The sequence below is a fragment of the Ruditapes philippinarum genome, unplaced genomic scaffold, assembly GCF_026571515.1.
Source record: "Ruditapes philippinarum isolate M1 unplaced genomic scaffold, ASM2657151v2 ctg4048_1_1_1_1, whole genome shotgun sequence".
NCBI classification, from domain to species: Eukaryota; Metazoa; Mollusca; class Bivalvia; order Venerida; family Veneridae; genus Ruditapes; species Ruditapes philippinarum.
Window position 1 is genome coordinate 11,005 of NW_026858644.1, and position 72,089 is coordinate 83,093.

The window sequence follows — 72,089 nt, forward strand, 5'->3', positions numbered from 1 at the left end:
ATAAAAATGATTGCACCATTAACGTCGTAAGATTTCTATTCGGTTTGAGTAGGGTAAGGGTTAAATGTCAATGTGTTTTATTACTAATATACGAATAGTAATTAAATATACTTTTGTCTCGAGAAACCTCACTATTTCTAGACCATATCAACTTTGCCGGATATTATATATATATTTCTCGCATATACACTCCTTACGCTCAATTTTATTCATCAGAGAGCTCATACAAACAGTTTAAAAAGGGTTCTAAGCTGTTGGCCTTAGAACATGGACAAAGAACCATATCCGTTAAGAAATACACTTGTGAATCATATCAGAAAAAAATGTTTCGATGACGGTAAGAAGGGATCTCATAATTCTGTATGTATATTATTTGTATAACACATGTCGTGGTCATGAAGTGTTTTTAAGTAGAAAAAAGCCGTAATAGTATATGTGTAGATTACACATTTATTTCAATATATTTTATTTGCAAAATAAGTTCATGTAGGTCAACCAGATGTTTAATTGTTTATTTAGAAAGAAAATAACATTTATTTTGGTAAATCTATAGCAAGTTAGACACATTGGAGTTTGTATTGAATTTGTATTTTCTGTCTACTAACATTTTCTAAACATGTGTTGTTTTTGCATAACATTATTCAATTTATGGAGTTGTTTTATACGTAGGGAATATCGAATTTACGAATTTGCTTGTTGTATAAATACACTTTTACATAAAATGCCCATGATTTTGTTTCTCATTTTGCAGAATTTTATATTAACATATCATTCTTACGCCATCAAATATCCGAGAACATTTCACATATTGATCTATTGTTGATATTTGCTTGATTGGCAAGAAATAATGTTAACGATCACTTCTTTGAGTAATTGCAATCAGAGTTATAATCGCATCAAAAACTAACTAAAGAAAAAACGTAGACTATTCAAACACAAGTAAACAAATTGTACCTTAAATCATATTAAATATATTGAAAAATGAACGATCGACAGTAGCTCTTTGCTTTATACCTCCGTTACGGATTTAAACTGGGAGATCAATACATGCAGATAAAGCATTAAAAATAGAATATGCACACAGTTTGGTAATGAAATTGAAAATGAAACACTCGTTTTACAATTTTGTACGTTATACAGAGAACTATGTTGTCAAATATTTAGTTATTTATTTTCAGACAGTTGCTTTTTTCTATTAAATCAAACAGAGATAAAAAATATAATGTATCGCAAATTTACAACAAGTAGAACGGTTTTTGAATAGTAGATTTGTTTCCCTGCACCACAGACATAAAGTACCTCAGTAAATCAAATTGATATTGACCTTTAAACTGTTAAAATGTTTAAAAGTGGAATTGGTCCTAATCTGAATAAAAGCATGGAATGATTGAAAATGGACCAATACTTATACCAAAAATCTCTCCCACATAAGGATGAGTTGTTTACCTCTTCTAAAATCTAATTATTAGTTACGATTTTTCAAAAGGACTTATATTTGTACATGTATTTTCTAATCAATTTTGAATTCTTGATAATAATAAAGGCATGCCAATAATTATATGTGTTCACACAGAATTTTGTTTGAAGATAACTATTGATAAATAAAGTGAATAATAAGTAAAATATTATTAAATCAATACTTGTCCACTAAGAAATTGGTTACTGGGCGCTTGGAAAATTGACTTTGGTTAGACAATTCCTGTTAGGTTAGGCACCCAGATTCGCAACCTTTTCAACCATATGCATGATACTGTACTTATTAATAAAAAAATTCATATAATCTTATCGAAATCATGTTTATTTCTATGTTGTCACCAGGCAGAATATGTCTAACAACTTCGCCTGGTCATCATTAACAATTATAATACTGCACATTTGTAACATCATTTTTCATTGGATTATCATGATTTTTCAATTCATAAACAAATCATCCAATGTGTATTTATTAAGAATTTTTGTCTCTTGTTGTGCTGTTTTTGAAGAACATTATTCAATTTATTGGGTTGTTTTATACGCTGGGTATATCGATTTAACGAATTTGCTTATTTTATAAATGCACTTTTACATTATGTACCCATAATTTTTCTTTTTGCAGATTTTTTTTTATTCATTAATGTTATATTCCATTCCCACGCTTTCAAATATCCGAGAAAATATTACATGTAGATGCTCTATTGTTGATATTTTCATGATTGGCAAGAAATAATGTTAACGATCACTTCTTTGAGTAATTGCAATCAGAGTTACAATTTTATCAAAAAATAAGAAAACATAGACTTTTCAAGCAAGAGAAAAAATTTGCGCCTTATATCATCTTGAATATGTTGACAAAATGTACGATTCGCAGCAGCTGTTTGCTTTATACATCCTTAAGCTTTACGAATTTAAACTGGGAGGTTATACGTGCAAATGAACCATTCGAAATAGAATATGAACATAGTGTAGTAATGAAATTGATATGAAACACACTTTACAATTTTGTACATTATTTAGAGAACTACTATTGTCAAATATTTACCTATTTATTTTCAGACAGTTGTTTTTTTCTATTAAATCAAACAGAGATAAAAAAAATATAATGTATCGCGAATTTACAACAAATAGAACGGTTTTTGAATCGTAGATTTGTTTCCTTGCACCACATACATAAAGTACCTCAGTAAATCAAATTTATCATGACCTTTAAACTGTTAAAATGTTTAAAAGTGGAATTGGTCCTATCTGAATAATAGCATAGAATGATTGAAAATGGACCAATACTTCAACCAAAAATCTTACTCTCCGACATAAGGATGAGTTGTTTACTTCTTCTAAAATCTAATGATTAGTTACGATTTTTCAAAAGGACTTATATTTGAACATGTATTTTCTAATCAATTTTGAATTCTTGATAATAATAAAGGCATGTCAATAATTATATGTGTTCACGCAGAATTTTGTTTTAAGATAAGTATTGATAAATAAAGTGAATAATAAGTAAAGTATTAATAAAACAATGCTTGTCCAGTAAGAAATTGGTTACTGGGCGCCTGAAAAATTGATCTTGGTTAGACAATTCCTGTTGGGTTGTACAATGTCACAGTCTTTTCAACCATATACTTTACTTATTAATACAAAATTCATGAATCTTATCGAAATCATGTTCAGTTGTTTGTTGTCACTTGACGGGAGTTTGTTTGTTTCGGAAAATAAATTTAACATGTCACTGCATGGGACTCAAAAGAGGTTAATTAAAATGGTTCTTGTGTTCTCAGGAACATTTAGCAGATTGTATAAAATGAACCCTATTAATAATAGCGGGGTTTATCGATATGCAATTGTTGCAATGAATGTTGCACATAAAGTAAGCGTCAATGCTGTCAAACGTCCGATATTCTGAGTCTTCAACCAGTACAAAATTGTAGTCACTTTAATGGCCGAGCTATAAACGCAGAATTTGTTTGTCCAATTCAATTGTACAAATATTGTTCAGATATGTTTACTGGCTACGAAATGGACATAGTTGTTCTCCAGATAAAAGTTGGATTGCTATTTATAGCACTGGAAAACATAATGGAAAAACCACTATGCCGTAAAGTAGTCCAGATAGAAGCGCCCTCTATTTTGAAAGGGAACCGGCATTCCTGGTTCCTTGTTTGTTGTAATTCCTATGTAGCTGGATTGCAATATTATTGGTACACTTCTAAATTCTAGATTTTATGTGTCTGAGGCAAGTTTTTTACTATAACTTCTAAGTGATATGATATAATTATATAATTTCTAGATAATGTTATATAGAAAATGCAAATAATGAGACTAAATATAACATTTATAAAGTGTATTATGAAAACCACAGTTAGTGAGACATATGGAGTGAAATACGGCGTAAAAATAAAACGTCAGCATTGACAATTTAAACTTAATACATTTTGCGGTCAGGGTTTGTGCGACAAAATTATATATTTACACTATTAATTATCTTTTTATCATTTAGAAACTGGGACAAAGAATATTAGAATATTAATTTACCATTGTATCCATGTAATTTAAATGCAAGAATAAGTCATTTACATGAAATAATTTTACTTTTTAATGTAAGAATAAGTATTTTACATAAATAAAATATTTACTTGAATACCCTTCCATAGATCTGAGTGCTAAAATGAATAATTTGCAAATACATAATTACCATTTAGCAGAGTTCATTTCTCATGGATATGAAAATAAATGAAGAAATCGTTCCATAAGAAATAATTTTTGATTGTGTATTAATTGTAGATCCCTAATCTTACACGTTTATTATGTAAACTTGTTTCCAAATCATTTAAAAGAATATAACTATGAACATATTCTAATTCATTTGAGTTTATTTTAAATACAACAAATAAATTCTTTGCATACTATATGTTCAAAAGTGTATTATGTTTGACTTATCCTATTTTGGGAGCACCATATGATCTAACATCAACTGCAAATCATCAGCATTTTTTGCTAAAACAGCACCATCGTCCGAATACAAGAGGATACTTATTTTGAGATCATCAACTTTGATACTTTTATCTACTGTATTCATCAAAGACGCTAAATCATTTATATACAAGGTGAAAAACACTGGAAACAGCAAATTGTCTTAGCTATTTTTGAAACAAACGAGATATGAAAAGTCCTATGGCAGACCAGCAGTAATATTAAAATCAGTACGTTCTTAATCTCTTACAGTACTATTCAAATACACGTATATTAAATGCTATATGTAACAACACTGTCTCTACAGGTAACGTCTTACAGAAGTTACCTGTATTTCTCACACAGCATTAACAGACTTATAAGTTAATTACAGAAAACTTAAGTTTAAAACGAAACAAAAATTCAACAAAAACACCCCACCCCTTCCATATATAAAAATCACCCTTTCTTTATTTCATACATACACATTGTGTTTATAGAAGGAATTATTTTTTTAATGAAATATTTTCTTTTCGTTTAAAACTTCATTTTTCCTGTGTTTTAATCGTTTTCGTTTTCAGAAATCAAAACATGATCTTCAGTATACAACAAAATGCAAACATTTTACTGATGGTGACTCTAACATTTAAACTTAAGTACCCGTCAGTTTTACAGCAAGGTCATTTATGTAAAAAAGTAAACAAAACACTTAATGAAAAACAACTTTTTTGTACGTCTGCATTCACAGAAAACCAGTCTGTAAGGTGACCAACCATGAAGAAACATTTGTTTAACCATTTTATTAAGGAACTAAATATGCTATTTCATTAAGGTTGGTATGTTTATTGTTATAAAAGCATGTAAAGGATGCCATTTCAAAATACGACATTAATTCAAAAGAACATAATCATGGAAGTTATGCTCCGTTCTCCTCCCCAACGAATGAATACTTTGGTTTTTTTTGGAATAAGGTCAAGTACAGTATTTGTGCATGGAAGCCAAAGTACAGCTTTGTTAACAGTTTGCTACTTTAATGACAAATAATCAAACATTCAGCGCCACTTTCGGCAGTCGGGTAATAAGCATCGAACATGCTCTATTAAAGCCGTTATTTAAAATACATGTCTACCCTTCTAAATAAGGAAATAAATATTGTTTCCTAGGCACTATGTGCCTTTAAGAAAATACTGGGTTGTGTATGCACCGCTATAATTTTACAAACACGATGCTTAAGTCTTTTTTATAAAACGCGCACAATAACGGTATGTTTATTTAAATTTTTTGATAATGGTTTTCATTTCAACACGCAAACAAAATAACGGATTAAACTTGAAGAATCCAACTGGATTCACAGACACTTAAGTGTGGAGCTCAAAACGCCTTTAACCCATCACTTCATGAGCATTTTGTGAAAAATGGCTGTTTTCATTGAAAAATCTCCCCTTACAAGTTCAAATTGCTATAAAACTATAAAAACTGCTTCAATACTAATCAAACTTGGCACAAGTGTTGACTAGACCATTGCCTTTGCAACAACATGCTCAGGCTTAAATTTCCTAGTAACCATGGCAACAAGGGGACATCTTAAAATTGCCAAAAATTACTATTTTGCGTTGATTTTTTCCATCAAAATTGATTTCAAAGTTCTGCAACTTCTCAATGGATTGAGATAAAGTCAAATGCTTTTCTTATGATCGATCTGAGGTCATATTTAGCCTCTAACAAGTCCAAAATTTTCTTGGCGATGAGGGGGACTCCGCCCCCTTCACCCCCCAAACAGAAGGGGGCACATCCCCCTTTTGGCAACCAACCCCCTGATGTATCTTTTGGTTGAGGGCCGCGCCGAAAAAGTGGTCACTTTTTTAAGCAACATTTCTCAAAACAAAAACAAGTGTTGGGGGCCTAAATAAGGCATTTTTTCACCATTTGAGACACCAAAAAAAGGGGGGGGGGGCTGAAAAAGGCGTTAAAAGGCGTTTATATCGCTTAATGGGTTAAAATCCAAATAAAATGAATATTTGTAAATCCCAGCCCATGTGCTGGATATGTATATCAAAAAACTTTTAGGTGTGCGGATTTTTCTTCGGCGAACATTTTTATGTGTATTATTCAAAATGTTAAAATATGATTTTTTTATTAAGTTTTTTTTTACACATATATAAGATCAGTACATATACATTTTATTTGGATTTTAAAGGCGTTTTGAGCTCCACACCCCAATTGTCTGTGATTGGATTTGGACAACTGATGCACATTTGTTATAATTACGCAAGTTACCAATTTGGTTATTTTATCTTTTTAAGGAATGTATTTAATATGTCACTCGTATAGTCTCTTTTGATTTTTTCGATGTTATAACGGAATAAATTATTGTCATATCACTTCATATAATACTTGGTCACGTTAACTAGTGTATACATGCAGTATTTTGTGTTGCGGTGGATAAGTTATTGAAATTACGAAGTTTTGTCGGGTAAAGCCGAGTTGTTTAATATCTTACCACGTATCTCTTGCCCGTAGTACGGCGGAAAGGGTCGAAACGGTAACTCGTTTTGAATGTATGAAGAGAAAGTGTATTCGGAAAGATAGCTATTGTCAGACAATCAACTTTCTTTTGACAATTTCCCGCTTTACATGAACTATACATATCATGTGATAATGTAGTGGTCCGACGCATGATGTATTGAATGCGCTATCATTCTATATAGTAAGGACGCGGACAATGGCGGTGTTCGTTGGTAAAGTAATTTATTCTTGTGCTGATATATTTAGAACCGTGTTATTTGAATTCATGTTTTTATTTGTCGTCTGCCGATCAGTGTACGCATGTGAGAATTTTAGCCTTAAAATGAAATGCATTCAGGGTCATCTTTGAATGCTTGTTGTTCGATTTTATTTTATCTAGCTGCGCGACTCTCATGCGAATTTTGTGCAACACACTGCACTTGTACATGCATATCAAAATCATTTTACGTCTCCAACATTGGAACTTGTGTTTCCGGTTTCTCTTGTGTGATTTCTGCTAAAATAGTTGTATTTGATGCTTGTGTTGTCTTTCTTGTTTATTTTGTGTATTCTGCTAAAATTTAAACATGTGATTAGGTATTTTGTTGATATTATTCGAAGTGGAGGGATGATTTGATCATTTAGTTTATTAAATGTTACATGTGAGTTTTGTCAGGTCTACGCCTCGTAACTATAATCGCGCTATTTGTACCCTCCGTGGATGTTTGCTTATATTTGATTATGAATTGTCTCCAACCTGTGTAAACTGAAAAATGCGTTTCTTGTTTATTTTGTGTATTCTGCTAAAATGTAAAATACGATTTTGGTCAGGGCAAAGCGTCGTTTTACGAATTGTCTCACACCGATGTAAACTAAAAATGTGTTTCTTGTTTATTTTGTGTTAGATTGGTTAATTATGGTTTAAATATAAAATTCGATTTTGGTCAGGTCAATGCATTGTCTCCCACCTATGTAAACTAAAAATGTGTTTCTTGTTTATTTTATGTATTCTGCTAAAATGTAAACATGTGATAAGGTATTTAATTTGATATTATTCGCTGGGGTTGGGATGGTTTGATCAATTATTTTTAAATGTTAAATGCGATTTTGGTCAGGTCAACGCTTCGTTTTTCGAATGGTCTCCCACCTATGTAAACTGAAAATGTGTTTCTTGTTTATTTTGTGTATTCTGCTAAAATGTAAACATGTGATTAGGTATTTTAGTCGATATAAGTAGACGGGTGGGATGGTTTGATAATTTATGGTTTAAATGTTAAATGTAATTTTGGTCAGGTCAATGCGTCGTTTTTCTAATATTTGATTATGAATTGTCTCCATCCTATGTAACTTAAAAAATGGCTTTCTTGTTTATTTTGTGTGATTCTTCAATATAAATGTTAAATGCGATTTTGGTCAGGTAAACGCGTCGTCTTTACAATTATGGTTAAAAGATCGTCTTTACACCTAACACGTTTTGTTTGTTAAACTTTTACTAAATGTCTATATAAATAGCAGCACCCAAGCTGCCTTATAATATTTGATATGTATTGTTTAACTATTGATGGCAACTGTTGATATCTTCCACCTTGGTAAACTAACAACATTGTGTTTCTTGTTTGGTTGTTTTTTGTGTTGTTTGCTGAATAAACATACTTTAAAATATCTCAGCCACAGTTTCCTATAATATTTGATATCTACTGTTTAATTGTTAAATTTTCCGTTTCTTGTTCTTGTGTGTGACTTCTGTTAAATGTTAATATATCGATGTATTTTTGAAATGATGTATTATACTATACTTTTGCAAAATGTTTTTATACTCTGGTATTTGGAAGTTTTCAGATTCACCGGTTTATCTTGGCACATAATCCAGCATTTGGTCAGGAAATTCTGCGAATGATCTAAACAGGTACCCCTGCAAATTTTTGATGAGGATATAGATGGAAGTGTTATATTGGTGGAGTGTTTGTTTTGGAGTCGCATGATCAACGGAGCATTGAGTGCAATGTATATTTTGTTGATGACATTGTCAGTCTGAGGACAGACTTCAACATTCAGGTACGTTCTTATATTGAATATTTCAATCAGTTAGGGATATTATTTTAAAGGTTTTTTTAATAGATAAGTGATAATTTTAGTAAGACACATAGTTGATATGAGTTATCCAGCTAGCTATCATATGGAAAACTAGCGGTTGTACTCTGATTCCGGTCCTTGCATGTAACATGCTCTCAAGAGTCTTCATCTACCATCAAAGCTGGAATGTCGCCATGTGGCTTAAAACACAACAATTTAATAGTTATATGTTGAATAGATAAATAGTTTATTATGAAGTAGTATTTTTTTTGTAATTGTATAATATATTTTGAGGTTTTGTCACCCATCCTTGTCTGAAAGATTGCACTAACACGTCTAACAATACAGATGGAGGGTCGCCATTTGACTAAACGAATTACTTGTCAGACACTGTGGAAGTTGATCAAGACTGGTATCGATTCTTCGAGAGTCCCGGTGTTGATATACTCGCAAGAAGTATTCGTGTTTTGGGCAGCTTTTTACACCTCTTTGCCGGCAGATTTGTAAGATTGGAAGTTGTTCCATTGTGGAGAGAGGTGGACAATCATGGTGTATTGTTTGGAAAAACTTGTCTTTTGACGGCAGAAGTAAATCTCAATAAAGGTAATGAGTCACAATACTGTTTATAATGTCTCTGCAAAATCAAATAAGTCGTTTTAATTGCTGCTATTTCTGTTTTAAGTAATGGCCTAGATGTTTTGCGCGGATGGAAAAATTCCTAAAGCTTTTCAATTGAAGGTTTGCTTGCTAGCTAGTTTAAGATTTACTCAAATACCTGCCTCTGTTGGAAACAATACATGAAACAGCAAATTTCACAAACTAAAATTTTTTGAAAGTCCCTTTATGACTTAAAAAGAATCAAAACAAATAATTGTAACTATATACATGCATTTAAATTGGAAAATGTATTTAGAAAATGTTCACATTTTAAGAGTTGAATGTTGATCTGTTAACTTCAGTGACCTTTCAGAAAACTCTTAGACCATGGGAGTTTTATTGCTAGATTGGTGGCTCAAGTTGTCATGGTGGATAACATCAGAATGTGGATGCTTCTGTAACAATGGTGAACGGCTTGTGTACGTACGTTGCATGGTTCAGTTTGTCAAATATGTTAACATATATGTTGTCATATATGTTATATTGTCATTCTGGAGACAGACAAGCATCCAGGGAGGAATATAGTATTGAATTTCATTGAGTAATTTCATTAGTAAAATAGGTTTTAAAGATGTATTTAATGCATAAGTAACAACTTCAGTAAAATAAGTTTTCTATGTGTATTTAATAAATAATTTAGTGAGGCATATTATACAGATGATAGGAATTGTCAAATATAGGTTGTTTAATTAGTTTATCAGTTTAATTGTTCTACTCCGATTAAACCCCTTGCCCGACACATTGCACTAAGACGAACATCTTTATGTACCAGTGTCGCTATATGACTTAAAACAAACAAACTAATTGTAATATTTTGAGCGTAAAAAGTTTGTTTAGACAGAGTAAATATTTACAGTTTGAGACAAATGTCAGGGTTTTTGTCTTCAACATACATTGTATTTAGTGTCACATCTGCAAATAAAGCTGGCGAGTTGTCATTTGGCATAAGAGATGTGACTACTGGAGCAATGAAGGATATGGCAGACACTGTGAAAGTTGATCAAGACTGGGATCGATACTTCGAGAGTCCCGGTGCTGATATAGTCGCAAGAAGCAGTCGTGTTTGAGGCAGCTTTCTACACCTCTGTGCCGGCAGATTTGTAAGATTGGAAGTTGTTTCAGTGTGGACAAAGATGGACGCGGTGTATTGTTAGGTAAAACTTGTCCTTTGATGTCACTTGTAGTTCTCATTAAAGGTAATGAGTCATGGTTATGTTTATAAAAGAGGGTTAGAATTCCCTGTCAAAATTTAATAGGTATGTCGTTATAATTACTGCTATTTCCATATTGTATAATGGGCTAGATTTTTTACTTGGACAAGGAAATTCCCATAGCTTTCTTTATTGTAGTTTGCCTTGCAAGCTATTTTAAGACAGTTCGGTTGTTTTACTTAAATTCATTCTTTTGTAAGAAACAATGCATTTAACGTCTTTTTTTCATTTACCAACATAGCTTCAATGTCGTCATATGACTTAAAAAAAGAGAAGACATTTTGTAAGTAATTAAATTTTTAAAAGATTTGTTTATAGTATATGTTCACATTTAGCGATTTGACTGTTGTTCTGTTAACACCAATGACCTTTCAGTAAACCCTTGAAGAATGTATGCTAGATTTGTGTCCAACGATGTGATGGTGGATAATGTCGGAATGTGGATGATTCAGTAACAATGGTGAATAGTTTGTGTTGGGAAGTTACATGATGGAGCATTGGTAAATTGTGTATTATGTTAATGGCAGTGTTATTCCACAGAGAGGCCAGCATCCAGAGAGAAATAAAGTGTTTCATTGTATCGAATATTTCAACAAGTAAAAATATATTTGAAAGGTTTAGCAAATAAATAAGTAATAATTTCAATAAGGTATATTTTACAGATGATAGACATTGTCAAATATAGATTGTCTAGATAGCTAGCCGATGGAAGTTTAATTGTTTTATTCCGGTACAGCCCCTTGCCTGAAACATTGCACTTAGACGCACAACTTTATGCACCAAAAGAGCTAGAGTGTCGCTATATGACTTAAAAACCAACAAATTAATTGTAATAAGTTGAGCTTTAAAAGTTTGTTTTGATAAAGAAAATATTTACATTTTGAGATAATTGTCACCGGCCCTTGTCTATAACATACATTGCATATAGTGTCACATCTGCTAATTAAGCTGGAGAGTTGTCATGTGGCGTAAGGGCTGTGACTACTGGAGCAATGAAGGACTTGGCAGACACTGTGAAAGTTGATCAAGGCTGGTATCGATTCCCGGTGCTGATATACGCACAAGAAGCAGTCGTGTTTTGGACAGCTTTCTACACCTCTGTGCCTTGCAAGTTGTTTTAAGACAGTTCGGTGGTTTAACTTAAATACCTACTCTTGCTAGAAACAATGCATATAACGGCATTTTTTTCATGTACCAATTTTTAACGTCATAATTGCGATATTTAACGGCAAAATAATTTAAGACCTTTAGCGGCGTTTGCGACATTTAGCAACAATAGTGTGCCATTTAGCGGCTATAGTGCGACATTTAGCATCGTTGCGACATATAACGGCGCCAATAAGAGTGCATACGGCAACTCACAAATATTTCTAAGAACAGACCTGTATCCAAGCTAAGTCTGCAATATTTCAACGACTACTTAGTTTTCACTATTCTTGAGTTATCCACGCATCACCGGTTAAATAATTTAGACTGTCCAACATTTCTCTGATATCGGCATTTTTCTGACATCGATACTATCATAAACAAAGCTTCATTTTTTTTTACATACACAAAACCCTTTTTGTTTTATATTTCAAAATCCAACCTCATATCAAGCTGTTTTCGAAAAATAATACAAACTAAGATGAAAGAATGATAATCACTGATTATGTGTAAGTTTATATAAAGTATATAGTGACATATGTATATATAACTTAATAAATAAACTATAATCTTAGATCTTTAATACAATTGTAAGCTGTGTAAGCTTAATAAGGTCGCAGTTTGTTTAAAAATAAACGATGTGGCTTGTATAAATTAAAAGAAAGTATTAATATTCCTTGAAAACAGTTAAAATGAATAACAAAAATACGTTTTGAGTATGTCGCAAGCCTCGTCGGTCATTAGTTGCGGTGATAATGGCAATGTTATAATTGATTTACCATATTACAGTACTATCATTAATATATTGAAAAATCGAATCTTTGACTCTCCAACAATTTTCAACTATCATCAAGGGTTAAAACACAGGTCTCTTTTTCTGTTATTTTTCCCTTCTTTTTTCAATCTCATTCTTCTTTATATCTGAACTCATCAAACTATTATCATTATTAGTCTTATTTTGCTTTTCTTTAAAACAAAAGATTTATATTTATTTATTCATTATTCGATGCAATTTGTAACACATTAGTCTTTTTAGTCAACAAACGACAATTTCTTTCGCCTTATTTTGCTCATATATTTATTGTACATAGGGAAAAAGACTTCAATAAGCATTAGGTTGCTTCCAGTCTAATCCTTTTCTTGTATTGATTGTTAATATCATGTATGTAAATATGCTTATGTGACGAATAAAATATGTTTAAACCAATACTATAATAATTATTCACTTAAAAAGGACAAATACCGAATATTGACATTTCTACTGTTTTTTTTTTGTATTTGTAAAACTGAAAATAGCATCTAGATCAAATAAGTTTTGAATAAAGAAATGTATTTTTTTTTAAAAAAAATACAACTGTTGAAAGTTTAAAAAGAAAACACAACACAGTAATATGGTAAGATAGCTAGCATAAAAAATATTATTTATAATATTTTTTTACCAAACCTATCATATTACAAAAATGGCACTTCAATACTTATAAACATTACTGAATAAAACCGTATTCTTTTTGTCTTTGTGAACTTCACTCGATTATGGACACGTGTTTTGAAGGGTTTCCGTGCCGGGGGTACCTTGAGGGAAGCAGGAAAGTCGTGCTGGTAAGAAAACATAATCCTGTGGACAAGCTTGAATAAAATACTGTCCGTTTCCATTGCAATGGACATATAGATGAGGGTCGCAGTTGTGGGGATACAGAGCTTGTGTCAGTGTTCCATGTTGTTTACATGGGTTGTATCGTGTTGGATTGATGCAAGTCAAGTTTTGTTGGTTCCAGATGTAACCTGGTTGACAATCCGATTCCCATGGTTGACCCCACACATCACAGTGGATATACTTGCTGCTCACGCCAGGATACGGGAAATACGTAATTCCTTCAGTTCAAATAAAATAGAATATGAGCCGCGTCACGACAAAACAAACATAATGGGTTTGCGACCAGCATGGATCAAGACCAGCCTGCGCATCAGCGCAGTATGATCAGGATCCATGCTGTTCGCTTACCAACACTATTACAAGTAGAGAAACTGATAGCGAACAGCATGGATCCTGATCAGATTGCGCAGATGCGCAGGCTGGTCTGGATCCATGCTGGTCGCAAACCCATTATGTTGGTTTTGTCGTGACGCGGCTCAAATACAATACAATAAATATTTCGCCATCGTTGTGCAGGTAAAAGACTGCCCTTATCGTACGCCGTCTTAACAAAAATGATATTAGATGGAACTGAAGCTGAATAATATTTCGATCTGGATATTAATGTAAAAAATGTATTTTTCAACAGTTTAAATCTAGCATTAGAAATATAAGTGTGTATTTATTTTACTTAATGGATAACAAAAACAGTACTGAACAACCTTGAGGAAGATAATTCTTTACCTTGGATGATGTTCTGTTCTGTGCATGGATTACTGACACCAGTTACAGCTTTCTCACATGCTCCAGAGAAAGTCTGACCTGGAGGAGCACATTGGGAACATTCTGCATAGTAGACCTACAATACAGGATAGGTCTTTAATAAGAGTTTGTGAAAAAAGAAATTAAACATTAATTGGTCAATTAAAAACGTTAAATGATTTATGTTTGCTTATTGCTGAGCATTCGTCTTGTCGTGTAATTAATATCAGTCAGTCTAGTATGTTGCTTTTCGGTCTTACTTACTGAAAAAGATACACGAAACTGTTGTTATACTTTTGAATTATTTAAATAAATTTCTTGCTACTTGCTATTTGCTATTTGCTTAATATAAATATTTATACGTTTTGTATTGCAATAACATAAAAATAGTTTCTAAAGGTTTTACCCTTCTTTAAGGTATTACCATATACTATTATACTAAGTGAACATTATCAAAAGTATACCTGATTCGGTGGACAGTATACAATGTATGTTCTTCCCATAAGATCACACATGAGGAACTTGTCATGTGACAACGGATGTGGAAACCTTACATCTCCAGCAGGCACGCTCTTGTTGTTGCAGGGAGAATGAAAATGCCAGTCCTCTGTAGTGGTATAAATTTTTAATATATCATAGGTAACAGGTGTGAATGACATGTTCAGATGTATATGTAAAAATGCTTGAACTGTACACAGATGGGTCACAAAAAACATTGATTTTAATTGATTAGATATGGTCCTTTTCAAGCGCAATATGTTGATAAGGCAACAACAATCTCTTTACCATTGATTAAAAATAAAATAACGGCTCAATAACACGTGCGTGAATTTAATTGCTGACTTAATGACTTTATCACGTTGGTATATTTTGTAGATTTGTACAGTATGGACTTATAATCTATTCTAAAAATTAAATAAAATAAAATAACCCCCCAAAAATATAACAAAGTAATCTTCCTTTCAACAGTTATTTCAGAGTATTCTCCTTTTGATAATATACTTTTTTATTTTAGATTACTACGTGCGATATTGAACTGAAAGTGAGAGAGCCTAAACCAGTGGTTTGTACATCGTCTCATTATGATTAACATATCTGCAAAATAGTTTTAATGGAAAAAAAGCCAAATAGTGTTCATTTCAAAAAAAGAGAGAAGCAAACACACATTTATATGTAGTGATTCAGTGTGCCGCCCTAATTTATAATGTGAGGTATCCTACACTGATGCTCGTATTATGGATAGCATATCTGCCAAATAGTTTCAACTTCCTTAAATCGGTTTAAAAAATACAGAGACACACATTTGTTAACGGGCGGATAGGTGGCCAGGTGCATTACATTATACGGCCGATATTCTGCCGAGCAAAAATTTAAGTAATAAAGTAATGAAGGGCCTCCTTTTGGCTCTAACCTATGTATACATATCTTCACTATGATCCCATCATTAAATAGAAATACAGAATACTTCTTCTTCCACTAATATTCGTGTTTCATAAATTTACCTGTGCAATTGTAGTAGGATTCGTCACAAGAGATAGGAACAAGTCCTCTAAAACACAGAACCTCTGAAATATAACAGTACAAATAAAAAAGGTACAACTAAAACAAGAAATAAAAGCAAAATCAATAAAAATATAGGAAAAAAGTAAATACATTTTATGCGATGTTATCTGAAATATATCATTGAAAATCTAAATAAAAAATATTAGAGCTGAATTGATGTTTTCATCTTATAAATAAAGAGACATTATGCCCATTGCCCATCTGAGATGACATTTAAATTCAAGTTATAATTCCATGGCTTGAATAGGTCTTGGTCAGTCACCATTATAATAGTGAATCTTTTTAAATACATAATGCTAATAAGGTTTTGTTTGACAGCGAAAATAATGAGCACGGTGTCACTTTAGCAATTAGAAAGAAAATCGAATGATTTTCTGAGATAATAAACTAAGTCTATGTAACATAAACTATAGTATATACATGTTAACACGGCAACAATTGTAAAGTGTTGCAGACTCGGTATTACTGAGCCTGTTCATGAAGGACAGCCGTAAGTGAATGCGACCTTCTTTACCCACTAATGTCAGCTAACTTACTATGGAGACAAATCATGCTTGTTTTTAGAATTTCAAACATTCACAGATGTGTAGTAATTTACAACAACAACATTATTGGTCAAATAAATAAATAAATAAATTATTTAATAGACAAGAAAATTATCCAATGTTGTATGAAGTAATGATTTTAAGATTAGTTTTATTAAGATTGAAACAAAAAACAAATACTAATCATTAAATGATATAAAATATTCGTTTGAAAAGACAAAGTATAAAATATCATAAGTGTGTGTGCGGAAGAAAACAAGTTCTCACCGATGTCACAATTTTCCCCCGTGTAACCATCAGGGCACAGACACCTGTATCCATTAATTAGATCAACGCACGTGCTTCCATACTGACACGGATAACTAGAACACTCGTTGATTTCTATTATGAAAAAGAGCCTATATTAAACATACATGAACACATATCTACATACACTCGTAAACATCGAAATGTAAAAATAACAGATATTACTGGTATATAATAAACGAAAATGGTCAATTTTACTTGTAGTACAGTCCCTGGGGACCTTTTGTGTGCAAAAAAGGTCCATGGATTTAAAAGTTTTTACCAAAAAAACCGTTATCTAGTATCATTATCAAATTGAATGTATAAAAATTCATTTTTTTAAATTTTTCTTTGCTTGATTACCGATTTAAGCATTTATCATAGTTTTTTTGTATCACAATTTGTATCAGTTTTGATTTCTCTATAAGTATATAAGTATTTAAAGTGGCAAACCTTCAACTGAATACATCTTTACGAAACAATTGATAATGGTAACTTATTTTTAAGTGAACATAGACAAACACTTACCTCGCACTTGATAATTATAACTTAAAAAAATAACGAAACAGTCGTCAAAGATAATCATATTTGAAGAAAAGTCATAATTCTGTTAATAGTTATTCTAGTCATTACTTGGGTATGAATATGGCCATTAATAATTATCTGTTTTAGTCATATTTTTTTTACAAGTTGAATATTTTGAAGCGCCATTTGCTTATCTGGAGGCTTGCCGGTTTAAGTTATGTTAAAATAAACTTACCAGTAAGGCAGTTCTTTCCAGTGTAACCGGGTTTGCAGTGACAAATATAGTCGCTAGCACCATCTGTGCAATTGATACTGTATGCACTGTGGCACGGGCTGGATGCACACTCGTCTATATCTAGCATGTATAATGATAATAGCCTGTTAGATAAGATAATTCTGTATAAACTTTCTTAGATTCATAATTGTTTTCTTTTTTTCAAACCAAAGGAATTTATTTAAATTATTGAAAAACACAGAAACAGTTATATAGCTAAAGAATCACAGAAAAACATCTTTTCATATTTAAAACGGAAGTCATAACACTAAAACATAACTGCATGAGCTCAAGTTAGTCGACAAATGTGACAGTTTACCTATATGACAAATATCTCCAAGAAAACCATGAGGACAAGTGCAAGAGTAACCAATGCCATTCAAAAAAGATATACATGTTCCACCATTGGCACAGCGATCCCTTCCAAGAGCCGAACAGATATCTAGAAAAAAACATATTAAAAATCTAATTCTGCAGATGCATCTTTCATTTCAAGCAGCAAAAGAACGAAACTAAGGTAATGTTTTATTTCTAAGCTTGAGTTTTGATATGGTAAATTAACTTGAATCTTATGAAAAGATTTGGTGAAGTTAAAGTATGTCTCAGATAAGAATAAATTCTCTTTATACAGAAAGAGAAAACATGTGTTTTATAATACTGCAGTAATGTAGTAACAACATGTGAAATTCTTATCACCTGATTAAAATAGCGTTGAATGTGAAATAGTTGATGGTAACAAAGCAAAATGTTCACAAAGTGGCATTTAGACTTCCATACAAAATGCTTATTCAATAAAATTGTATTATATTCTAAAATACAAGAGAAGAAAAGTATTTAAACCTATTAAGTAACGCTTTTGAAACTGTAACAAGAGACAAAAATAAACGCCTTTGAACATAACAATAAAAAGCATTCTTGGTGCTCCATAGGGCTTAAATTAAATTTGACATAATCTTTTAAGCATATTGTCCAGAATGTATATGATTCTAACATAAAATGCTTATCAAAAAAATGCTTATCAAATTTCAATGACAAATACGAGGTATGTTCAACAGTATCCGGACAAGTATCGTATAGTAATTTTAACTATAATTTTCATTATACTAGTTGTTTTAACCATGACGCGTCTCGAACTGGATGGATTGTAAATAATAGTTTAACGTTGGTATACAGTATAACATATTCTATATTTGTTTGTTTGATTGATTCATCAATTTCATTTATATGTCTGTCAAGTTGATGGATTCTATTTAAGTTTAAGTTTATAACATTAACAATCTACCACTTATTATTATACAGATACATGTAACTTAATACGTGTATGCAAAGACTGAACAAAAAAACCCCAAAAAACAAAACAAACAAAATACATTTTTCAAATATGTGGAGTAAGGAAGATAAACATATAAAGATAACTTGATATTGCAAATGTAATCAATCTGGTTAAAATTATCAATAAAACACCTTTGCAATCATAGGCATAATGTCCCGGGCACCAAGATGTTACCGCCACAGTTTGCCCAGCAGGACAGGACTTTGAAAACTTGTTTGCTATGTAAGCCCTGTATTGCTCAGTCTGTCGACAAAAAGTAAAATCATATTTCATAACTATTAGAATACAGGCAGAACATAATGAAACTCAAAACATGATAAAAGCGTGTCTTTTATCATAAAAGGGTTGCTATGAAATGATTTAAGGTCATAATTACGTTCATAAAAAATCGCAATAAATGGCTCACTGAGAAGTAAGCAAGTTTTGTATGGCAACTGTTATTCGGTTTACAAAGATCGCTTATCGTAATTGTAAACACTGTAACTTTATGTCATAAAGAATAGTTATAAAATCTGTGAGCGAGACGGAAAGAAAAATAAGATTTTATGACAAATAAATAACAACAAAATAAAGCAAATAAATATGCTCAAAAGCAGACATATTTAGCAATTCTGTCAATGTATTAAACGCCCAATGACCGTGTATAAATATCGTATTTGAAATTACTTTACTTAAAATAGTTTTAATATTATACTGTCCTACTCACATAGCATTTTGTCCCCTGACTTTCACAGTAAGATTCGTGACAGCATTCTCTAGGAGTAGCCCTCTTACCATTAGCAAGAAAAGAATTAGCGTCGTATTTTGAAAACTCAGCGTAACAAACATTGTCACATGACCCCGAACATGGTCTGTGTACTAGAATGAAAAACAAAATAATAATAATGAGAGCAATGGAAACACATTTAGAAATCGTACAAATGTTATCGAGACAAGTATGGTGTTAATCAATCTTCAAAACATAGAGGACAAAGCAACATAACACTGTCACTAAATATGTAAAATATAAACATTAGTGTAGTAATCTTTTTATTAAAAATAATCATAAATAGAAATAAGTATAATTTACAGTGATTTGATTAAGCAATTATAAAGAAAAACAGACTTCCAAATACATTATGAATTTTAAGAAAGAAAATTCGGTATTTCGTTGATGATAAAGGCATGCAATGATATGTAGAAAAATGTAATTTAACAGAAAATCCTAATTAAAGGTCTAATGAAGCAAATGATAAAATATACTGACATGAAATGTGTACAATATTATTTAACATATTTAACAATATTCAACATAAATTGGAATATGAATATATAAGATACAAGATAACTTACATTGTCCAAGGGTTTGAACTAGCCAATTTGTCAAGAGAAACAGTGCAACTATTTTTGCGTCCATTTTTTATTACTCAACGGCAAAGGAAATGCATTTACAACATGGTATAAAATATGCAGTAATATGCACTCACTTGACAAGCTCAAGTTCAGGTTAAGCATCCATATTATCAAAGTTTAAACTTGAACATGAAATGTGTCCTTTATTTAATTTTTTTTGGATACATTATCAATACTTGTTAGAGTCAAAAAGTTGTGTATCTCGTCTTTAGGATCGTAAATCTCAACTCAAGTATTTTCATTGTAATGTTTTTGCAAGATATCGCTTAACTCAAGTATGTTTTTAACAAAAATTATCATTTTTTCCTGATAAAAACATAGCTTAATAACTCTTGAAAATTTGAATTTAAGTCAAAGTTTACTGTATGTACAAAGTATTATGGATTAAGTCTGCTTTAAAGTAGTTCAAGTGATATCTTAAAGATTATTTTGACATTATCGAAATTAAATGAAGTATGTAAAACTATGTAATAAGTATAAATTTGCTGCATTAAGTTGCCTATTTAACGACAGTTTATGTTTGTATTTAATAATGAATTAATAATAACTTATTAAGATTTCAAGTTTGTCTTTCCATCATTAACCACAAAATAGTCGATGAGCAACATTGAATTATGACTATAATCTTTTCTTAAATCAAATGGACAACAAGCAATGGGTTATAGTAATTCTGGCAGTGAAAATACCCCTCACCACCACCCTCCATATACACAAAAATAAAATTAAAGAGACAATATCACCATTATCTCAGGTAATAAACATCGGAGTCAATGATATCTTAATTATGTTGTCAACACTCCTAAAGTCTGTTGTGTTTTTATTTAAAATTTCAAACAGTATCATTCATTTTTATAAATTGTTAAGTTGGTCATAATCTACATTTTTTAATGTATCGCTAATCATGGAGATATATACATTCAAATACGATAAAGAGTATTCATTTTCAACCAAAAACGGTCTTCAGAAAGGCCAGTAAAAACGTGCTTTAAATCCGATATCATAAATGTTATTTACTTCCCTTTATCCACTTTCTTTCCAATATAAAAATATTGAACAGACCGACGCAACGCACTACTTTTGTTTAATTTAGATGCCGTCTCTTGTTTAATCCGCGATTTATGCATGCCAGACTTTTCTACCCTGTCATCATTTTTTCAACTCTTATCGACATTAATATATAAAATATCTGATCCTTATGACGCTTCTGATCAATTCTAATTTAATGGTTTAAAAGTTTTTAAAATTGAATTTAATTTTTTTTCAAGCGTTTCAGGCACGAGCTGAAATCAATCTCCTACGCATTGATCTCCCCTTACAGGATTAGATCTCTGCCATCACAACATTTTCGTCAAGATTTTTGACGATATGAATTTTTCAATTTTTCAATTTATTTTAAAAAGTAAACACGGTTTTGCTAATGTTTCAAGACCGATAGGTGTTAGATGTGAACTAAAATAAAAAATAATTTTGGAAACATTAATATTATGAAAATAATTTAAAAAAATTTAATACCGCACCGTTTATTTCCAAAACAATGACCCCTCTCGAAAGAGAAATCATTAAAGTAATTATTAATTTCGACTCTACGCTTTACAAAAATATTTTTTTTTCAATCATATCGACATATTTGAGACCAGGGTTCAAGTTTTAATGTCGTTGTTTTTTTTTACAGATAAAACATTTATTCAACGATTTCATTGGCGTATACGCCATTTTTACACAATCATGTGATAAGACCATCATCACGTGTTTTGTGTGAAGGCAGTGGCTACTGGCCGTAGCGTAATCGGTTCGCGGAGTTTGGAGCTGAAATATGTTTATGTGGTATTTACAATGAGACTATGTAGTTGTTATATATAGTTTTAAATATGAGGCTTGTTCAGCATACTATCTCTTTAAAAAAAATCAACACACATTTTTTTAGCGTCTTATGCTTAAAATTCCTTGAGTTTTTTTTGTCAAATTGAATATGAGACTGAAAGTATTTGTGTATCATTGATCCTAATAAATTGTATGCAAAACTTCTTATTATAATATTATTTGATTATTTCGTTTATACAAGATAACCATTTTGATTGTAAAAATGACCTTAAAATAATAGCAATTCACGTTTATTACTAAAATTGGTCTTAAGTCTCGAAAAAAAAATTCGACAAACAATTAAATTGTAAGTACGACAAGAAAAGCTTATCACCTAAAGGGAAAAGCATTGAATGTAGCATATTTTCTGATAAAGGTAGAAACATGACATTTGGCTTCTATACAAAATGCTTAATCATTATATTATACTTGTTTTCGAATCGGAAGAGAAGCACAGCATGCTGCAGGTATATAGCCGTTGAGTAACTTTATAGAACATGTATAAGGACACTGTAAATGAAAGCTTTTGAAAAAAATAAAACTAGATCTAAAGCATGTGTAGCTAAATGTGCTTTTTAACGCCACATTTAATCTATTTACATTAACTAAGAATTTCTTTATCTTTTTGTCTCAATGATTCTGAACCTCAGGAGCTCCTTTTAAACTAAAGACAAAAATATTTTCTGAATAAAAAATCTTATATTATGTATAATAATTTTGTTTTGATGTTTGAATAGGCTTCTCGCCCATTGAATATTGTTTTCAAACACAGACATCTATAACTTGGAATATCCGGATGGTGTATAGTGTTTTTGGCACATTTTAGCACATTAGATAAGATCAAATAAGATAATGGTAATGAATAATTAAATGGCAAAGTATACACTTTCTTGGACGCACTTTTATCAATAACGTTATTGGCAATTCTTTAATCCCCTAAACAAAATTTGGCCAAAACCCATTAAACAATTAAAATAATTAAGGTCTGTTTTACTTCGGCTGTACTTATTTCAATGTTTACGGATTGCAAAACTGAGTGTTAGACATGCTTTGCTATATAGACCATAAAAGTTAGTAGACAAAAATATATATCTTATCTGACACATACATACCTTAGATGCACATACGGTTTGACATAGTATTTACGTCTGTCACGGTTCAGAACTGTTCACTATTTAGGGGAGAAGATGTGTAAGCGGCCGGATAGCTCAGTCGGTAGAGCCGCGGAACGGTATTCCGAAGGTCCCGGGTTCGAGTCCCGGTCAGGCTGCACATTTTTCTCACCCTGTGACATTTGGCGCCCAACATGGGACCCGTGACTGCTTATAGCTCAGAGTTCAATTAGCATTGCTCTGTAGCTTTGTGAAATTCGAGGACGAATTTCAATATTGTGGTGAAGTATGTCACGGTTCAGAACTGTTCACTATTTAGGGGAGAAGATGTGTAAGCGGCCGGATAGCTCAGTCGGTAGAGCCGCGGAACGGTATTCCGAAGGTCCCGGGTTCGAGTCCCGGTCAGGCTGCACATTTTTCTCACCCTGTGACACGTCATAATATAAAACTGCTTTACACAACACTAGAATGTTATAGACTATGATTTTATTGAGTACCGCTCAAGCCGGTGCTAGGGGGCGTGAGGGATGTTGCACTTATTCATTATCCCTCATGTACAGACTCAATCAAACCGAGTCTGCAATTCTAATGTTATTTTGTTGTGATTAATGCTTCCGAGGGATCACTTTGTTTCCAGAATTTTGTACTTCACAACAGCAGGTGTCAAGTGCTGTGTGGCAGCCGTAAAAAGTTGCCCCGTACTTCACTTCAGTGTTGTTATATTTTCTGGTCCTTCGGGATCATTGATGCCAACACTATAAAGTGTTGAGAATTGAGTACCGCTCAAGCCGGTGCTAGGGGGCGTGAGGGATGTTGCACTTATTCATTATCCCTCATGTACAGACTCAATCAAACCGAGTCTGCAATTCTAATGTTATTTTGTTGTGATTAATGCTTCCGAGGGATCACTTTGTTTCCAGAATTTTATATATGTTGAATGTTAATATTAATAAATAAATAATTTGATTGTGAACTAACATTTGGTTAAAATCCGTTATTAATATTAGATATGATTGCTTTTCTTGTAATGTGTCGAGTATACTTGAAAGTTAACAACAGTAAGAAAGAGCATCCAAATCGGGAGAACAGTGATAACGTGGTGATAGAATTAGGCCCTTAAGACATGTCAGGAAATGTCCAATCAGATAAAACGCTGAATTATTAATGATGTGTTCAGTAAAACGATAGCTTTCACCTCCAATATCTAAGGCCATTGACATTTGTTTTTCTTTTGTTCTATTTATGCAAAAATCTTGTCAACATTAAGCGTGATATATATAAATTAATTGAATAAATTTTTAATTTCTTGTCATTCTGACCACCATTTATAACAAGAGACGGCGATGTAACTAAACAGTCGTATGTTTATTCTAAACCTACGATTTCAGTACTTTCCCCATTGTTTTGAAGACTCGAGATATGTTGCCTGTTTTTTTTTATAATTTTTCTTTTGACAGTTTATTTGTGATATGCAAGCTTCATAACCTCTGTTCCCCTCTCTACAGCCCTTTTATTTAGTTTTGCCCATTGTATTCCGGTTTAGCGCACACGTGTATTGTTTACTTCATGTTAAATTTTGAATTCTCTATAAGCCGGTGCTAGGTGCCGTGAACGGCAGCCTGCATTCTCCAGTAGCGTCTATGAATATGCTCAATCAAACAATGTTTGCAACATTTTCAATTTTGCAGTTTTAAGCAATCTATAGTGATTCTTTATTTCTCTTTTATTTTATGGTTTTATTACATTTACTTGGTATATTATCAAAAACAAAACAAAACATTATTAGTTTTAAGAGAAGTAGTTGGTTTCTTCATTCCTTTTGGCAACACATTTAGTTACGTAAAGTGAATGGCCTTATCATTGGTATATTCAAACACGTCTTCTTCTTCATAAAAACAGACAAAAAGTTCATAGAAGACTAGAACTTGATACACGGCGTTTTTAACACATCTCAATAAATTAAATAAGATCAAATTAGATGTTGGTAATGAATAGTTTATTGGTTGAACAGACACTTCTTATCTCTAGAATAAGGTTATTGACATAGAACAAAATGGAGCAAAACATTGTGTCTAACATCGATATATCAATGACCTAAAATGTACTTCTATTTAGGACAACAAGGTCAGTCCGTTTGTTGAAAATTTAAAACGAGGTCACTTTTACTATCCACCATTTTCTGCTAGAGTCATAAATAGGATAGAATAATCAACAAAAGAGACATCTTTGACAGAACACAGTCCCAGCAATAAGAAATATCTATCTAAATTAGAAGAACATTATCAATGTTGAAATTTAGCCATAGGACATGTATTGTAATCTTGTTTTGTCCAATCAGATGAAACAATGAAAAATTAATATTGTATACAGAAAAAAGTGCGCTTAAACCTATATTTTCTTATGATATTTACATAAATTTCCGTTTTATCATGCATATTTTGCAAACATTAATCGTTCTATTTACATTTATTGAATAAATTATATATTTCTTGTCAATCTGGTCAGCTATATCTATATTAGGAAAGACGACCACATTCTTATCACAGTTTTTTGGTTCATTTTCAACAAACGATTTTGGGCAATTTATTTTACCTTAGTAAGACTTAGAGTTTTATCAGACCTAATTTCGGAAAATGGCATTACTTTACTTTGAGGGGGGGGGGGGGGGGGGGGGGGGGTAGGGTAAAAAGCCTTATTATTGATTCCTATAATCACATAAATGACATATGGCTTTTCATACTTAAAAAAAAAAAACAACAAAGAACTATTATATTTCAGAAATAAATTAAGAACTTATGAATTATGTAAAATAATTTTGTTCTGATGTGTGAATACCTTTGTTACAGGCTTTTTCCAAACACAGACATCTATACCTTTGAATATTAGGATGACGTATCGAGTTTTCGATACATCTGAGCAAATTTTATACGATCAAATAAGATAATGGTAATGAATTCTTTATTGGCTGAACAAAAACTATATAGGATGTACTTCTATAATAAGGTCATTCACATTATTTTCATCACGCCACATTATTTTCATCGCGTGAACATAAGTGGGCTTACTGCACTAAACATATTTGCGTTATGGAGGTAGGCATTGGCCTGTTTTTGTTTCACTGTCTTCCGAGTTGAAAATTGTAAGATGCGCACTATTTAGGCTTTGCCCTTTGCTTTCCCTGTTAATTTAAAAGAAGGATATAAAAACAAGAAGACGAAAGGTTTTTTTTTGGACAATAAAGTGAGTGATAAGAAATAATTATGGAGTTTGTCTGTGCAGTTGCAAACACTGTTGGTGATCGTCTTTTGCATTTTAGGTTAGTCATTTTAAATGCAAGCACATAAATTGTGTAAGATTCATCTAGAATTGTTCAGTAGAGTTGTCGAATTTGTTTATTAGTAATACAGTCAGACTGTAATATAATGTTTAGTGAAACTACATTAAACATATAAAAATAATTGTTTTCTATGTCACATATGATCTTACGTGAAAATTAGTAGAATTTAATCTTATGTCTGTAAAATCATATTATTGTTAACACTGATTTATTAACTAACATAAAAGGTAAACGGTTGTTTGAATGTATGAATATTTGGAATAAATATTTGTTCATTGTAACAGATTACTGCAAATTTTAGTTCACACGAGTTCCACTCAATAATATCTTTAATATGAGAAAAAAATCAACAAGGGCGGGTGTCGTTAACAGAACGTAGTAAAACAATAGAGAGAAACTCTTAAACTACTTATACATGCCATGACGACATTGACAACGTGGACCAACGTGGTAATGAAAATGAGCTCTACCAGACTTGTCAAGAGATGTTGTCCTATCCAATTAGATACAACTTGGAATTATTAATGATGTATTAAGTACAACACAGGCTTTCATCTCAAATATCTCAAATATCAAAGACCATTGACATTTGATTTTGTTCTTTTATGCAAAATAATAGAGTAAAGCGGAATTCCTACATCTTATATATTTTTGAGAACCTTAATAATAACAAGTCGACTCGTCGACTTTGTAGACATTTAAGATGTAAATATGTTTATAGACTTAAGTTGGTACTAGTGGTTGGACAGTATTTTATAGTTCCTTCAACTGTCGTTAACCAGTCTTAATCAAACCAAGTCTGCAAAACTATGAATTTTGCCTTTATAGGCGTTCTTTAAGGTTTCCAGTTTTTTTTTTATTTCTATGGGAGAAGCATAACACAGCGAACTCTATGTTATTATTTCACAAATCCGATAAACGTAAGATTCAAAGTATTGATGATATAGCATACTCTCTAATAACACAGACGTTTACCAAAACTGTCTACATGATATAAAGTGATTTTGACAATTCACAGTCATTTACTTACGGCTATATCAGATATTGTGATGAGTGTTGAATTACCACAGCAGACAATATCCTTTGTGCACTTTTAGTTTTGGGGTTATTGACACCACTTTTATCGTAAAACATATGTACCTTTGAATATCATCTAAATAAATAAGAATTAAGAATACAAGTTTACGTCAGACGTATTCATCTTAATTGATCGACGTTTACCTTCATAGACAATGGTGCATGATAGTTGCCTTCATTCACATAATTTAAATATATGGCTTTAGAATAGTTTTCAACACGAATATATTCTGCATGTTCAAAGCTATGCTCTTTCTTTATAGTAAATATATGCGTCTCTTAAGTTTCATGAGGTAAATGATAGATAATACAAACTTGTAAAAATAATATTGTTTTTACTTTTGGGAGTAGACATCATTTCATGAAACTCATATTGCGTATAAAGCATTAGACTAATAACCATACAATGCTTAATCCGTTATGAGAATTATCAAACATTCATAATTGTTAGGAAAAAAAATATGTTTTGAGTATTTAACAAACAGTGAACACCAAAATTTTGCTCTGTTTTATTGGCATAAAATGAATCTCTTGCCACCACCAGTATAAGACTTGATGTAATTAAAATTATTATGCTGAATATCTGATAATTATATCGGTACAAAAACCAGTATCCATAATGTCTTAGTTTTAATAAAATGTTAACTTAGGTGTCTTTTAAGGATCTTAGTTTGTAAATTGTATCCACTTTCTTTTGAAAAAATATTTCTGAAATTTTCAAACTCATGTTTTATTATGATTCTGGCCGTTGACTTTCGTGCACTATTTTTCCCCCAGAAACTGACAATCTAAATATTTCGTATTTTTTATCCGAATAAACATCAATGTTAGCAAAACAATGTAAATAATTGATACTTAATATTAATTTATATGTTCTTTTGTTTGTAAAACTAAAAAAGTAAGATGTTAAATTCAATAAGGTTTTTAGTTATCAATCATTGTTAAGAAACATGCTAGTACGGCATGTCAAATATTGTTATTGTTATATTTCATTTTCTGTTGCTTGAAGTAAATAACAAGTAACTCATCTAGTTATTATTCGTCTTCAGGCTCATATACCTAATTGATTGACATTTATAGACAAGGATTGCATGCAAATCATTCTATATTGTACACGTTCTTACAATTTGATGTTTGAGAAGCACATTTAGGTTTATTTCAAGCATATATATCAAAACGATTGACAGTTATGAGCAATACAGGGAAGATGATGTCACTGTAGTTTAAAATGGTGTATTAATTTTAACTTGGGATCAGCTTTAAACTATATTAAATCATACGATTTACTTGTAATAGAATAACGTCCTGTTTTTCTATGAAACCAAAAGAAGTGTAATCAAACAATTGATATAATTTTATATATTTTCCTATTATATTTTTAGGAAATTTTAACCTACGGTTAAATTATTATAATACCTTTTATTTTTATTCTAGAACTTTGCCATAATGTTTGCTACGTATAAATATGTGTTCATTGTATCAGATTACTGCACATTTTATTTGTGCTCTCAATTTGTATACGATCTCATCAATATTTTTCACAATTGCACTGAATAATATTTTCAATTTAAGAGTAAAAATCAGCAAGGGAGTGTCGTGTCCACACAACAAACAAGAATTATACACGTCACGAGGACATTGACAACGTTGGACAATGTGATGATGGAAATTAGCTCTAGTTTATTGATCAATAATGGGTATATATATTTCCCTGACATATCAGTTTCGTATTGTCAAACAATGGACAGAGTCATGAAACGTTATTAAATGATTTAGGGCTGTTTGGAAAATAATGCAGATGAATTGTCAATAATAATATATCATGGAGTATTCAATAAATGATACTTTTGTTGACAAACGCTCTCATTTACAACTATTTGGTTACGCTTGTGGTGCTGTAAAGGTGTAGCTTTTTATTCCAATGTCATTAACAGATCACATTACTGTCAAGACAAAAATATACAAAACGAACCCCGTAAAATTTTAACAACAACACAAACAACAACAAGGAACACATTTCATATTTTCTTACAATTTTATGAAAACGTATTAATATTATTTAAACCAATTCCTAAACATAATGACATTATGTATTTGTTTAATCTAAATATTCATCAATGTTACTCTAAATGATAAAGACAACAAAACATGTCAAACTCCATCATGTGGTCTGAGAACAACAAAAACAACATTAAATAAATAAATTGTTTTACTAAATGAGCTCTTTAAATAAGATCTTTCACACAGATCCTACCCCTTGTCTCACAATTATACATAGTTATATACAAATGCATAAGCGTAAGCGAAGATTCATTGTCAAAACCCTGATTAATTTATATATGGTTCCAATTTATCTTGCTTAATGTACTTTTAAAGTCGTTGTTGAGGATATTTTTACATCATAAAACATTTCATATCTAAAATTATGTAAATTTGTAGATCAATTAAAAATTAAACGTAGTATTTTAAGATAATTTGAGACTAGATTGCAAGCTTTAAGTATCATATCGGGTTTTGCATTAGCAATTCCTCTTTACACAATATATCAGTTGATTAATAATATTTTTCAATGCAACAAAAATAGAATGAAAAGAATGATATGAGATATTAAGTCAGATAAAGTGTTCATGATTACAAACTCATTTTATATTATTTGACACGGTGCTCCTGAATAGACAAAGTCAACTTAATTGGACTCCTATATCTTTTTTTGTACCGGTGCTAGAAAATATCGTCTAAAATTACATTAATCAACGACATTTAATTCACGAGCTGCTAAGGTTGTCATCATATCGCCGATTTGAATAAAATTCAAATCCCACTATATGATATCAAAAGCAACATGCAGAGACTTCTATCCAATTGCTGATGACCCCGGTCATTATAAAATGACCGGGAAGTCATAATATTATAACTGAGATGATTATCCTAATAATCCTCAGATGAGAAATATGCTAATGTCACTGGTTCGAGCGTGTGTTCGTGCGTCCGTGCAATAATTTGCCCGAATCTTTTCACTACTATTGTACGGAATGGTTTCAAACTCTCTGGAAGTAGCTACTTTACCGGAAGCCTATCCTCAGTCTGAAGGAGAACACAGATTTATTTGATCTATACATGAAAAGTAATAACATCTTCCACAAATGACAACGGCTAGGGATACAACCCTCGTTGACTTTCGATTTATATGCTCAAAGGTAATAAAACATTATCAATGCCATGACTTTGCCTAATTTTGGGGGTATATATGAGTCTCTTATTGGTCACAAAATAGAAAGATAAGATAAGATAAGTAAATTTTATTATAGTGACATTGTGTTATGTACATACATAATAACGATACATATTGTTTTTACAACACCAGGCCACGTTGGGCCTACATGTCACTTAATTATATAGTCATTAATTTTAACATAATTTACATATATATAAATTTACATATATATTTAGATAAAAATAAAGAAAGGCATGATTGGTGACCTGTCCGGGATCCGGACTCTCAGTGCCTGAAATAGCGGACGTTCTAACGTTTTGGTTTAATGTGACTATTTTATTGTTCACAAAAAAAACAACAACAACAACAAAAAAAAAAACAAACAAACAAACACAAAACGTTACGAAATGAAAAAGATCAAAGAATAGTAACTGTTACATATTGTTCCCATAGCCACATAAGCCCATAATATTTGCTCGGATGGACCCTTATAAAACTTATACACACGCATGCAAAGACGCACACACGCACACACGTACGCACGCATTCACCAACACACGCACACGCACGCACGCACCAACACATCCCTTAACACACCCACACAAAAATCAGGTAAATGATACGAATACGAGAAAAGAAAGACAGAGCATAAGCAAATAACTAAGAACCAATATAATTAAGGAACCTTTCCTCGCATGTTTTGCGCTATATACTTTTATTAGTTTGTTAGTTTGTTTGAGAGTAAAATTTGCACACGTTCGTCTTATATGATGAAACATTCAATCTTGATTATTACAGTGACATTATGCGTTTTCTAGTGTTAGTGGAGAGTGTACAGGAAGAAGTTATAATTATATTCACTTTATATTTTGTAGTATGTAGTTATATTCACTTTGTAAATATACTTAAAAAAATAATCAATTACCCACATTACTCGAGAACGTTTTTTAATAAAAAGTGTTTGGCAGGCATTTTAGTTGTTTGGAGGTCTTTATAAATCGATTGTTACTTATGTCATTATCAAATATTGGTCAATCCCCGTTGTACGTTTATATATTAATCGATCTTTTAGTAGATATTTAAGCTAATACAGCTCAGTATGACAATGTTGATTTAAAATGAACATAATATCACTTTTAAATTGTAACTATCTCAAATTATAAAATGATGCTTGTTATTACACCAGTCGTGATACATTTTTTTTTTAAAAAGTAGAAAATTTTGTTTTCAAGCAGTTGACAAAATTGGTACAATTATTTTGAAAACAGAAGCAACTTAACAGCAAAAGTATGCTATGTGTTTAAAAAGCAAACAAACAAAAAGGCTATTTTAAAAATGATATTTGAATGCGATTAACACGGAATCAAAAAATATAGTAAAACCAATCTCAGAAAAGCTATTGATAATCATTTCGGATTAAAAACGAGTAGTTATTATGAAAATGTACTTTAAAGAAGAAATTAATTGCCTTTGAGTCAGAAAAATAAGTTTGGTGCGCTAAATAAGTAGATATATCCCGTCTAATGACAGTTTTTCAGGTCAGGTAAGATACAGTAGAAACAATCCCGCCCTGCTCCGAACATACATTAAAACAGCAAATTTTGAATAACTACTTCATAGTAAAAATTCATTAAGGTATTTCGATTTCATAACGAATTAAGGTTACTAAATTATATAAAATAAAATAGTAAAATAAAATGTTTTATCATATTCTGCTATGGCATGAACAACACAATTAAATACACAATACTATCAAAATTTTGCTTTGCTATTCCATGTCAGCAATGTTTGTTAGAACATTTAATAATAAAAATATTTATAATCTACATCATCAGTTACATTATTCATGGTAAATGCTATGCTACGCCATGTCAGCAGTGTCTGTTTGAACTTTTACATTTATAATCTTTATTATCAATTAACATCATACATGGTTATATTCATGCTTTCAACCATTCAACCATTTAACAATTTAATCTGTTCTAATTGCACAGTTAATATATTTATATTGATTATCTACATTATCAATTACATTATACTGGTTATATACATGCTTGCATCCATTTTAAAATTTAGTTTGCTATAATTGCACAGTTTTCAGAAATACAGTTCGCTACATAACTATTCCTTTAAGGTGATTCTGTTAATTGAGGATATCTGTATATAAATGCTATTTCTTTGAAAACAGAGGTTCATCTATATATACTGTTGCCTTTTCCACCAGCTCTGTCAGGTCAATTTTGCGAATTTTACTGAAAAAAGAAGAAGTAAGATATATTTTAAGTAATGTTCTTACAATGCGTGGCTTACCTTTGAAGAAAATAGATGGTTGAAATTCGAATTAACAAAATACCTATTGGTATATTGGTATTGTTTTTAAATATGGTATATAATATATAATTGCATTTATTTATGTGATGGTTAATGCAAAGAGTAGAGTTAAATGTACTTGTTTTTTACGTATTTCTTCGATTTAATCATTCTTCGGGAGTTAAGCGTCCAAGGGGCACTTCCATCTTTGGATCCTGGATGAATTTTACCTTGAGCCATTTTCTTAATCTTTTTGTACAACCAAATCTTTTGAGGGCATTGAGAAAAAGCTGACATATATGTTCTAAATCCAAAATGAGCTCAATCTGAAATAAAGCTATAATCAGTAAAACACATTTTCACTGAGAAATGACATGTTTTCTGTTTGTACTTTATAAGAGAATTAAGTTATCATCATCAATGGATAAATTACAACCTATAAAACTGAAAATTTATAATACTGAAAGTTTATAAGAAAATATACTTTTAGATAAAACCAGAAAGAATAGAGCTCAGCATATTAACAATTGGAAATTAAATGATGTCATTTAAATATTGTAACATTTTACATATACAGACCTGTAAAGTTGAATGTTCCTCCATCGCTTTCACGTAAATATCTTGAACATTTCTCACCGCCACACCAACCTAATATTTAAAATGATAGAATGTCAATTAAAATTTGTAGACTAAGAAAAATCTCATCACGTGTTTATATTTATTTATACTGCATTTATTAATTTATATATTTTTTTATCTATTAAAACATATTTACCCAATATAGTTAAGGGACAATTTGCGGTGTATGCGTGTACATTTAATTATGATAGATAAATGTTAAACTTGCAGTATTCAGATATTGTAAAAACGAACGTTTCGTTTAAGAAGGATATATCAGGAGCAATCATTCAATTATGATGTTCTTATTCCAAGTAAGCTTACAAACTATGTGTGTATAATTATATAATCTTCAAAATATCATATCAGTTAACGAACAATATACGTCTATTGACAGTAAAATCCTACTTGATACCGATGCTTCAAAAGTAAGAAAAGGGCTTTCAGAAGTGTTGAATGCTCCAGTGGATAATAAACAACACAGTTTTTTAATAATGTACAAATAAAGGTGATTGCTTTGACTTTTTACAAAAAAACACATTTACTCAACAAGATCCATTTTCGTGCCAAATTAGACTTAAACCAATACCTGGTCAAAAAAGTTAACAACATTATTGCGGTCTTTGTGTTTTGACCAAAGAAGAAGTCACGAAAGTTTAATTACAGACACACTTAAAGCTGAACTCATCAAAAGGCCAGTTATTTTTGTTTGCCAAATTTTGAGTGCTAATGACCGTTGGATTTTTGACATGAAAATGAATGTGACCTGTAGAACGCATCAAGATGCAACCACATATTTTCATTATCAAAAAACCCTTTGTTAGCACTAACGTTTTCCACGGTGAAAGAAAGCATGTTTGAAACAAATAAGTCAAATCCGCATCAAAACCGACAAGTGGGACATGGTAATTGCTTCGCCTTTTCTCTAAATCGAAGAGCTTATATATCTTACCATAAGATTCATTATCACAATGATCATTGTGATTAAAAAGAGGATGGATGTCAAATAGCTGGTAATAGTCATAACATTAATATTAGCGTCACTCATCGTTTCATACTCGAACCCATCTACCATTAATGCCAAAGTTGACAATAAGGTCATCAATAACTTTTTGAAATGATCCTGTAACAATGAAAAATACTAGAATAAAAAATACAAAACAATATAGAAATAAATATTTCATTTCTTTGGAATTCTATATGATTTGTTTGACATGTAACAGGCAAGAGTAAATTGAGATATACAGGTCAAATGTGTATTTGATTTAAATATTCAGAAAAAGAATCTGCAATTTGGTTAAATTGTAAACTGCAAGTTAATTCTTTATCAATGTCATCATTATAATGATTTTTTTGTACATAGTAATTTTTATTATGTTTTATAATGTTTTTATACACGTATACCTTAGCTTTGTTTCTCTGCCATAAGCAAAGGCTAAGATATTGTATACTTACACAAAGGGATCATATAGTTTCATAACTGATTTCTTTTACAGGGACATGAAAACCATTGATGATGATGATGATGACGATGATGATGATGATGATGATGATGATAATAATAAAAAAGAACCTGCTTTTGTCGAACACACATAAACGCTAACGCAAATGCTACTGTTAAAATACCAACGATTGGGAAAATATTAATCATGAACGTTTTCATAATTCTTTTGAACATAGAAACAAAAATTCCAACTCTGTCGAATTTCTCAAAATAATTTAACAGATCTGTCCACGTCCAAAAGATAGCCACTGTGCCTAAAGTCCACTGCCAATTCTGGAAAAAACCAATGGTATAGGTAATTCTTAATCTGAGGCTTTTAATATTGAAAATGTAGCCCACAGAGAAAAATTGTGAACTTGGATTTACGATACTATTTAATTAGAGGAAGTAATATACGACAACAATAAATAAATTAAATAAGAATTAGAAACGGTTTAAACATATATAAAAACTTATAATTAGTTTCTGCTATTGCCCAACACCGCACTAGTGAGATCACAACATAAGAAAAGAAACCCCCCAAAACAAGGGCAATATTGGGCATTATAGAAATGCATAAAGGTGATATGCTCTGGGCAATATCCACACATTATTTGTATATCAAATCATATCTAGTGACTATTACCTAAGCATATATTAACATTTAAGTAAATTACCTGTATCACAATCCATAAATAAATGATTACTAAGTGGTCCAAAGTAACATTAAAATCTCCCGAGGAATGTGGAAGTTTTGCTCTGAACAAGCATTTTCAATTACATGTGACCTTTACCTTTTATCTAGCACGTGACACTTCTTCTTATAATAGTTAACATTTCTATTAGGTTTCGCTAGAATCAAACCACGCGTGTAGGAGATAGTCTCTGAACAAAATCCATTTATTCATGTAGAAGATTTGCTCCGGTCAAGCGTTTTAAATGACCTTTAAGTGTGACCTTGACCGTTAACCTAAAGACATGGTTCTTGCACGCGACACAGCTTCTGATAGTGAAAAACTGTCCCTATGAACTTTCATTAACATTTTTCCATGCATGTAGGAGATACGCTCCTACAAAATTGGACGCTGTCCACCAGACAACTTGCCCGCCCAAGGCAAAGTATAACATGACCCTTTTTTAAACGGGCCTATACAAGTTCTCTACACGGGCAAATATTGTAACTTTAATGACAAATAAATGTTTTATCAGAATATCATTGATAGAAATAATGTGCGATGCCATTGTAAACTGTAACGGTTAGATAAGTTAACATTCGATAACAAAAATCGAAACCGTTCAAGTGACCTTATATTTTATTGAGAATGTGTAAAGAGCAAATTGTGAAGTTTATACAAATAAAACGTGCATGCATACCTCTCTGTATGATGTGTGTTCGCACTCCGAGAGATTTATGACAAAAGCTATTGCTGTAATAGGAGTTATCAATTTCATATCGTTTTTCAGTAGTTTGAAGTATGCACGACCAAATACAATGGCAATAAGGTATATCTGTGGAAATCGATAAAAAATTATTCATTACTTTATTTTCAAACGTATGCATTAACATCTGATCTATAGTGAATTAAAAGTAAACAGTAATTATAATATCAAAACAATAGCTAAAAATCTGGAAAAAGTGTGATCCCGCGGAAGCATTAATCACAACAAAATAACATGAAGACTCGGTTTGGTGAGGGATAATGAGATCTTTAAGTAACCTTTTGACATCTATTAAATTCATTTTTCGATTTGTGCAGTCTTATCTTCCTGTTTAAAGCAACAAGTAAGCGACAATGTTATTAATATTTTTTCTCAAAATATACTTGAGGACGTGATAACGGATATTTCTTTGTCTTTATAATTCCTAAGTTTTGGCTAAAAGCCTACAGAATATACTATGCTCAAAATTGATATTTGAAAATAATGATAACTGCTACACAGTAATTTTGTAAATATTTATTAACATGTTTTGACTTCATATAAAGCAGATATGTAAAGTTTTAAATACGACACACTATACGTAGTGTTATTAAGGTTTGGCAGCTTGGTAAAAAAAGACCAACTTTATTTGACCTGTAATATAGGAAATGCTTCCCATACCCAAACGATTCTCTATACGTGATTGCAGATGGAGTAAAATATATTGAATCAAAGTAAATGTGCTAACAGTGATAGAAAGACTTGCTTTAACTGTAAGACACGTCAATGGTCAAAATGGTCCTGATTAAAATTGTCCGTGATAACAAGAAACAATGAATGTTCGAAATAATAAACAGATAGCATTTAAAAAGTCTGAAAAGTCTGAATTTTTAACAAAATCAAAAAGTTCATATAAGTTTCTGAAAAGGTGGATGTGTAATTATGTAACTGGTTGAAAAAGCAGTGATTTTAGAAGTCTCTGGTTGCTTCACAAGATTTAAGATTCCTTGAAAGTCACCGGCTGCTTTGCAAATCACTTTGAGATCATCACCAATTCCAAAAGTCAAAAATCAAAATCATATGACGCAAAGATGAAAAAAAAACAGTGGTTGCTTTCAGTTGAAAGCTACTGGCTTCTTTTTGAAAACTTCTGCTTTTGTATTGAAAATCAATGCAAAGAAGAAAGTCAAAGTTTGGTCTGAAAGTCACTGGTTGTTATGGAAATCACTATACGCTTAGGTATGTCACTGGTTGAAATGCATTTTACTGGTGACAATAGATTGTCAATGCTTGTAAAATCACTGCTAACTTATGAATGTGAAAGATTACAAATATAATCAATCTTCTGAAAGTCTATGGCTGATATTAAAGTCACTCGTTTCTATTGAAGCTAGTGGTTCCTTAGAAAATCCACTGGTTGCTTTTTAACTCATATGAAAGTTTTAAAGTAACTTAAAATGCAATGGTTGCTTTGAAAAACACTGATTAATATTGAAACTAGTGGTTGCAATGAGAAGTCAAAATTAGTCATTGAATATAAATGGCTGCTATGAAAAGTAGTGGTTTCTCTAGAAAGTCAATGACTGCGATTGAAGTCAATAGTTGCTATAAAAAGTAACTTGTTGTTTTGAATTTCAATTGTTGCTATGAAATGTCAATGATTTCTTTAAAAAGTAAAATAAATACATATGTTTAAATCTAGGAAAAGTCAATGTGCTTTTAAGTCACAACTCAATATGGATATTCAATGTTTCTGTGGAAGTTACTGGTTGCTGTTCATGTCACCGATTTCTAAGGGATCCGGAATGTATTATTTTCTATGGATTCCCTCGGTTGCTTAGGATTGCCATTGATACTAAAAATAACTGGGTACTACTCCATGATTCCTTTGAAATCAATGGTTATTTTGGGAGTCCCTGGTATGGTTAAGGAGGAGATGTTGTTTTAAGACAATTTTGACACCTTCAATGACGCATGACGCATGATGGAAGCAGTGTCATATGATAAACTTACCTCTTAGTAAGTTGTGTGCAGGTAAGCTGGAAAGATAGTTACATTGATCTACAAGTAAAAACCTTAAAATTGTTGTAAATGTTTCGTATACCTCTTTTAAAAGCAGGAGTGTTGCCAGAAAAATAACAGCTACTTGCAGGCCTGTAATCGATGGATAATTTCCATACGTTTTACATGTGTCAATGTTATGAGTGGTTGCGTGGTTGTCACATTATAGGAACTTGTATTATAACAATCGGTCGTGCTGTTGCAAATCACTGAGCTGTTCTTGCATACATATGTTGTAGTGCACACAGTTGAATATATATAACCTGTGGTGTGTGAAGTTGTAGATATATTGCTTGTCTCTCTAAAGAAATACAAGACAACTTTAGAATTACTATGTTTAAATTTATAATCAGACAAGCCACACAAACACGAACATTTAGTAATTTAATTAAATTGCAAACGTTTCGGCTATATGCCTTCATCAGTGCAAAACATAATAAAATTACCGGAAGCGACGTCATAACGGAACACGCGGTAAACGCGCGAAAAACGTTATGGCGTTTAGCGGCAAAACTATGATAACATGTAGAAACAAATATTTATGCTATAAATAAAGCTGGTACATGAATTAAAATGGATCAACAGTGATAACAGTGTTAATAAAAATAAGATAATAGACAAACATATTAATATTCATGTAACCTATTATAAATCAAACCATTCTTTATTATTTAGTCCATTTGGAATCATAGTATTTAATTTATGGATCCAAAAAGATTCTTTACATAACCGGTCCATGTTGTTGTCTATAATTTCTATAGGTAAAAATGAAAAATCTGACAATGAACACTTATTATCGTTTGATCCGAAATGGATCGCAACATGTTAAACTGGATTAACGTCACAATTTCTTATATCAAATCTATGTTTATTCATTCTGCATGATACATTTTGATTAGTCTGACCTACGTATTGCTTTTTACAGCCTTTACATGTAATGAGGTAAATTACATTACGCGTAGTACAATTAACATCATTGTGTAAATCAAAAGAACTACCTGTTATGCTGCTATTAAATTGGGAACCAACAATTATATTGTTACAATGTGAACATCTACTTCGTAAACATTGGCTAGATAAAAATGTGCGATCAAGTAAAGCACTTCTCATAAGATAATCTCGAATGTTTTTAGGACGTCTATATGCTAAAATAGGTTTGAACTTGGTATGTATATTTTTAACGCTTACCTTATCAGACAAAAGTAATAGATCCAATATTTATTTAAGATTTCACCAAAATTAGGCAGAGATGTATTTTTTTTTTTTTTTTTTTTTTTTTTTTTTATGTTTAAATTTGTAACATTCGGAATTAATCGAATTCAGTTAGTAGGTAGTCGATAAAAGACAAAAACACATTTTTTACATTTTACACGTTGCCTGTACTCAGATTTATTTAATCACCAACATAATCTTTTTCAGACAGTTTTATTCTTAAAAACCATCATTCCTTTAAATCACTAATATCATTATTTTTTACTTACGGAAAGCCAATGTTTAAAGAGTTGATTTCGACCACAAACGTTGTCAGGATACTTAGAAACAGGATATACAGGATCAAGCTTAAGATGTGAAATTTTCTGCCAATATGGAACCATTTATGTCTTCTTAGAGCTGTAACAAGCTTATGGGCTAAAAGCTGCTTGTAAATTTTCTTTTTTTGGGGATCTTTCTCATCCCTTTTGTGTTTCAGCTAAAATAGAAGGAAGACATGTTTGATACAATCTATATTAAATGAAGAAGGAAAATTGTTTGAAAGTAATAAATTAATGTACTATATCAATTATAAAGTATTGTTTGCTTTCTGAAAGACGTCACCGAGATACATAATAATATTTTCAAACTGTTATTTGATGTATATGAAACAGATGTAAGCTTACAACTATTTCATACAAATAGGTGCACCCGTAATCATTTCTTTCCTTAATTCAAATAGTAACACGGACTAAAAGTCACGTTTACCGCTAACGTACTGCTGCATGCTCAAAATGTTGTATATATTTTGCTATGTTAACGATATATGCGTAACGCATGATGATAAAACGATACCATTTAATATTATCACTTCGCACCAAAACACTTGTTCTTGCAAAGGCATTACATGAAAAATAAACTAAGTTGTATAAGAATATCTTTGAGCCCCGAGGCGACAAGCGGGTTCGAATAGGTGATGTGGTTTTGACACGTAGTGTTGCTTTACGTTTGCAATACACGGGGAGAGCCAAAATCATCATGAATATGAATATAAAAATTCGTTGTAATGTAGAATAATTATATTCATATAGGCAAATGCGTTACAATTGATAAGGATGTTTTGAAAAAACCTTTAAATCTCAGCTCTGTAAAATATTTTTTTTACATGACTGTACTTGTTATCGAGACATAATTTGTCCATCAAAGAGTAGAGATAGTCAAATATTTATTCTATCATTAACCATCAATAAGCTCAACCAATGTTACATGGTGGTTTTAAATGCATAAAATGTTTGAATTAAATGTACTGTTTTCTTGTTAAATGTACTGAATAATCAATACTAAAGAGGATATTATTTGTTTCTCTGCAAGATTTGAACTGTTCATGCATTTAACCGAGTGATTTCAGAAGTGATTTATTATTTTAGAAACAGTTAAACCTATTACCTTTCCTTAAATGTCTAAATGTTTTTTTATTCCAAGTTCCTGATAATTTAACTGTGTTATGTCAAAAGCCCTGTTTCATGACATCGTCCAACGACTTCTACTTATTACTATGTTTTATTTCATGGTGTGCAGATATTTACCTGCTTCCCGTAAAGTAAACATGTATGATTAATACATATATAATTTACTATTAGTGTTACTGGACTGTCTATTTCGTATGCAACATGCTATTAAAACACATTCATATATGAATATATCTATGTACAGTGTAATTGATTATGTTGTACTTGATTTTTCTATTGTACTGAACGCAAAAGTGTTTTTCTTTCTTTCTTACCATAAGCATAACAGGGTGGTTGCTTTTTATTAGCAACAATTGATCTGAATAAGCTTCACGACCTTCCTTTTCTGAAATTATGTAAAATATATCATTATGTTTTTTTTTCACTATTTTCTAAAAAAATGACGTGACGTAGTAAATAAAACTAAAAGGTGACGTTTTGTATTGAAAGCTTTAATTCTTAAATACAAGTGGTTAAGAATGCATTGATTGTATTGTTTTAAAAAAACCGTACTAGAATAATACGAACTATAAACATACAGAAGAAATATTTATATAGTGTATCGACCGCGGACAATATGGCATGATGCCACTCTTTTTTAATGGAATCAATATTTTTTAAAAGTTTTCACGTCACATTTTTTATAAATCAAACTTTAATTTTTGTCCAGTTAGAAGTTATAATTAAATGATTCTTTTTAAATTAATAATTCAGTTTAGAAGACAATGTATTTAAACTTATTAAATAGAATATAAATTAAACATATTCCTAAAAGTGTACCTGCTTCACCAATATGGTCCCATGTACATTGGTATAACCATTTGCAGTAATATTCTTCTTTTGGTGGCCATGTATGCAAAAAGTATGTATCATCTAGGATCTCAAAATAGTAATTTGTCGTTCCTGTACATTTCACTATACATCTATCCATCAAATCAGGAAGTGTTTCTGGTAAAAAGTATAAATGCATTATTGAAAAGAAAAAATCAAATCAGAAAACGCCCATCAAATGATATTGTTCAAGGTTCACAAACATAGATACATTTATTACAAAAACCCACTTTACTTACAGCTACCAACTAAATCAAAAACGAAATAAAGGGGTGGTTTATTGGGCAAAAATGGCACCAAATGTCATTGCAATACCTGGATAAAGCTTTAACAGTCGTCTGAATGGCGAATCAATTACATTGCTGTCATTGGTGTCTCCTTCAGATCTACGTGGCTTGTTTCTAAGAAGCTTCAACAGATAAAACATATCTGTTTCTTTAAAAAGGTACTGAACAGTAGTCTTAACCTTTTTTCTGAAATCAAAAAATAAGGTATTTGTGATTGACTCGATGAATAAACTGGCTCGAATGGTTATATTGTAATATTAAACAAATTTAATTCTTGTACTATTGAATCGGTTATTAAAAGTACTAAATATAAAAAGGAAGTTTTGTAAGCTAGCACAGAGACGTCATTTTGATACCACATCTGCAAATGCACGTTATTACTTTGTCAAACAGATATAAAGGTTGCATTATTACATGATACATGTACAGCATAATCACGAATGGTTACATGTTTTCTATAGCAATGTACTCAATACCTGTTTCCTAAAAAATACATGTATATCATGAAATATAGTATTATGTAAAACTATTAGATTACAATTGAACCCCTTTTGTATGCGATTACCTTTCAACTTTCTTGTTACAAATTGCATTTTTTAAATTGTGTATGTTTCCCACAAATCTAAAAAAAAAATAATGATAAAAAATTAATATAGTGTCACTTCTTTTAAAACAAGTCTGTATGTCATGATACTGATACCCAACTTAAACGAGAAGAACACTTGCATTATAGTGAAAACATTTACAGGGGGCATTCACGTAGTATACGCACTGTTATCGCCATTGTGGGTGCTTTTATACTCTTGTAATAAAATCAAGACGGAGACGTACATTTAAGGTATTGTTTTGTTATAAGTCGAAGCGATACTGTAAGCGATTCAATTTATATCCCAGTGATTCTTACTATTTCCGAAACCAAAGCATATCATTTTGACCAATGAAACGATTCAATTGACATACATTGTCTCTATACTTACTAGCATGTATTTGAGAACCTCTCAATCCAATGTTAGGGGGATGTGCGGGATGTTGCACATTTTTATTATTCCCAAATCTGAATTAATTGTGTTGTAGTTTTTTTTATCCTCGAGGGATAACCCTTATTCTAGATTAAGTGCAGATTCAAAGCATACAACTTAAGCAATTAAGGTTTGAATCCAGCACGTTAACATTGATTTGCTGAGTTGTTGTCACATGTTTGACAAAATGAATCTACCTTCCTTGAATATAAGATTGGTGTTTCTGTAAATTTGGGGGTGCCAGATGAGTAGCGTGCTATATAATGAGGTCATTTTAGCACATTTTGTGACAGAACCGCGTTAATATATCGTCATTTTGGTGTATTTGAGAATGAAACTGCTTGCTTGCAATGACGCCATTTCGCCATTATAAATTCATACGCTTTTGTAAGAAAATAGAAACGAATGAAATTACATTAATACAAGGCATAACTTTTGTAATTGAGGTCAAACGTTTAAAATATGATAGAATATGGTAGAAAATGCCACACAAAACATCTGTGTTTGCGATTCAGATAGAACAATCCAATAGGCGGGTCATATCGCGACGGATATTTCAGTCTTAACAGCAACATATGACAGATCATTCTTGAAATCAGACTGGTGTATTATCTGACATTGCGCTGCCAGATGAGGAGTCGCATGAAATACAATCACGTCGTTTCAGGACATTTTCTGAATCAACCGCGTTAAAATACATTTGAGAATGACAACAATGTGCCTAGGATGACAACCTCAAGCCTCGACCAATGCTTGGGCTACCTTCGAAGGATTTGTTTTGTTACGATTCCTTACCGATACTGATCTTATTGGCTACCTTCTAGAGGACGGAACGACACATGAACATTTTTAAGATGAAAACGTTGTTTACACATTCATTGTCAATACCGATATAGTTAATGACGAAAGTGTGTATTTTTATCGATCTATATCCAATGTGCAAGGTACGCACTTACAAAAAAAGGATAAAAATGTCCTGCTTTTTTCTAACGGTGCTTCTTAATTCAAAAGAACAAAATGTTTCAAAATCACACTAACAGCTATGTTTTAAATGGAGATAAATTATCTTCTTAATCAGTGCATGCATTTATTTACCGTTCATCAAGATTACGCTCTCCTAAGAGGAGAAGGTCCAGTATGTTATATCCATCGCTATTTGTAGATGTTGCCGCGTCAAACCATATCTGTTCATCTTTCCTTGTATGCATTCTACACTGACATAGTTTCGTTCGGTTTATATGTTCGGCTACACGGTTCTGAAATAAACAAACTCAGTACTGAAGAAATTATTTTCAATCAATCTATTATTGGAGAAAATTTTAAATACAACAAAACAAAAGGAGACGACAAAATACAAGATATTGACCTTCAGTTGTTTCATGATTACGTTTCACAAAATATTTTTTGTATCTAAGCACAAGGCTAAATGGAGCCGACCGGCCAATTCAATAGGTATATCGTTAGTTTGTCAATCGGGCGACCAAGGTTCAATTTCTGGACGGTGCAGGTCATTGTCGTTGTGATTAATCATTAAATTCTTTTTACGATCATTCGCACATACTCCCTGCAGCAGTTACTTCCCCTGATCAGTACATCCCGCAGCTGTTACTTCACTGATCAGTACAGAAACCACTGCCACCACAAGTAAATTCGGTCGCCAGAGCGCCGAATACATTTTTACACTTTTAATTTTAAAATATAATACTTAATATCATTTTAGTTTTCTTTCACTTAATGTACAAGAATGTAAAAAATATAAGTATACAAATTATTTTGTAAACATAACGAAAGATATTTGCACTATGAACCGTATGTATAGTAAACAATGGCTGAAGTTAGACAGTTATTGAACGATTGCGCAAAAGATTTTGTCCCGGCATTTGTTTTAAAATGTAAATAAAATTGAGTGTGTGAACATATTTTATCTGGTAAGGATGTAATTGTAAATCTGCCAGTTGAAAATGGGATCGTTGGCGTTCTAAAACTGGCCGCCATGCTTTGGTCACATGATACAACTATCGTCACGAGGGTTTCAGTGGTGGTAGTGGTTAAAGAAGCAAAGTGTGACCTAACCGCTGTAAGGAGTTTGTCATTCGCAATGTCGATCTGCTTTGGCATGTACAGAAGTAATCAGTTCAAAAATGAAGTCAGTTATAAATTGTTTGACAACATGCCTAGGAACAATGCGGTAGCCTAATTGTGGTCCTTTCAATTCAATACGGAATTCTGCCGTTATCCGGAATGGAAACTACTAAACCCACCAACATATAGCTGTCATTACCTTTTTTGGTGGAAATAAATTTTTGAACTGTTCAACTGAATCTGTAATCAACTGTTTTGTAAAGTTCTGACATAATTCATGTAGAGCGGTATTTCCATTCTCATTTCTGAAAATATACTCAAAATCATTGTACTTTTTTCATTTATATTAAACATGTGATACTTATTGTATATGGTTTATAATTATTTTTTATTATGCCTGTATAATTTTGTTCAGATGTTGTTTTTTATGAAATGATTGATAATAATATAATAAGTATTACGATTTAATTCGTTTTTCCAAAGTACTAAGTAACAGAACAAAATAACTAGAATATTGAAAAATTAGGAAATTATAAAAATGCCCACTTCTTAGTTACATGTATGAAGATGTCATATGTGAAAATGACAAATTCTGCTTTCATGACAATGTCATTTTTTGAAACTTAAAATATCACAGAAAATATTATATTTGAAATACCTTGGTGTTCTTCTGCCTGTGTCCTAAACATTTAATAATATTATTATTATAATTATATTTATTATAATTATTATGATATATTTATTGTTATTATTATTGTTATTAATCTATCAATTTAAAAACTAAATTCATCCTAAAACATCCTTATTAATATACAGAAAGTTCAGGAAATGTTTATTATAATTATATCTATTATTATTATTATTAATCTATCAATTTAAAAACTAAATTCACCCTGAAACATCCTTATTAATAAACAGAAAGTTCAGGAAACTTTCATCAAAAGGTTGATTTCCTAAGTAATGTCTATATCTAAAAGATGAACTCATTACTATGATGTTATATGGGTGATATGGGTAACAATTATTGTACCTGAAGTTCTATGTTTCCAATTCCAGGCAGTTGTCTCTCTTGTTCATTTTCCATCTGCAATAGTATATTTGATATAGAAAAGTTCACTTAATTAAGAAAAACTGTATGAAACCAAATAACTTGCTGATTTTGCAATAAATCGTTTTGTTGCGTTTTCTATAAACGTGTTTGTCATTACAAACGAGTTTAAAAATCATATTACTAGAATAAGATAAGCTTCTTTTATCTCAAAGATTAATTCACTTGTGCAAATGCTTCAATAATACCTGGACATTCTACACGTTGTGCGCGTGCGTGTTTGTATGTACTTGTGTGAGTGTGGTATGTGTGTATGTGTTTCTCAAACGTAATTTTCAATATACTGTTGACACAACTTATTCATGTCCTTCTGAATAGTGCAATATTTTTGGGTATAAATTCGTACTGGAAGCTGCGTTACAGTATTTCGAGGGTCCGGGGTTTAATGTATATTTTCCTACAAGTTTGCAAGTATGGAATCTTTATCAAAATCTTAGTATTCATTCACAAGAAACCTTATTTATAAGGTTGTACGTCACACTGTATGTTTGTTTAACTGGATTTTACGTCACACCGACAGAGTATAAGACTTATGGCGACGTCACAGCGTTACTATTGCATTTTCTTTCAGGCACATACGGATACCTGAGTTGTGCCGATGACGTTTCGTTAGCTAATTTGATATCTACCTCACAAAAAATAAAACTAAATCCCTGTCGAAATTCGTACACACAGCGGTTAGGGGCAAGCGGATGGAAGTCAACGAACTAAACCACATCTATCTTCATGAAGGCCCCGTTTGCGTCATACCGACACAGTATAGGTCATATGGCGCATTCCACCTTCATTGGCGGAGAAAGACCTCAAGATACCTTCGGAAATTGTTATCTTTTCTAAGATGTGGAGATATAATGTCGATTAATTATTCAAGGCAGTTAAGACAAAATATCCGATATACTGCAACCATTGGAATATGTCTGACACACCAACGCTCATATTTAAACGAAATATTCCAATTGATTTCTGTATTCGTCGCCTACGAATTTATATATCATTTAAGATTTCTGACACACAATTAAGGGGTTTTGATAAGATTTATTAAATTAAATCCAAATTTCTGTAACATATAAATGTTATGTGCTAGAAGGAAGCAAATTAAAAACGTGAGACCAAAATATCAAAAGGTGTTAACGAAAACACAGTATCTGACTGTATTTATGTTTAATAATATACTTAAATTTCTAACTAGTTAGTACTTTTACAATAATATTATAAAAACTCAACTTTCCAAAGGTATCTACATGTATTAAGTATAATAGTTTAAATAAAATATACATGTTTGAAAAGTAAAATAATGTTGTATTCGAATTTTTATGGTCGGGTCTAGAAAGGGTTTGTAACAAAGAATACTTCTACAATTTGAGCACGCAAGAATATTTTACTTTAGCGAAAACAACGTAGGAAAACCAAATATTTTGCTGCTTATTAAGTTAAGAGTTTTACCTGTTTAGAAATAATGACTTGCACGCATGCGCTTTTCGCTTTTTAGAACATACATGTATACACACATATTTCTTTGATACAAAAAAAATAGTTTGGCATTTTTCTTTTTTAAAATTCAATGATTACAAAAGACATATATCCTACATATTTGTCTTTTGACAAATGTATAAAAAATAAAAAGATACAACAAGTAGAAAAAAACAACAAAAAATTTATGAAGAAAAAATGAACTAACATAGCTCGACAAAATCAGAAAAACCAATAAGGTATTCAAACGTACTTTTGATACCTGAAATAAATTGTTAATTTATATACAAATACAAAATGTATTACATGTTACAAAATATATATTATTTTACAAGAATTAATCTTATAAAGCTTGTTTAATTTATTTAAGAAAGAAATATAACATATCAAAATATACCTATATTTACGAGTATTTGTGAACATAAGACTAAATAGCATGTTTTAAATAAGGGAGAAATACCGAGTATCAGACCATAGGGACGAGGCCGCGAAGGGGCCAAGTGTCAATTATTCTTTCTTGAATTGACATATACGAGGACTTTTTCCCACTTAAAATACACTTCTTCATTTCTGTGTGCATTATCATTTTTTTTTTGAAAATTTTTGTTTTTGAGATTCAAATTGCGATATGCATAGAATGATATACGAGTTCATGTACTTTCTTTTTCTCTAGTTGGCTAATATGCAATTGTTTTAATTTGATATATCAATTTTGTGATTCTTGCCGATAAATGTCCTTTTTCAGAGCATGGGTATTTTGCAGACTGGAAATAATCAGATAATGAAAGAAGTACTTGAAATTATTGCGTTGCAGTTTAATGTCTTTATTTCTTTGTCACAGATGATTGGACTTTAGTATACAAACATGTTACAGGTCTTACAAATAATGGAGACCTTTCCATTCAAGAAAAATAATAGACATTTATTGAAAAGGATTATCTCCAAGATATTTTTTAAAATAACATGCGTTTCCATCATTTTTGTGATAAACATCAAAATCAAACTTCTTAAGTCATGGAGTAAAAATGTCTACACACGATGTCTTCTGTTTTAGTATATCTTCATTTCCTTTGGTAAGCTATATAATCTATCTTCATAACATGTTTTGTAAGAACTTTGAAATAGATATCCATAATTAAGAGCATTAGGCTCTGCGTTTTACGTTTATGTATATACTTTTCTTAACACATCAGCTGTAACAGTTGTATTAGTCTCCTTGCAATTATAAATCTTCCTGAACAAATTCTTGTATCAACATTGGAACCTTTTTGTCGAAACCAACAATGTAACGAATAAACCGATTTTCCTTCTCAACTGCGCTGGATGTGTCATTACGTAGCATTCCGATAACGATTACCCTAGCATTAGGTTTTACCTTCCGATATTTCTTCAGAGTCGTCTCTGTTGTGCGATGCCAATCTGTTTTCAAATAGCCGGCATACAGAATAAAAACATCAATTTTCTTTTTCTTTTTATTGGCCCAGCGTATCGGAACAGATGGATCTGCTTCGCTGCCATTAGTTTCGATTTTTTCTATTTTCTCACAAATGTCATTTAATGATTTTTTCTCGTTGTTTGATATATCAATTTCTTCCGTTGTCTCATTCTCGCCCGAGAATGCAACAATTTTGAAATGGTTTTCAACGTTAATTGTAAGCATAATCATGGCAGCTGCGACGTGTTGGCATGTCATTGCGGGACAACCTCTACAATTTTTTAACATATCTTTACTTTTAGAAATTGCAAGTAAAAACCGTTTATCAGTAGCTTTTACTGCATCAGTTATATGCCGACTAAAAGCCAAGTTTAGCGCTTCCTTGATTCGTGCGTTTACTTCCCATTTTCGGTACTCAACATTCGTGCTCAGTCTTTTTTCCTTTTCTGTTTTTGTTTGAGGTCCTGCTGAGCTCGCTGCCGATTGTCCTGTATTAATATGTTGTTTGTGAGTTGCTTTCGTTGAATCATGCCCATCCTTTTCTATCTTGTCTTTCTCAGTCTTGATTTCGTTTGTGCCCTTCTCGTACATATGTAAAGCAATTATTATGTTGATTGGATGTACTCTTTCATTAATTAGCGCATTCTTGTTTAAGATGATCGTAGTTGTTTTCTCAATGACCTCCGGCTTTTTGTCAAAAATACCTTTAGAAGCCATCACAGTGAGATTGCGTATAACTGCACCTACTTTCATATTGACGATTATCGCTTCACATACTTCGGGTTTTTTCATCATTTGTGTGGTTATGTGCTCTCGTTCTAGCTTATGTTTCTTTATAAGCGCCACGAGCTGATCCTTTTCTGTGCACCTTTTCGCCTTCTCTGCAACTTCTATGAAGGACAAGAATTTGGAAATGAATTCACTGTGTATTTCGTGATCTCTTGCAAATGTGTTTGCTTTTTCAAAGCCAAACAATATATATTGTTTAACGACTTTCATATCATCATCGTCTTTGAACTTTGGTCTCGCCATTTTAAACAGTTTTGCATGTGACCATTTTTCTTTTCTCTTTCCTGTCTTCTTTCCACTGTTTGTCTTTCTTCCCTTTTCCACTGTTTTCGTTTTCTCCATCTTCTTCTCTTCTGTCTTTGTTTTATCCAAATTTGTTTCTATTTTTATTTCATCTGTTTTCGTTTTCTCTCTTTTCATTCTCTCTGCCAGTGATTCCTCTATATGTGTTGCCTCTGTCCATGATTCTTCTGTCTTCTTTATTTTTTTCTTATCCTCTAAAGTGTTCTTTATCTCTGCGTCTATTTCCATTTCATTTTCGCTCTCTTTTGTCTTTGTTTTCTTTGTATCCGTTCTTTCTGTGATTTTGTTTTGTTTTGTTTCCTGCGTGCTTTCATCTATTTTAGTTTGCTCTATTTTATCTTTTGATTTCGCTTTTTCTGTCTTCTCTCCTTTCTTTATATCATTTGCTTTATCTCTCTTCGTATCCTGTGTCGTTTTTCCTGTGTTTTGCTTTGTCTTAGTTATTTCTTTCTTTATTTTCTCTGTGTTCTCTTCTTTCTTCGGTTCCTGTGTGGTTACTTCTGTCCTCGTTTTCTCTGTTTTCTCTTCTGTTTTTTTTTCCTTTTGTTTTGTTCCCTTTGTCATCGAGTCCTCTGTAGTTATTATTATCTTCGATTCTGCTTCCTTCTGTCCTGTCCTTGTTTCCTGTGAATTATCAATTGTCCCTGCTCCTTTGTTTTCTGCCTTTGCTTTATTTGTCTTTTCGTTTGTCTTGGTTTCATTTGCCTTTACTATTGCATTTGTATCACATGTATTCGTTTTCTCTTCTGGTTTCTTTTCTTCTGTAATATCTGCCTTCTTGTCCTCCGTATTATTTTCTTTTTCAATTTTCTGTATGCTTTCTTCATTCTTCGTTTCTGCCGTTGTCTCTTTGGTCTTCGTTATCATTTTTTGTTCTTCTGTCTTCGTTTTTCCGGGTCTCTTTTTTGTCTTGGTACTCTTTTTCTTCTTGTCTGTTTTTGTTTCAATTGTATTTTCGTCTGTCTTCTGTTCTGCCATACCGTCAGTTTGCACCATTCTTGTCTTTGATTTATATTTTGTCAGAAGTCTAGCAAAACTTTCGGGATCTTTCGCTTGATTTTTGTACCAATTAATAATAGCTCTACGACGAGCTCTACCCCAGCCTTTTGACTGATATCTTTTCAAGCTTTCTTGTTTACAGTAACTTACAAACAAAAATAAATGAGTTGGAATACGGCATATAGTGGTGAGTTTTTCATACGCTTGTTTCTTTGTGTCATGATCTTTAGATATAGCACAAATGGCAAGTGCAAATATCAAATAGTTCTGTCGCGGTGTTCTACCACACAAACTCAAGTCAGTTATGTGTTTGACAACTTCCTTTCCTTTTCCAGCCTCAATATACCTGAAAAATATGAGATACAGATATTTATCAGTTATACATGGTTTATTCCAGGACTGTCTGTGTTCGCGTACAGATGCGCTGACCATTTCATTTAGCAACAGAAAATCCAAATGGATCAGAAAAAATCCCAGTGAGTTTTGATTCGAACTCATGATCACTCGCTTTTAGGCGAAAGTAGCAATGCTCTAGATCAGTGATCTAAAACATTAATTAAGTTATGCTTTTTGCGTTTTACTTATGCCATATAAAGGTCACATAAATTTTTTTATCAGTATTTTCATTTCGCCTTAATAAAGCAACTTCGTCTGCGAACTCATCATTCAACCCTCGAATAAGAATATTAAACTGCATTTCTTGTTTGGTCTCTTATAATTTTGTCCATGAAAATCAGCAAAGCATCAATGATATACTTACCATCATATGCAGGTTCATACGTATAAAATAAGAATAATTAAAAATTCAATGTACTAACTTGTCTATAAATTTAGCATTCTCGCTCGACGGATGTCTTCCTTTAGATTGATCTGACCATAGAAAGTGATCTAAACATCTCAAGTCACTCATCATTACTTTTTGTTCTGAAATATAAATGATTTGTTCAAATCGAAATGTTGTCATCGTATGCTCTATACTTATAAACATTACTATTTGAATTCTTACCATGAAATTAAATCAAATCGAAAACTCAAAAACAAAGTATTTTTTGTGGTTTTCTCCTTATACAGAGGGATCAAAATGAGATTATACATAATACAATAAATTACTGGTAAAACACCGATTAAGAGTTTTCTTAACTTGAAGATCAAATTTTCTATTGACGAGGCAAAGGGTTTGAAAATCGCGTCTATACAATTATTATTGGTCTATTGACTCGAGCATCGCACACAAAGGCAAAAAGTGACAATATTGGGCATAAAAAGGTAATCTAAGAATAACAAACAAAAAATTGTCAGAACAAAAATTATCCATTGAATCATTTGTGCATTTTTTTTCTATGTAGATAGATCTTGTTAAAATGTAATGATTTGCTAATGCAGACTGTCAATATGACAATACTAGTGTGTTGAATTGTGTGTACGGAACACAAGCAGAGTATCTGCAATTGTACAAGTTATTAGCAGTATAACTATCAGAACTAGCCTTAATGTTCGAGTACACATTTTTTATAAATAACTTGCACCACTGGAGCAGTCATTCGTAAACCATAAACAGGTTTTTTTCCTACAATTTATCATATAAAAATATAAAAAACCAAGTGTTATAAAAAGATTTACTGTCACCATTCCTTTGATCTGGTACATGTCTATGCTGTTTATAACACTGAACACGCTTGTTCTTGATTGACACAGAACACTTCGTTTTTATTCTGATCTTGTTTGTTTTTTATATATGTTACATAACGCTGGGTGCAATGCAACACATTTATTTCTAACCTAACTTGTATACCATTATCCTTGTTTTAATATGAATGTATATGAGTTGAAACTTATCTGCCATGGTGTCACAATGTTTCTCAATTGTTTCCTTTTTTAAATATGATGATGTTATCAATATAAAATATTAGAAGTACCATGATGGTTTACAGAAGATGCCGCAGAGTTCTCATTTTAAAACAAATACAATCATCTATAAAAAGGATATTTATTGAAATATATTTAGATACATGGACATTGGAAAACTTCGGAAAAACAAGAACTGTATCAATTATAAATGAAGCGTGTTCCTGAACATCTTATGATGGAGATAGTAGATAATTATTAGAAATGCAATAGTTTGATACACATATAGAAAAGTTAACTTAAAAACTTATTATATATATCCGTGAAACACTACGAACGAATATGGGACTTTCAAGTGTTGTGGCTTTCAAATGCCTTCCATTTCCCTCTACAACTATAAAAAACTATATTCTAATTCTGAGGAGTTATCTGAGTTTTGATATACCTTTGATGCTTGAACAATTGCTGGTACTGCTTATTTCGTAAATAACAGTAAAGTACACAAAATATGGTGATAAAACGTAACTGAATCTGGCATGCAAACGATGCGCATGTTCTGTATCCTAGCGGTCACGTGGTATGGCAACACTGGAACACATATATTTTTACACGATGATCAGTTCAGGTACTTTTGAATGACATATCAAGTATATAAATTTAGTTGTATAAAATAAGATAATGGTTTAGTCATTCTATTCATTAAATAACCATACACACATTTGTTTTATTTATCTATGATATCAACAGTAAGTAAAAGGCATCTTATTATCTAACTGATTTGTTCATTCTATGATGTATTTTGCATTTGTTAAAAGTCTAGTTTTGTGTTGAAATATAAATCCGTGTTGTGTAATTATCACACGCGTGGTAATATAACCACGTGTGTGATTATTACGCGGCGGCGTTACGATCACACGGTTGGGACTTGTGCCGTGATAATCAAACGTTTGGCCATAAAGTAGCTCCAAATTACTTAATTACTTATTATAAACTTTATATTATGTACCATATTTTTCCGTCCAATAGTATAATCTTTGGGAGAACTTTTTGCTTATCATTTACTTGGATATGTATTGACAAGATTTCGTTAAACCAAAAAGTTACAAATGTTTGATTTGTTGCATTTAAATAAAGTGCTCAAGATAGTTTAAGGATGATTTAGGTCTTATTTTAGATTTTATCAGTGACACAAATCGATGACATCACATCGACTTTGAATTTCGCACACAGGTTCATGTTTTCACTAAACAACAATAAAAATGACAGATTCATTTCATGTTACAAGTGGGACATTGTTAAAGTTGGTAATGTTGGTATACGCTGTGGTGCATGGGAGTGTCACTTCCTCTAATGCTGACATATATTCTCAAGCGCTTAAATGTAAGGTTAGAACATCCATAAAAATAATGCCACCAGATACGGATTCGATTAAGGAAAAAACCTTATTTATGATTCAAGAATGTTTTATTAAATATATGATCATGACACTATCCTTAGTCATGTGATTATAACTTCGTTGCGTTATAATCACACGTGCGTACTTTTCTTCTAAGAAACATTAAACTTCTCATTTATTTTAAAAGCTGTACAAATATTTGATTTAATCATAGTTTGCATATTGATAAACATTACTTATGTTTAACCTTACATTTAAGCGCTTGAGAATGTTTGCCTATATTAGGGGGTGTACCACATTAATGCACTGCTCTTATATTTGTTATAAACGAGCGTTTATTTTCTTTTATGCTTTGTTGTTGTGACGTTAACACGCCTTTCAACTGCGACAACTCGAAACATATAATATAATTAAAGAAAGGCATTTGATGGATGCACAGATGACAATAAGATAACACGCCTTAACATAAGACAAAAATACGGCAAATATGGGTCAACAAAAAAAGATGTTTTATGCTGCATAAAATATTGTATCAGCTTTCTCATAGTCTTTTTTTTATTATTTTCTTTAGGCTCCGTCACGGTATTACGACGAAACGAAATAGCCACGGGGACAAAAATATGTCTCTCGTTTTGTCACTCTGTTACGTTGTTGCCCCTTCAACCGCAATAAAATGAATGAAAATGGCAGAAATCAGACATATACTTTGTTAGTATACGAGTATATAGAGGATATTTGAAATAAAATTAAATCTTACACAACAATTACAAACAAATTTACTTTTTATGCCACCGCAGCATCTGCGATGCGGTGGCATATAGCGATTCACCTGTGTGTGTGTTTGTTTGTGTGTGTGTGTGTTATATAGATTATATAGTGAACTTAAAAAATCTTCTTGTGAAAAACCACTAGTCCAATTTCAACCAAACTTGGCAGGATTGATCCTTGGGTGAAGGGCTTCCAAAGTTGTTCAAAGAATTTCATTCCATGCAGAAATCTGGTTGCCATGGCAACCAAAAGGAATTATAAGACTAAATTTAAAAAATCTTCTTGGAAATACCCAAAAGGCCTAGAGCTTAGATATTTTGCATAAGGCATTGTCTGGTAGACCTCTACCAAGATTGTTCAAATTATAGCCCTGGGGTCAAAATCGGCGCCGCCCCGGGGGTTATTAATTTTCACTATATGTAGATATAATAAAAACTTAAAATACCTTCTTGTAAAGACCCAAAAGGCCTAGAGCTTAGATATTTTACATAAGGCATTGTCTGGTACACCCTAACCAAGATTGTTCAAATTATAGCCCTGGGGTCAAAATTGGCCCCGCCCCGAGGGTCATTGATTTTCACTTTATGTACATATAGTAAAAACTTAAAAAATCTTCTTGGAAAATACCCAAAAGGCCTAGAGCTTAGATATTTTGCATAAGGCATTGTCTGGTAGACCTCTACCAAGATTGTTCAAATTATAGCCCTGGGGTCAAAATCGGCGCGCCCGGGGGTCATTAATTTTCACTATATGTAGATATAATAAAAACTTAAAATACCTTCTTGTAAAGACCAAAAGGCCTAGAGCTTAGATATTTTACATAAGGCATTGTCTGGTACACCCTAACCAAGATTGTTCAAATTATAGCCCTGGGGTCAAAATTGGCCCCGCCCCGAGGGTCATTGATTTTCACTTTATGTACATAATGTAAAAACTTAAAATACCTTCTTGTAAAGACCCAAAAGGCCTAGAGCTTAGATATTTTGCATAAGGCATTGTCTGGTAGACCTCTACCCAGATTGTTCAAATATAGCCCTGGGGTCAAAATCGGCCCGCCCTGGGGGTCATTGGTTTTCCTTATAGTAAAAAAGTTTCTTCTAGCAATTGACAAATGCTAGAGGTTAGATATTTTGCATGAAACATTGTGAAGTAAACTTCTAGCAAGATTGTTCAAATTAGAGCCCTGGGGTCAAAATTGCCCCACCCCGGGGGTCATTGATTTTCAATATATACATATAGTAAAAAATCAAAAAATCTTATTGTCTGAAGGTACAAGGCTTAGAGCTTTAATATTTGTTAAATGATATCATCTTTAGGTACGCTACCAAAGTTGTTCAAATTTTGCCTCTAGTGTCAAAATTTGCTCGCCCAAGGGGCCATAGGTTTTCCTTATATGTATATAGTAAAAACTTAAAAAATCCTCTTCTCTAAATTTACAAAGACAAGAGTTAAGATATTTTGCATGAAACATTATGTAGTGAACCTCCTGCAAGGTTGTACAAATTATAGCCCTGGGGTCAAAATTGGCCCCACCCCCCAGGGGTCATTGATTTTCACTATGTACATATAGTAAAAAATTAAAAAAATCTTCTTGTCTGAAGGAACAAGGCTTAGAGCTTTGATAGTTGGTATATAATATCATCTATGGGTCCTGTACTAAAGTTGTTTTAATGATGCCCCTAGTGTTAAGATTGCCCTGCCCAAGAGGCGATAGTTTTCCTTATATGTATAAAGTAATAACTTTAAAAAATCTTCTTCTCTGAATTGAAAAAATCTTCTTCTCTGAATTGACAAAGGCTAGAGGTTAAATATATGGCATGAGACTTTGCAAAGTGAACCTTTACCCAGATTGTTCAAATTATAGCCCTGGGTCATAATTGGTTTTGCCCCGGGTGTCGTTGATTTTCATTATGTACATAAGCTACAGCTTAGATATTTGACTTGAAATGTTGTTTGGTGGACTGTATCAAGATTGTTTTGAATTAAACCCTTGGGTCCAAAATTTTGCCTTGCCCAATGGGACAGTGACCTACTTTCTTGTCCTTTGATGTACAGCGATGAAATTTTGACCATGTGCACAGTTTTAGTTGTAAAATTGAACTTTGATATCAGGTGACCTAGATTTTGATGATGTGACCTACTTTCTTGTCGTTTGATGTACAGCTATGAAATTTGAACCATGTGCACAGATTAAATCATTAAGATGTAAAGTGAACTTTGATTTCAGCTGACCTAGATTTTGACAAAGTGTCTTACTGTGTTGTCCTTTGATGTAGTCATGAAATTTAGGCTGTGTGAAATATGACCTTCACCACCAAATTCACTAGACTCGAGTGCATTGATATATTCCTACTCTGATCTTTTATTGAGTTAACAACAGATTTAACCACTAATCTCATAATAAGAATAAGATTGGTCAGGGATCTATGCATTATGACAATCTTCAAAATTGTATAGAAACAAAAAAATCTGTTCCTACACTACTATTTAGTGTTGTATTAATGCGGTGGCATAGCATTTTTCTCAAATGCAATCTTGTTTTATTCCATGCTTAAAAACAAGTTTAAATGAAATTTCCTTAATATTACCTTTAATATTAAAATCTGTTTTCCCCATTGGTAGCCTCATTTTAGCCGAATTTCTTATAAAATACAGAAGTCTTGAGCTGAACAATAAGTTCGACAATTACCGTTTGGTAATTGATGTTATTATTCCTTTCTTAAAAGAAAATATGAATTATCACTTGTTTTAATAATAAAAGCAAACAATTCTAGCAGAAGAAAGAGTCACACCATCTGACCTTATTTCCGTTACTTACAGCGAATTTACAGGCTTTGTGTAATGTTTCGCCATTCGTAAAAGTTGTGTATTTCACGGGAAGAAAACAATTTTGTTTGATTCAGAGAGATATCATTTGGACTTGTAAGTCAAACATCTTTTTATAAGAAAGAAAACTTATTTGAGGATTGTTACAGACAAAAATACTTGTTGACAAATATGTTAACATTCAATAAGCGGTCATGAAGTTTGTAAACATGGAATTGTTTAAAGGCTGCCTTTTTTACCAACCAACAAACCAACGCTGGTTTGTTTACTAATTCTTCGGGCTGATGGCTGTCATTTCTTTTTAAGTTTTTCATATTGCATTAGGCAGTAATTGCTCGTAACATACTTAAATATGTCATCAGGAGCAGTTACAAAGTTGGGCTATCTGGCCGTTATTATGGTTCAAAGTATCAAGAACTATAATATTTAACTACAGAGTCAAAGCGCGTATTGCAAAAGAAGTTTTAAAATTCTAGATAAAGGCCAATCGACTTAATAGTTTGTTGTATTCCATATACAGAAATTGGCAAATGTGTTGTGCTTTCCCAAAGTTTATCCACCTGTGCAAACTTTTATCTGTATAGCTTCAAGGCGCGCTAGGTACCATTCATAATAGAGTTGTAAACCTGTTGCGCTAATTTTCGAAGTTTAAAAAACAAGAAAACAAAATTGTTCTCCTGGGTTTGCTAGGAAAATCCGAGAGAAAAAATCCGGAATAGGTCAGTGAGGTGTAAGACTTTAGCAGAATAGTAACTTAAATAATAGCTCAAATCTTAAAGATCCACATTACATTATTAACATCGCAAAAGCAGTCGCAATAGACAATCATGTATCCTATTAAACATTATCTATGAATTCAATGCTGATCAAATCTTGACTAAAACATAAATCTATAATATTTTTGTTTGTCATGCACAGCTTTAAAAAAGATGGCTTCTGTATTCAAGATACATTTTAGTAGTATTTTTTTTATGCTGTGAAACAAATAGGTGATTCAAAGAATTTTCAGCATTAAAGTATGTTTAATATTGTTTCAATACGCATTTCAGCCCCTCTCATATTGCATTTCAGTTGTAATTCCATTCCCACCCGTTTGAGTAAGAAAAGTACATGTAGGTAGGTCTATCATGTTTTTATCCAACATATATTTTATTTAATTATAATTATAATTTTATATATTTTAACTTACTATATGCATTTCAAATACTTTTAAGGATATGCTTTTATTTATGGTTCTAACGTCTTACAGTTTCATCCAACATAATATTACATTAAATTTGTATATTAACAATGCAAAAACACGATACTTCTTCCATGCTCAATTTATCGAGTTTTTGTTTTACAATAATATTGGCAGGTATGAGGAGTGAAAACAAAATATGTAGGTCTCACATAAAAGTTTCTGCAACAGATATTATTTTTAATTTAAACTAAATGTGATACTTTTGTAATAATACCCTCAGCAGTCAAATAAGGAAAACTGTTTGAAAAGATTCTGATAACATAGTATTGGATGTTTACGTACGTATTCATTACACACTGTACACATACAAGGTAAATGGACTAATGTAAGCAAAAAAAGTCTTTTGTGCATTAACCTAAATTACTAGTTTGTTTCGTGGAAAGATATGTAATCACTGTGTTGAAAAGAATCTTGACATACGAAATCCAAGTATTTATTGAGGAAGTGGTATTCATTTAACGGAAAAAGTTATTATTTCAAAAAATAAATATGTTTCGCTGAAAACCAGGCATTCTATGAAATTGTAAGACAAAAACATTTCAACATGAACTTAAAGTAATTTTAGAGGACGGGTCCTTTTCCCGGAATAGCGTTAATTATTCTTTCTTTGAAAATATACATTTCACGGAAAACCATGCATTCCTTGAAATCATAAGACAAGGACATAACAACATGACCTATATATTAGAATGAGTGTAAATAATATGAAAATAAAAAAACAATGTTAAAAGTAAAAAATATTTCATCAATCGCTTCATTCTTAAATAATCTTACGGCGAAAGTAATTAATTGTTATTTAAAAAGTATTTGATTATAAAGGAGAGAATACCTTGATAATTCTTTGAAAGTGAAATGCAGTTACAATATCTAAGTGCAAAATAGCAGTTAAGGAAATGTTTTTTAGTTTGTAGCCGTAGTCGTTGACGTCCGCAAACGTGTACCTTGGTCATAACTTTAACAGTTCTTGGTGGATTGTCTGCATACTTGGCCACAAAAATTAATTGGACAAGGCCTGTCAAAAGACTACTAGTAGACTAACCTAACGTTGAATGACCTTGACCCTCAAGGTGAAATGTTTAAATTTTGCTTAGTTCTTTTTGCTATTAGTGGCTATACATTGTACCTTGATTCTTTGGAAAGGATTATCTTCAAACTTACGCATAGTAGTCTCAAAGGACAGACCTTTAAGTAGACTAGACATACCTTGACCTTCATTCGTAAATGACATTGACCTTCAATGTTAAATGTCTAAATTTTGCTTGTTTGTTTTTCTATAAGTGGCCCTAACTTTATTATTTTTGAATGGCTTGTCTTCAAACTTAAGCATACTAATCTTTTAGGATAGACCTTTTTCAAGACATCTAGACGTTCACTCATAATTTGACCTAAGGGTAAAATATTGATTGCTTTTCGTTGATGCTGTAATTGGCTATCACTTTGTTATTATTGAATGCATTGACTTTATATTATAACAGACCATTCTTTAGGATAAAATCTTCATGCATATCAAACTGAAATTGACCTCCGCTTTTTATGACCTTGATCTTGAAGGTTAAATTATTACATTTTCTAGACGTTTTCTATAATTGACTGTAGCTTTAAGATTATTGATAAATGGATTACCTTCATACTTTGACATAACAACATTTTGTACTGTACCTTCTTTAAAGTTGAACTGAAAAAAATATAACTTTGTTATTTATGTACGGATTTCATTTAAACTTTTACAAAACAATACTTGCTACTAAGCACAAAAATTGAATATTTAATATGTGACCTTTACCTTTGAAAGACCTTGACTGTTAAGGCGTAATTAATGAAATTGTCTGTAACTGGCCCTAACTTTGTTATTTATCAATTTATTAACTTCATACTAAGACACAACATTTTTAAGTCTGGACTTTCATGGATATTAAACTCACATTGACCTTGACTCATTTATGGCCTTGACATTGAAGGTCAAAATATTTTACTTTCACTGATTATTGCGATAATTGGCTGTAACTTTGTAATTAATCAATGATTGTTTTCACATTTGGACAAAACAACATTTTTAATTCTTTGACCTTAATCTGTCAAGGACCTTGACATTTGTTTAAGTTGTCATTATTTTGTTATTTATGTACGGAGTTGATTCATATGTGGATAACACTTGTGACCAAACACATATGTGCAATAATTAAGATATGACATTGACCATTAAATTACCTTGACCGTCAAATTATTGAATTTTGATAATGTTTTTCCGTACTTTGTTATTAATTAATGAAAATAATCTATACTTGGACAAAACATCAAGTGTGACGAGACTAATAAGGTAAGAAAAAACTTTTTTGCCCCTAGAAATTTCTTTTTAAAGACTTATTTTAAACTGCTTATGTGTTTGCTTAAAAAAAAAGAAATTTAAACAGTCCAGCGTTGACCCCTCCTGGTGTCGGTTCTTGTTTAACTTATGTTAGTGCAATTAGTGCAAGTATTTCGCACAGTTCATAAATAGTGATCGTGTGTTCGTAAGAGTCGACTCAATTGGTTCGACCAACTAAAGTGTATGTCTCTTGGATGAGGTGGTTATGACCCATTGTGTTGCTTTAATTTTGTAACACACGAGATAAGTCAACAAAAATATTTGATGTTTCAGCGCCATATGACCTTTATCAATTTGGTGCACCTTAAAACCAAACCAATATTGTTTCATATGTTTGAAGGAAAAATAAAAAACAACAACAACAAAAAAAGAGAAAGAAACCAAAAAAAACAAGCAATTATTGCTTAAGCAATAAAAAAAGTTCCCTACCGGTAAGAATATCTGCAACCTTCTAAAGGGCCATTCAATTATGCCGTTGTTTAAGGCGTGAATAGACCCGAATCTTTTGAGTTCTTGCTTTGTCTATATTATAGTAAAGTGTAAAGTTGTCCTGCCTAGTAAGGAAATTATGCTTATACAATAGATAATCAGTAGACATAATTCTCTCATGAAGAATATGTATAACTTATGTTTTAAGTTTTTTTTCTATTTTTAGTAAATTTGTTTGAAAATTCCAAGTTCTTTAAATGTGATCTCAGGAAATAGTTTTCAGGAACGGCGAGGCAGACGGACTGAAAACACTCTGAGGTAAATCTTTAAATACCAGAACAGATCTAATGAAAGGAAAATGTTTAAACTAAAGAAGAGATATCTTTCGACATTTAAATGACTTATGAACATTGTCATACATTTTGTGAGTGATGGCAAAGATTATTATAGAAAAGTGAAAAAACAACAATTTTCAAATATACCACTTATAGTAACATACAAGAAAATTTAAAAAGATTATAACAATGTTCAAGTTCAAAATAAAGATAATCCTATAAACCAAACTTCTTATCACATATTTTGTAAATGTTGATAATGAACATATATTGTAAATTTGAAGTAAATCCATAAAGTAATTAAATAAAAATGGATAAGGAAATTTTAAAGTTTAAGGATTAGGCAATTCTTGATATATGGACGCTAGATTTAAAACCTTGTCATACTATTTGATGCAGTTGAGTCTTTAAGAAATGAACAAGATTGATTAAAAAGTATTTTCTAGAAACAAACAAAGTTAAAGGAAAACGTGTTTCCGGAAATAGTTAAGGTAAGGTATTGAATCTTCTGACACATGATTTGAGTGATAATAAGAAACATATATTTGGAAACTGCAGTAGATCGATTAAGAAATAAAGAAGTTATAAAAAGACAACCTTTTATTTCATTAAATTTAAGTTTTAGAGGGTTATTCTTATATTTTTTGCTGGACTTGTAAACCTTGTCATATATGATGGGGTTGATGATAAGAAACATGTATTTGAAGTTTAAAGTAAATAACTAAAGAAACATGAAACAAGAACTGAAACTAAAAACTTATAGTGAACAAAATGTTACTGTGTTAAGCTTTGATAGGGACTTTGGATTCTTCTATGTGTGGGAACTCTCCAGGCAGCTTTCGGAACGTTGGAGATTCTACTTAATTCCAATAAAAAAATAAAATTTATACATTATGCCCTTATACATAGAGGAATATATACATGATTTTTTATAGGATTTAACTGTATACATATATTACAGCTTTACACTTATTTACATTTTTATCCAACAACAAAATTTTAATGTCGTCCACTTTATGTATACTTGATTTGAAATTTCTGCAAAGTGCAAAACATATTTACTGCATATCGTTTGAAAAGAAGCAAGGTATAATTCGTACTACAATATATCAAATCTGCACGAATTAATAGAACGGTTCTGACATTTCCTTTTGTATTATATTTTATAGAATAGAAACAATGCCAGTATTTACTTCATGAATAAATGCCATTATCACATTGTAAAATTTACTGAATGCAACCAACATTTCTTCAGTAAAAGCATCCATTATAGAAAGTGGGAGTATGTTGTTCTTTGAAAACCTTCTCAAAAGGCATAAACAATGCAAAAAAACTCCTAATTGCACGTTGATTACTTTCCATGTTAGGTATCCTTATCCCAAATGTTTCACTGCCGGCAATGATAAATGTTGCATATTGTTGTACACTGATTGTTGCATCTTGGAGACCTTTCTAAGAGTTAATTCGAATACTCATACAAACACAGTGAGTCAACTAGAGTGCAGGTATTAATAACTAGCACCCTATTTACTGCATTGTCTGTCTAGGATAAAAAAGAACATGCTAAGCTTTTTCCTTGACGACAATGGAATAGGATGTTGACGGAAAAGTCATATTTAGATAATCTTAATGCAAGTAAAGAGGGGCACATGTTTTTAGTACCAAGTCTTCATTCAACTAGTATACCACTTAACTTCATTTTGATAGTTTTATTTGACAATGTACTGTCGCCGGAATACAGAACATCAACATCTATGAGTTCAGTTCTTATTTGTGTGTTTCAGAAATCGAATAATTTATAACGTTTCATTCTTAACGCTAACTATTACTTTTAATAAGCAAAAATTGAACTATCTTAATTTAAGACTTTCGTATAAAAGAAAATAGTCTGAATTCAAAATCTTATTTTTAACCTTTTACCCCATGAGCATATTGCGAAAAATGGCCGTTTTCATTGAAAAGCCTCCTGTAACAAGTTCAAACTGCTATGAAACTATGAAGAATGCTTCAATACTAATGAAACTTGGCACAACTGTTGACTACACCATAGCCTCTGTAACAGCATGCTCAATGGTAAATTTCCTGTTACCATGGCAACGGGTGGACGTCTCAAAATTGCCAAAAATCACCTTTTTGCATTGTTTTTTCCATCAAAACTGAATTCAAAGTGCTGCAACTTCTCAATGAATTGAGATAGAGTAAAAGGCTTTTCAGCGTCGGTTACTAGTTACCCTAAGATCGACATGAGGTCATTTTTAGCCTGTCACATGTCCCAAATTTTCTTGGCAATGAGGGGAACTTGGCCCCCCCTTCAAACCCCCCAAACAGAAGGGGGCACATCCCCCTTCTGGAAACCCCCTGATGTAATATTTGAATGGGGGACGGCGCCGAAAAAAGTGGTCACTTTTTTAACAACATTTCTTAGACGAAAAACAGTGTTTGGGCCTAAATAGGGCATTTTTCCACTGTTTGAGAACTCAAAGTGGGGGGGGGGGGGCAAAAGCCGTCGAAACACGCTTATAAAAGGGAAAATGTTAAAAAAAGTCATTTCCGTTTGAAGAAGATGTAGTCGAGTTGCTTGACCATAAAAGTGACCCTTCACACAAAGTGTGGATGGAATAATGTAACGACGTTGGGAGAACGTCATAATGAGCATGATAATATGCAAAAACTAAAGTTGTTAAATTAACATAAGGGGATATTTTCCGTATATAAGGACACAAACCACTCTCGGTGGTGAGCTAGCTTTTCACCGACAGGGTTTGTGTGCCTTCAAACCGTTACATTTGGTGGCCAGTGTGGATGATGTAGACAACTGCAGGACTGGAGTTGCCGTACCCAAAGATTTCCAAGGCGAAGTCAAGACTTCGCCGAGGGGAAAGTAATGCAACGACGTTTGGAGAACGTCATAATGAGCATGATAATATGCAAGAACTGAAGTTGTTAGATTAACATAAAGGGATATTTCTCGTATATAAGGACACAAACCACTCTCGATGGTAAGCTAGCGTTTTATCGACAGGGTTTGTGTGCCTTCAAAACGTTTCAATGTAACTGCATGTACCAGGATATTTTGTCAATGGTGTCATTTAACTGTTTATTTAGATTTAGTATTTTGTAGGATTTTAAAAGATAAGCTATCTCACACCATACCAATGCATCTCACAATGAGAGTCGAACTTGGTATTCATCAGCTGTTGTTTATCATATGGAAAGCGTATTTAAAGTTGGAATTCATATGTATTTTGCATTATTCCGTCAAGATATATAAACTACAAGACAAAATGATAATGTATGTACTTTGTACGGTCATTATTTTATTTGATCATAATAATAATCAAAGGGCTGCAAACTCTGTGATATTTTCTGATCTTTGTAATCTAAATCGTACTGTATATCCGTATGTTTTTTCCTGTATTAGTTTATTTTTATGTACTATAATTTATCTTGAAAGGCACCAGCGTTTGATACATACAGAATTTTGCATAACTGGAGTTGCATCAAAAAATTTATGTAAATTTTTTTGACAACCACACTTTATCCTTGCATATCATGGCATTTCTTTAACAAAGACACTTAAAAAGAATTAAAAAATAGAAGCCTCGACTGGAATTTGAACTCCAGACCTCTCACAAACGAAACGAGCGCGTTGCCCCAGCACAACGGAGAAGTTATACAAACAATGCCTGAATAAAATCAAGTCATTCCAAATTAAGAACTTCCATTGCATTTCGGGTTTGTAATCCTTATTAATTTCGAGGTATTTTGTTCAGGATAAACCTGTCGTTTAAACTTGAAGCGAATAATTAAGCGAAAATCTTCTCGCCCAAACAGCCCGACATGTAGAATCTTTATATTCCACTACTCGGCAGTCAGATTTATTTGTGTAGTATTCGGTAATCGACATCGCTAAAAATAGCATTTTCATTGATTAAAATCATATTCATCCGCGTAATTTGTGATTGTGCATTTATTGACAATTCTAGTAGCCAACGCTACTTTTAAACTTTTAATGTGCTGTAATTTGTTGGATACTTGTAACAAAATAAAAATATTTCTTCCTTTTAAATCGCTAGTTTTAAGCTGTTTTTAGAACTACTTGTTTTTAGGTTTGTCGTGAAACTTCTGTGTCAGAGATTGAATGTCCTTTTTGTATTTACTGATCTTCGATCAGAAAATACAAAAATAATAGTATGTAAAGTTACGATTAACTTGAATTTTACGCAGTCTTTATTTAAATGGTGAATCATGGCTTTACTAGGCTATGAACTATAAATTACTTATTTATTACATTAACGCTGAAACAAATGAACCTTTTCTGCATATTACGCATTATTCCGATAATTATGCGCATAACCTAGAAGTGTAATAAATGTAAAAATGAAAAATTAATATCAGACAATGTGAACTGTAAAAATAAATTAGTAAACCTGCAATTTTACGTTTCTTTTGTAATGTCAGCTACAGGTTGGTTTTCTTTAAGTGACATTTTGTCCATCTGAAGGATCTATATTGAGTGATTAGGTGACAGTCAAAAATATGTTTTCATTTCACAATTCCCTTCAATTTTACGCCAGAGCGGTAACTGGATTCGAAGTCATCGACTCTAACCCCTCGACCACGGAGGCGGGTAAGAACAGTAAATTACCCACGTGGCCCGCCAAAAATCAATCTATAAATATCTGTAAGAATTCACCCGTGACGTTCACTTTATAAAATGAGTGGGAAATACTTCCCAATTTTACTTGTTTTACATGTTTTCAGCGTCAATTTTAGCCATTTACCATTAACAGTCACAATTAAAATATATAGTCAATTTTTCTTATATTGATTAAATCAGCATAGTGTCAAAGTTTTATTTATTTTGTTTATCATATTATGATATGTTCATAAACTGCCCTGATTATTGGATTAATTTTATGAAGCGCAAATCTAAATATTTAAGTGTTTGTGCCATCCAAGTATTTCTTTTTTTGTTCATGTCTATCACCATCCTGTCGACGTTCGTCTGCTTGTACATGACGTCTTTGCAACGGTCATTTTGTGTTGCCACTCTGTATATTCATAGATGCATGACAGAATTCCATGTACCGGGTATTAATCCTCTTTCGATTTTGTTCAAGGCGATAATAACGTTCCATTTAATTAAAACCACTGTATCATGTAATTAAATTGATAGCACATGCCTGATTAATTTAGCTTTATCAGTCATCCTCAGATGCCACATCAATACATATTGAAATAGAATAAAGATGATAAAATAGCTTAACTTCATTGAAATGTTAAACTAATAAACTTTAATTTGAAAAGGTATTTTGAATTTGAAGTCCCTCTTATATTAGACTAAAAACATTTAAGAATATTTCTTGAAGATATGGCCCAATGCATATTACTAAGCGCGGCATGAACTCGTGGCAGGTTTTTATTTCTTTTGAAATTTTAATGAGGAAATGCATACTGAAATTGAAAACATGATTAATACAATACCAACAAGTGTCGGATGTTATAAAATTTATCAAGCTTGACGACAAAATGAGACTCTTTTTCATAGCCTTGTCTGATCATTTTTTTTTAAATATAAGACACTAACATGGCATTCTCTATTTCTAGCATGACAATAATAAAATATATAGCCGTTGCCTCCGAAATATAGTTGTTATCATTGTGGTAACTTTCCGGTAAATTTGAGCTCTTCATGACATCGCATTTCAATTTAAAAATATGGATGTTGCTTGATTCTTACTATAATCTGATAATTAAAGAGGCGATTGTTCTCATATTTGGAATCTTCTCTGTCGCCACACTTTAAAGGTGAGTGGTTAAACGACATTTTGAAGGAAATCAGAGTTTGTTTTCCTTGCAGGAACTCTGTTACCGAGTGATTACGGTCGCCAACTTCAAGTTTCTTGCTGCCAATCACCGCTGAGTGTTGACATCCCGTCAAATACTTTTGATTCATTCATGTCAGGAAGTATGAAGGTTAGTTGTTCTACTTCTCCAAAATTCAGCAAATATAAAACTTAAAGAAAACATTTTCGCATTCGTGCGTGCACATAAATTATATATCTTCCAAACCATACTGGTTACCACATTTACATACCGGGAGACACAGAACAAAGTTTTTTGTTTGTTTATGGGCCGTTTAACCATCTAAGTTGTTGTAGACAACATAACGTGACTGTTTAATGTATGCTTTTATTGTTTAACATTAATTATTCTACACAATAACTTTTATGTATTGAATTTTACGTTTGAGTTATATAGAGTATGAACACACTTTAACCAAGTTTCAAACAGGTTCAACTTAATCATTTACATATGTTTTTTTCTGCTTTATCCGTCTTATCTGACTACCCCATTTACATCACGCCATATGAAGAGTATGTATAAAGTTAAAAATAGAAAACATACATAATTTTCCATTGTCATTTTGCACTTTACAAATAGAATTGCGAACAAAATAAATGTTAGACATCACGTATCACCCTATGTGCGCATGATCAAATATAAAAAGCTGAAATTCGGTAGCCTTGACTCTAGATTTGAGAAATCATTGCCATATATGGCCATATAAAATTTCACAGTCAACATTCCTGTGATATCTTAAGGTCGTTTTTTAGTAAAAATAGAACATTTTAACATGAATTAAAACTTCAAATGTACGTCTTACTTTCAAATATGTTCCTTCAACTGACATTTCTTTGAAATTCTTAAAATTAAATACAAAATAAGTTGATTAATCATGTGTTTAATGTCTATCTAGTAGATTTTTTTGTTTTTATTTATTATTATTTATTTATATCTTTTAATTTCGAAATTTGATAAATATTTACATTTTCATTCAGTTAATTTCAATGTGTGAAGTCGTGCAATTATTGATTCGCAAGTATACAATTGTTCTGCCAAGTATTGATAGTTATGCAAAATATAGTAAACCATTAGAATAAAAGAAAATATAAACATGTGTCATCAGAAGTAACACCTAGATCATTATTAATAGTAAGGCAATAGCATTAACAAATATACTATGTAAGGAATCAAGTTATAAAAAATGCTATTTTAAATTAATCGACAGACGATTTGTCGATGTACGTCTCTGTATCGTTTGCTCTTAAAGTGCCTCGTTTATATTTTTACTTTTCTATTATATCATAAATTTGATATTATAAAACATTCAAAATAATATCGCAAAAATACCGCTAAGTTTAAACATTGCGAAGCCGTATTTTTTTTTCAGATATGAATTATTTTTCGATACAAAGCCAGTCTATATAAATGAAATTATTTTTTGTATATGCAAAATATTATATGAATGAAACAAATGTACATAGACAAATTATGCTAACAGACATCGACTTATCCTGCATTCATAATTACAAATTATATATTATTTTAAATATTCAAATATTAATGTAGTAAGACTACAATACAGAGCAAGCTATACCTTTGTTTATAGTGCTGCTCTATGAAAGATGACTTGTTTCTATGATCAGTGTATGTGAGTAGTATTCTGTGGTTTGAATAAATATATCAATAATACTTCGGGTCTTGTTTTTTTGTAGTAAGACAATCTGATTTCAAAATTATAATAAAGATATACAAATACGTGATTTTTACTATGTTTAAAAGAACACATTACTCTCATACCGTCTAATAAATCAGTTTGTATACACTTTTGAATATTATATAATAATAAGCTCGCTTAAAGATCCTGTTACACAATTTTGTATGGTTTTAAATCATAAATATGATGCAAAAATTAAGATTTATCAAAATTGTAGGTTCATAAAAGCATTATTTATAAAGATTTTACCGAATTTAACATTTCATGTAAATAAAGGGAAGTTATTAAAAAAATTAATTTTCTATAAAGTTTAAGTCAAATTTTTAAATAAGAAATGAATGCATAATATATTTTAATGATTACATATAATATGCACAAATATTTGAAGTTGTACATATTTTACATATTCTTGGATGTTTGAAAATTATTTTATTTGCATAGTTAAGTACATATATATAATTTCACTAAATGTGGTTTACCACTGACTGTTCGCATAACTCAATCGGTTAGAGCGCTAGACTTGTCATCTCGACATTGTTGGTTTGATTCCCGGACTGGCCAACTAAAATAACTAATCAGTCTTTCGGATGAGACTTTAATCGAGGTCCCATGTATGAATGCTCAAACACTTGGCACATTAAAGAACAAGGGGAAGCTTCTGGAATCGGGGCATCTTTCTGTATCTGTATCTTGCACTATCCTCCAAATTATAGAATGACTAATTCTCTTCCGGAGGACTCACCCATATGGGCAACAACAACATACACACACAAAAACAACAAGCGAATTCTGATATATTTACCACATGCTCTTTAGGAGATTTATAAACACTTAAAAAAATCAGTACAGTTAGCAAACTAATTTACTAAAATGATGACCAATTTAAAGTTAAAGGGTATTTTCCATTTTGTGAAAAACCATATTATCTTTCAGGTTCGTGTTTCGTATTGTCGCCGTATAAGGAAAAATAAGTGTCTTTATAAACGGGTGCGCGACAATTGGCAAAAACTTATGACATAAATGTTAAACTTACAAGATGTCCTTGAAGTAACTTGTTATCTTGTAGCATCCTAGTCATACATATTTGTTTTTCTGTACAGTTTGAAAAAAGCATAACATTACCTTTGTAATTGAATATGTTTTACTTTTGACTGTACACTCTCAATCAACTAAAATATTTGAGTTATTTTTTTCATATATTTAAAATATATCGTCCTTTCACCCAATGAGCTAAAAAGAATTCTTAGAAAAACTTAAAATGTCTTAATTTACTTTAATCAGAAAAAGAGTGTAACGTAAAGTATTGCAACAAGAATTTGTAACAGAGTTGCCGACGACCCACGCCTAAGGAGAGTTTTACTTGAAGCATACTTGCATAATTGTGCTACCTTTAAAAGATTGAGGTGTCAGAGCAAAATCTTGATCAATGTTAGATCGGCACATTCCATAAGAATAAATTCTTTAAAGAAATATAAT

General features: G+C 31.6%; 3 protein-coding genes across 4 annotated transcripts; all 3 read right to left on the minus strand.

The window, feature by feature from the left end:
* Window positions 1-13,461: 13,461 nt before the first annotated feature.
* LOC132753825 (neurogenic locus notch homolog protein 2-like) lies at window positions 13,462-20,430 on the minus strand. Its single transcript, XM_060744361.1, has 10 exons — window positions 20,270-20,430; window positions 19,644-19,795; window positions 19,069-19,180; window positions 17,924-18,046; window positions 17,566-17,685; window positions 16,788-16,901; window positions 15,915-15,977; window positions 14,877-15,019; window positions 14,395-14,509; window positions 13,462-13,889 (listed from the first exon to the last, which is right to left on the minus strand). Exons 1-10 carry the CDS (start codon window positions 20,331-20,333, stop codon window positions 13,549-13,551), a joined length of 1,347 nt encoding a protein of 448 aa, XP_060600344.1. The 5' UTR covers window positions 20,334-20,430; the 3' UTR covers window positions 13,462-13,548.
* Window positions 20,431-30,999: 10,569 nt separating this feature from the next.
* LOC132753822 (transient receptor potential cation channel subfamily A member 1 homolog) lies at window positions 31,000-46,123 on the minus strand. 2 transcript variants are annotated; one of them, XM_060744358.1, is made up of 13 exons: window positions 45,938-46,118; window positions 44,752-44,912; window positions 42,666-42,823; window positions 42,300-42,467; window positions 41,795-41,865; window positions 40,302-40,510; window positions 38,864-39,121; window positions 36,715-36,849; window positions 35,431-35,634; window positions 34,810-34,980; window positions 33,819-33,887; window positions 33,379-33,565; window positions 31,000-33,181 (listed from the first exon to the last, which is right to left on the minus strand). In XM_060744358.1, the coding sequence occupies exons 2-7, from the start codon at window positions 44,862-44,864 to the stop codon at window positions 38,902-38,904; spliced, it is 939 nt and encodes a 312-aa protein (XP_060600341.1). In that variant the 5' UTR covers window positions 44,865-44,912; window positions 45,938-46,118; the 3' UTR covers window positions 31,000-33,181; window positions 33,379-33,565; window positions 33,819-33,887; window positions 34,810-34,980; window positions 35,431-35,634; window positions 36,715-36,849; window positions 38,864-38,901. The 2 variants fall into 2 exon arrangements, with proteins under 2 accessions (XP_060600341.1, XP_060600342.1); XM_060744359.1 differs by lacking the exons at window positions 31,000-33,181; window positions 33,379-33,565; window positions 33,819-33,887; ... (1 more) ...; window positions 35,431-35,634; window positions 36,715-36,849 and having other exon boundaries at window positions 38,870-39,083; window positions 45,938-46,123.
* A 1,743-nt stretch (window positions 46,124-47,866) lies between these two features.
* On the minus strand, window positions 47,867-54,561 carry LOC132753823 (RNA-binding protein RO60-like). Its single transcript, XM_060744360.1, has 3 exons — window positions 54,133-54,561; window positions 52,661-52,766; window positions 47,867-52,188 (listed from the first exon to the last, which is right to left on the minus strand). Exons 2-3 carry the CDS (start codon window positions 52,753-52,755, stop codon window positions 49,539-49,541), a joined length of 2,745 nt encoding a protein of 914 aa, XP_060600343.1. The 5' UTR covers window positions 52,756-52,766; window positions 54,133-54,561; the 3' UTR covers window positions 47,867-49,538.
* Window positions 54,562-72,089: the final 17,528 nt, after the last annotated feature.

Excerpts from the sequence above, each read along its gene's own strand:
- LOC132753823 (XM_060744360.1), bottom strand. The coding sequence starts at position 52,755 with ATGATGAGTGACTTGAGATGTTTAGATCACTTTCTATGGTCAGATCAA. Across the intron at positions 52,189-52,660 it reads AATGCTAAATTTATAGACAA|GTATATTGAGGCTGGAAAAG; the intron begins GTTAGTACATTG and ends CATATTTTTCAG.
- LOC132753822 (XM_060744358.1), bottom strand. The coding sequence starts at position 44,864 with ATGCATACAAGGAAAGATGAACAGATATGGTTTGACGCGGCAACATCT. Across the intron at positions 42,468-42,665 it reads ACTGTTAAAGCTTTATCCAG|AAACACTTCCTGATTTGATG; the intron begins GTATTGCAATGA and ends ACTTTTTACCAG. Across the intron at positions 39,122-40,301 it reads TCTTTAAACATTGGCTTTCC|AGAGACAAGCAATATATCTA; the intron begins GTAAGTAAAAAA and ends GTATTTCTTTAG.
- LOC132753825 (XM_060744361.1), bottom strand. The coding sequence starts at position 20,333 with ATGGACGCAAAAATAGTTGCACTGTTTCTCTTGACAAATTGGCTAGTT. Across the intron at positions 19,796-20,269 it reads AGTTCAAACCCTTGGACAAT|TACACAGACCATGTTCGGGG; the intron begins GTAAGTTATCTT and ends TTTTCATTCTAG. Across the intron at positions 17,686-17,923 it reads TGGAGATATTTGTCATATAG|ATATAGACGAGTGTGCATCC; the intron begins GTAAACTGTCAC and ends TATACATGCTAG.